The sequence below is a fragment of the Cibotium barometz genome, chromosome 4 (genome assembly GCF_041138505.1).
Source record: "Cibotium barometz isolate CiBa-2024 chromosome 4, ASM4113850v1, whole genome shotgun sequence".
NCBI lineage: Eukaryota > Viridiplantae > Streptophyta > Polypodiopsida > Cyatheales > Cibotiaceae > Cibotium > Cibotium barometz.
Window position 1 is genome coordinate 3,031,551 of NC_141049.1, and position 72,089 is coordinate 3,103,639.

The following is a 72,089-nucleotide window of genomic DNA, read 5'->3' on the forward strand; positions in this document are numbered from 1 at the left end:
TGCACACTGAGGTCACTGGTTGTGACATTTGAGTCTACTTCAGTACCGCTGTAGAAAATACAGCAATTTGTGCAGGAAAAACCAGAGTGCTGTTTCTGGTAAATTTGTGTATCTGGCAAGATGTCTAATGATGGCATAACACAGATTGTGGCTGAGAAGCTTGATAAGAATAACTTCCATGCTTGGAGGTTCAAGTTGACGAATTTCCTTATGGGAAAGGGCTATTGGGACTACATAGAAGGTGAGCATGAAGAGGCACCGGAGATACCGGATATCAATCCAACTGCTGCAGATGTGAAAGAGTTCAAGGATTGGAACCAAGGAGCCAGAAAGGTTATATATTGGCTCTCCATTAGTATACAGAACACCATTAGTATACAGAACACCATGATTGGGCACATTCAGGATGCCAAGTCCCCCAAGGAGGCGTGGGACACCTTGGTAAAGCTCTATGAAACAAGGAGGCGTGGGACACCTTGGTAAAGCTCTATGAAACAAATACCAAGGCATGAAAGATACAGTTGAAGAATGAACTTCATACTTTGGAGAAAAAGAGCATGTCTGTGAATGACTATGCGTTGAAGATAAAGGGTATTATGGAATCCCTTGCATCTATTGGTGTGTCAGTAGATGATGATGATAAGGTGGAAGTCTGTTTACGTGGTCTCGAGCCACAATACAAGGCGTTCAAGATGTCTTTTCAGACTCGAGAAAACATTCCCAACTTTACAGATTTGGTGTCTATGCTGATTTATAGAAGAGAAGAGCTTGGGTGAAGACCAACAAACTTTGAAATTCTGAAAGTGAGTGAACACCTCACTCTTCTCCTTCATGAAATATACCCACACTTTCCTTGTGTGGTCATCAATGAATGTCACATAATACCTGTAGCCTCCCATAGACATGGTCTTCGTAGGACCCCATACATCTGAATGCACAACATCTAGTGCATTTCTGCTCACATATCTGTTACGTGGAAACACATGCTTTGTTTGCTTCCCAAATTGGCATGCTTCACATATTTTCTGCATACCTTCTGGCACTTTAAATTTTGGCAGCCTTGTCACAATTCCTTTAGTCTGCATAGACTTCAATCTCTGCACATTCACATGTCCAATTCTTTTATGCCAAATGTCTGTGTCTGCAATAATCCCTGAACCATTTGCAAACATGACAGCACTCACTTCAGGCATGTTTACATTCAACGTAAACATTCTGCCCACTCTGTTGCCTTTTGCAACCAACCTGCACTTGTCTTTAAAGTCTTCAACATAACAACCATCAGGGTTAAACCGAACCTGCAAACCCTGCTCAATCATCTGGCCAACTGAAACCAGATTCTTTGTTATGTTGGGTACATGAAGTACATCAGCAAGGTACTTCACTTTGCCATCCTGCAGACAATGGCACATCTCCAACATGGGCAGTTGGATGAGCTGTGTCATCCCCTGTTTCCACAAAACCTGGTCTTTTCAGGGTTTTCATCTCCTTGAACCACTCCCCATGACTTGTCATGTGGTTCGAAGCACCTGAATCAACATACCACACATCATCCTTTTGTGTTGCTTCAACATTTTCAGACATGGCATTCATGACATGCTGCATAACAAACAACCTTTCATTATCCTCATTGTTTCTGCTCGAGGATGCATAGTTGTTTTGCTGCAATTTCCTATTTTGCATGTCGGCCTGCTTCTTATAACATTCTACCTGCACATGCCCAGGCTTACAACAATAAAAGCATCCACGTGCATCGTTATATTGCCTTTGCCAATTTCCACGGCCTCTTTGACTCCCCCTGCCTCTGAATTGGCCTCTTCCACCTGTGTTGTTATTGTTGTTGTTGTGAATTCTGGGACTGTTGTTGTTGTTGTTGCTGCTGGCCATAATTCTGATTACCTGTTCGACCACCTCCTTGACCGCGTCCACGGCCTCCTTTGAGGAAACTTTCAGCCCAGTTGCCAAGATGGCAACAGTGAGAGTTGTGATAGCAGTGGGGCTGCATCAAAGCAATGGTCTTTACATCAGATGGATGTAAAGAATGCATTCTTGCATGGGGATTTGCAAGAAGAGGTGTATATGTTGCAGCCACTTGGTTATGAGGATGTGGGTCACCCCGAGCATGTTTGTAGGTTGAAGAAAGCCTTGTATGGCTTAAAACAAGCACCAAGAGCATGGTCTGACAAGATTTCTGAATATCTTGTCACTATTGGCTTTCATGTAGCCAATGCAGATTTCTCACTGTATGTGAGACATGGTGATAGAGGGGTTGTGCTTGTTGTCATCTATGTAGATGACTTGATCATTACGGGGGACCATGATGCAGAGATCTCTGATGTAAAGATCTTGCTTAGACAGAAGTTTGAGATGAAGGATCTGGGGGAGCTCAGATAATTCTTGGGCATTGAGGTGATTAGGTCACCACATGGTATTGGATTACTGCAGAGACAGTATGGCTTGGACATGTTGTCCAAGGATGGTATGACAGGCTGTAAGCCTATCTCAGTGCCATTGGATCAGAATGGCAAGTTGAGTGCAGATTCAGGAGAGATTTTTGGAGGATCCTACTATGTATAGGCGCATAGTAGGAAGCTTGATATACATGACGATCACCAGACCAAATTTGAGCTATGCTGTTGGGTTGGTGAGTCAATTTATGCAGGTTCCACGGAAACCGCATTTGGATGCATTGAGACGCATACTGAGATATGTGAGGTCTACTTTGCATTCTGGACTATTCTATGAGACTGGGACAGAGATATGTGTACATGGGTACACATATGCTGATTGGGCTGGTAGTATCTCAGATAGAAGATCTACCAGTGGATTCATGTTTTCTTTGGGGAGTACTGCTATGACTTGGAGCAGCAAGAAGCAGCCTACAGTTGCTCTATCTAGTACAGAGGCCGAGTACAGAGGAGCTGCTATGGCAGCATGTGAGGTAGCTTGGTTGAGAAAGCTACTTGCAGATTTGGGTCTATCAGTGATGGATAGACAAGTTGTCATTTACTGTGATAACATTAGCAGTATACAGTTGGCCAAGAACCCACCAGACTTCCATGCTCGTACGAAGCATATAGAGGTCCACTACCATTTCGTCACAGAGAGGGTCTTGGCAGGAGATCTTGACCTTGTTTATGTAAGCACAGAGGATCAGGTAGCTGACATCTTCACCAAAGCATTGGGTACAGAGAAGCTCCGCAGATTCAAGGCTTCGCTTGGTGTACATGAGATGGAGTTGAGCTCGAGGGGGAGTGTTGAGATATCAAGCTCATCTAGTGAGGCGGTGGACACTAATGACCCACCTGGGGGATAGGCCCACTGGCATGGTTGGTGAGATCTTGGGTGATATGCGGCCAGTGGGATGACAGGCTGTGTGACAGCCATTCTAGAGACTGGCATAGTTATAGCGCCAGCTCACTTAGATGGGTTCACACTATAGAGAACCCTTGTATGTATTGGTTGAGTATCTTTCATATTATGTGTACTCTTATTTTGTATATGGTGTGTTGAGTGTTGAGTGAAGAAGAAGAAGATTTCAGCCTCTCACCTTGTGTGTGTTCTCTATTAGGGTTTTGTTAGTGTGTGTGTGTGCTTGCAAGAGCTCAAGCTCTCTTCCCCCTTGCATATTTTCAAAGATGCACAGAGACCATTGCCCTTCCCATCCATTTCAAGGTTATGTTTTAGAAAACCCAAGTGAGAGGGAAGATCAACCTAGTGACGTCCAATCAGAGCATGCTTATAGGCTATGGTTATCTGACACAATGAGCTTTCTAGATGAGTTTGATTACAAGTTATTGAGGTGAAGTTGTGCAACCAGATCCAAATTTACAACTTGTAGTGGACGTGCAACCTCGATATGGACCGGATTTTTCCACTTACTCAGGTGTATCCTAACTCACTCTCAACTTTGAAATTGTTCTTGCACATCATTACATGCATTCATAGAATTAAAAAGAACTTATAACTAGGTAAATTTTTCTTTCTAATTTCCACTTAGAGGAAATTTAAAATACTCCCACTTAGCTTGAATAACCTTAAAATATGCCAATGGAGTATGCCAAGTACTCCCACTTAGCTTTTAGTGACAGTTGTAGGTAAAAAAATAAATAATTTCTTTTAAAGAAAACAAAAAAACACACAAAAAAGACCAAGAAGATAACTATTGCCATATAGGATCCTAGTAGGACTCTTGGTTACTAGTAATGGTACCTTGAGACCGATACCTTGTTTCTTATGGGGTAGAACCTTGTGTCGTAATAAACTAATAAAAGAGAGGCTAATCTATTACCATATATTAAGAGATTCTTGGTAGTCCTTAGATACTCTTAGCGGAGGTCTCTTGACCATCACCTTGGTCTCCGTAGGTTGGTGCCTTATCCCTTATATTATATTTTCTAAACCATAAAAATAAAAAAAAAATCTTCACACTTAGCGATAATTCCACTAAAGATTGTGTATCTTAAGACTGAACCATACACATATGCATATGACTAAGACTATTTTAGGTATAGATAGGCTTATTACAAACCTCTAAGTTAAATTTGCCTTACCTTTCCTCTTTGTAGCACAACTTGAAGTTTAACCAGTCATAATAAAAAAAGAAAAAAAATACATGCATAACCATGTTTCATCTTATTATTACAACTCTTTACTGGTTGATTTGTTTTTCACGTAAATATCACAACACTTGGCCTTCAACTATCATCACCTTCCTATCGACATCTTCACCAACATATTCTGAGGATGGAATCTGCATCAAGAAGGGGGACATGTTAACCCTCATTGAACACCTCTCCAACGTCAACATCATTCATTGGCAACCATCACTTCATTTGGCTATTGGCTATTGGCATTAGAAACGCTAATATTTTATATTTTATGTGCACAATTGCTGCTTATATATGAAAGTCCCGCCATGGGATTAATTATTGAGATTGCATGCTTAGATTAAGTGTTTGCACAAGCCTCGACGGCCTTGGATAGCCAGGGATCTATATTTTAAGTATGACTGGCCAAGGTGTGAATGCCTGGGGCCAAGATAAGGATCAATTTATAATTATCACCACTCATTCACTTATGCAGCTAATAGAGTACTCTTCTTCTCCGTTCTCTTTCTTCTTGCATAATCTCTTACCTAATTCAATTAGAGCTCTTATATGCTCATTTTGTATATGTGAGAGAGATTGAGTGAGAGGAGGCTCGAGCTTCCATTGGAGTGCGACGGGCGGTAGTGGAGTGGAGCTCTTGGGGTGCTCGATGACAGCTTCGAGAATCCTAGCAACCAACATTCAATGAGGAGAGTACCACATCTCTATTTGCATTTTGTGTGTTAGGCCATTGTAGATTGGCTTCTTGATTGAGCCATTTGTGCTCTCGAGTGTGATTGGGAAAATCCCCATGACATTTGGTTGTTCCCTTTGCCTGAGTCTCGTGACGTAAGGACCCTCCAATGGTGTGTTTGGGGATGAGGCCATAGAAGATTCCTAGTGATTTGGAAAAGGTCCAAACGATGGGTTGTGTACCGTGGACCAAGCTTGCACCTGCCAAGGTCCCCCATTAAGAAATGTACCTAGAGAGTTGATGATGATGAGGCTTACCTGCAAGTTTGTGAAATAATAGTACCTATGTATCTATTACATATAGAGTCCATCAGGTGCATGCATGGACATTGGGAAAAAGGTACGCCCGTGTAGAAGCTTCTTTCAGTGAAAAAAACTATAATACAATCCTTTCTTTCACACTTATTTATCTACTTTCTTTGACTCTTAAACATGTTTTGAGATAAGAAATTCATAGTTGATGTGCAATGAGGCTAACCAACTGATAACCATAGATTGGTTAACACATTCCTACGATAACTATGTCCGCACACTTATGTAATGGGCATCACCCCCACTGTATATTGCAAATCCTATCATTTGATGAGGGAAACATCCTAAAGATGCTTCCAAGTATTGAGCTTTGATGGACAGACAAGAGAATATTAGTCAAACGGCCAAACCATAGAGAAAAGCCGTGTAACTATATTTTGGGCACCCCGGGTCACTTTCGAGCGAGGGCCTAGTGGGAAAAGGCTTAGAACTATAAAAGCCAATTTCTCTTGTTTGTAACTCATTCTCCCATTTGTGTAATAGAAGTGGAGTGTTCTCTCTCTCCTCTCTCTTGCAACTATAATCTAGCATGTGGTGTGCTTAAGGTTAGGGTTTGGGAGTGATTAGTGATGATCACTTGTTTCCACTTGCTTCCTCTCTCTCTCTTTCTTGAGTGATTAGGCTAACCAATGCAATCCTCTTCCGTAGAGATCCCACACGATCTTTGTGTGAGAGAGATTGCATCACCCATTGGATTAGAGCAACCGCCTTAGTGTGACAACAACGAGTGTGGGAGGATGGTGCGGTGACGAGCAGCTACGGTGGAGCTCTTGAGCCTAGCTCAAGCTCGGCGGATAGGAAACTTCCCATGACATGTTCAGGTAGGGTTTCCTTATTAACATCTTTGGTGTCGCTGTCGGAGAGTGCCATCCGCTACTTGTGTATGCCATCTTTGATTCGAATCCGACGAAGCTTCCATATCCCGATGCTAGGTCGGCTCTTTGGCATGTAGTTTTTTAGTTTTTTTATGTATTTTAATGTTTTGCATGGTTTTTGTTGATGTTTTTGTTGTGATTCATGTATAGCTTTGTGTTAGAGTAGGATTATCACTTATTTGAGTGAAAAAACTTGAGATTTGGATGATTAGAGAGCCTAATCAAGAGGATTTTGCTTAAACCTGGACTCTTTTTGTTAACTTTTAGCTTAATCTTATTTTTTTGCTTAGTTCCTTTGCATAGGTAGGTTAGCATAGTTAGATAGAATCCTAATCTCTGAAAAAACACACAAAAAAACCATAAACTCTCTTAATTTTTACTAATTATCACTAATCTATTGGTTAGTGTGATTAGTGGACTTAGAGAGTAAAAAATCAAAAAATTGAGCCTAATTGCTTGTAATTAGACTAATTGGAGTGGCATTAGTGTTCTAAACACTTGCCTTGACCCAAATGTATGTTTAGTTTACTGCAATTAGGCCTTAATTAACAAGAATTAGCACTAATTTGGTCTCTTTTGTCTAATTTTTCCTCTTTTGAGTGGATTAATTAGAGACCTAATTAGTGAAATTATTTAGGGGTAATCACATCTTTGGATTAGCATAAACATTTCTAATCCAACCCTATGTTAAAACTCCTCACCAATTAGGAGTAATTAGAGGGAAAAGAAGAGGGTTAAGGAGTGATTAATGGTGGAATTAAGGAGATTAATCTTTAGTTAAGTTAGAGTGCCTCTAAATTAGTAGAAATCCACTAATTTAGATGTAGCCTCTAACTTTAGCCCTTTCCCACCTTCTTACATTAATAAGGGGATCCCCCACTCACTTCCCTCCAATTTAAAATTCAAATCTCAAATTCAAATTTCAAAAGTTACCATGGCCGTTCCATTCCCAAGTGCCACGGTTGTTCCATTCTTAAGTTGCCATAGCTGTTCCATTCTTAAGTTGCCACCCCGGCCATTCCAAACTTGCCAAAGGCCGTATAGTTCCTTTGCCATGGTGGTTGTACCGTTCCTTTGCCCATGACCGTACCGTTCCAAAGCCACACCTGTACCTCTCCTAAGTTTCCACGGTCGTACCGTTCCTTTTCCAAAAAAAATAATTTAATTTAATTTAAAAAATAAAAATATTTTTTTTTTCAAAATTTCCAAATCTTTAATGATGCTTATGATCCACCTCCCCAACTCACTAAGGTCATTTTTACACACATAAAAACGCCTCAAAAGACCATTTTTTACCTTAAGGGTGCGTTCACGCACAAGGTAAAAGTGAGCTAAAACTCCTATTTCAGGCCCACACGTGCACCGTTGAAGCTTATCTAAGCTTCCGTACACCATGGACACCTTTTGTTCATGGTTGCATGCCCCTAGTGCCTCCATTCCATTCGGCAGCACCTTGGCCTCAATTGCACATTCACGTGGTCGCCACGCCACACATGTTTGGCCGCCGTGAGGGCAAAATAATTTTTGAAGAGCCCTCATCTAGTGGGACTCCTCCATACATGCACCCCAGCGTGGATAGACACCCCGAGCACACTCCTGTGTACCTTCTTCTCTATCCACCACGGATCTATTCCCACCCCCCACCCTTGCACCACCTCCCCTTATGCCACAACTTAACATTCTGAGCTCTAGGTTGGGGAGTGTCACAACACTTGTACCCACAAATATTACATACAAAACCTATCTAGGTGAAAATTTTCAAACTTTTGCCAAAATTCCACGGAGTTGGAGACCCCGTATACCACATCGAGGTCTTTAATTAAATTTGTCAAGCATTTGAAATTTTTGACGATGCAACCAAAGTCCATCACCTTGGACTCAGCCTTGAAGGCAAGGTCGTGAAATGGTTCCAATCCTTGGACCCTCAGCACAAAGGTACTTTCAAAGTAGTGAGAGAGACCTTCATACTTGGCTTTGCACCCTATAGGCCCAAATGGAGCCCTGTCATCCAACTGCTCCAATTGGAACAAAAACCAGAGGAAGCATCACACGACTACATTGCACACATCAAGTACCTTGATTTACATTACAAAGAGAGAAAAAAATTGAGTGATAAGAAATTAATGGACCGTTTCCTCTTCGGCTTGCATAATCCAAGGCTTCACGACCACATGGTCAAGGACCCCTCCACCTTTGATCAGGATCACAAATGGGTGATCTTTCTCGATGACAACATGCGAGAAAGCTATTCCACGCAATTGGCCACCACTGTGCCAATAACAAACCAAAGGTCATTTGTAACATTACCTTCCTCTCCTCTCGGCCCCAAAGCCTTACTGGTGGCACCACCCCGAACTGACTACTCACACCCAGCACCACCACGACCTTCTCCAATACCAATATTTCCATTCCAACCGTTCCCACTCCATGCCCACCCTGTTACTTATTATGGAAAGATTCAAACCAGGTCGATTGCTAATAAACCTGTGGAGCCCATGCGCTCTGCCATCCTCCTTGATGTGTTTATGTTTATTTTCATAGGATCAACAAGGTTGTGTAAATCAAAGCAACAAGGTTGCTGTTTATTTCTTGTTATTTTAATCTTTATTTGTTGTTTATTTCTTGTTGTTTTAATCTTTATTTATTGCTTATAATATTTTTTAATCATATAGTCTAGCTTTATTAATTTAGATGTCTTCAAGGAGGAGGAATATCAGTAATATTCACACAGTGGAGGTGTTTAACAAGAGAGATGATGAAGATAGCTAGATCCTTGATCAGTGTACAGTAAGTTAAATTCAATTTTAATGCGACCAAGTACTCGTGGCAATTTCAAGGTCAAGCTCAAAGATGTCACAGACCCCAACAAGCAATGGAAAGGTAGAATCATAGAGTTTAGGAGACGCACAAATGGCATGAGTATAATAATAGAGGCTTTCATTCAACATGTTTATATATGCACAAAGAGATTCGAGTGCATCATGATAACTTCAGTGAAAGACATAAGCCTAACAGTAAGTTTATATCTCTGTGCTTTGTGTTCTTGTGCTTTGAGTCCATCCACTCTACATGTTATAATACAAGCATGTTTGTTGCTTGCAGCTTTATATCCATCCACTCTGCATGAATGGCAGAATGTAGAATGTTTTAGTGGTGGAAAGCTAAATGTTTTACATGCAGAGATAGGTGCCTTGATCTATGACAACAAGAGTGTAAGCGAATTGGCATCTCAGAATGTTTACTTGTATGATTCAGTGTATGATGTGTGGAGAGACATAGTTTGAAGTATATTCCACTACCATCCTTGTCTAGCCAGGAATGGTATAATCCTAGCTTAGACATGTTAGAAGCATGTAGGGTAAAGATAAAAACTGATGTTTATGATGCTGCAATGAAACCATCCACAGGCTCTAGAGATGTGTATCTAAGTTGGTTTGTACCATGTTTAAATCCTGTGAAGTAGCTAAGAAAACTAAGATTACTTATCAATGCAAGTGCCCATCTGAGGATTAGATGACTTAGTTTACTGGGTGAGTCATGGCATCTCAAGAGAACTCACCATGATGATATCATTGAGTGTAGAATTACTGTGTCAAATGTTACCTTTAGGTAAGATTGCAAAATTATTGTGTCTGTTGATTGTTGATGGTTTTTATTCATAAGTACTTCATTATAAGAAGATATTGATTGTTGATTGTTGAATGTTGATTATTGATTTTATGTTTTTATGTTGATTTTTTGTTTTTTTTTTACAAGTACTTCATTGCAAGACAAACTTTGTGCATTCGCTTCAAGTATAGGAGGTGGCAACTTCTACGAGGGGAGTGGCTCAGCTTGAACCAAGACATGTGAGATGGCATGCATTCAACACTCATTGATGTGAATATTCTTTAGTAGGGTCATGACCGTTTTAGCGCTAATGTAGAAAGTGATTGGCCCCTTAGTTTTCTGAGAGGCGGGAAATCCAACTCATGTCCAATGATCCCCCTTGTAATTTTTATTTTAAGTTGGATGGTAGGAAGGTTGGGAGTCGAAGTGAACATTGCAAAACAACATGCAAACAGTGTGTTGCTCCACACATCCTTGAAATTGTAGAGTCCATGTAATTCTTATTCTTTCAAGTGAATACTAAAAACCGTTTCTCTAAAAGTGTTGTAAATATAATTTTATTTCATTTTCATAAATTGTAGTGTTTTTTTTAAGTCTTCTATGTTTCGAACCCATTAATATGTAAGAAAATAAAGATAAGTATAAGTAAGTATAAATATAAATATATATTTAAGTGTAAATAATAATATAATTAATTATCCTAGAAATATAAATATGGTTTATGATTTCTTATGTTTTAATGAAGTGTCATTAATTTTAAGTATATGGATATAAGTATAAAAATAAATATAACTTTAAGTATATATTCAAGTGTAAATAATAATATAAGTAACTTTGTAGATAATAAAATATAATAATAATAATAATAATAATATATAACAAGAAATAGAATTATGATTTATTATTTATTATATTTTATTGAAGTGTCCTTTATTTACTAAAGTATAAACATAAGGTATTAAAATAAATATAAGTACAATAATAAACATAAGTATAAATTACATCCATCGAGTCTTACGAAACCCAAAGTCATGACCCACCACTAGCTTCACTGAGTGCCATCACCTCCCATGAGTTCTAATGAAATAAATATTACTCCATTAAAATTTTAATGAAATATATATTACTTTATTAAAGTTTTAATGAAATAATATATAAACTTAAATTTATAAGTATAAGTAGGGGTTATTTTCATTCACTTCTATTGCATTCCCTATCTCTCACTTTCTATCCACCTTGCTTGTTGCTCCCTTTACGCCTTCACCATGGCTTCTCACCATGATGCATTCGCATAGTGGATGAGTGAAACCCGATCAGATGTGAGACCAGATTTACCCTAGGTTTTGTCATAGTGTTGAGCTAGAGAATATATTTAGGACTCTAGAGCCCAATAGCTCACTGCTTGCATTTTTTTGTCCATTTTTTATCCCTGACTCCACTACTGTTCGGTGGATACCCCTAGAGTTCCTCTTCTCCATGAAGAGTGGTGACAAAACCATAGAAAGGTTGTCCACCAAAGAGCACTTGCACATGTCCCCCCCCCCTTCCTATCTACCTCTGTGCCCCTCACTTTTTTGGAGGAGGCAAGATCTCATTAAGCGGGATGTTGCCTTTTCTATATATATATATATTATGGTCTGATTTTGAAGAGGAGACTGATGAGGAGCCAGTGCTGCCTCTTCTCACCTGTGAAGAGAAGGAGCCATAGGAGATAGTCCTGGACAAGCAAGAAGAGGAGGCATGTAGCTTGTCTCTGGACTTGTTGACTATCCACCAAGAGGCAGCCCATCCTACTGAGAATGCAAGACTTGCATCATTGAGTGCCATCACTATAGATGGTGTTGAGTACTTACTCATGCAGGATGTCCTCGAGGTCTTGGATTTGAGGGAGAGCTCTATTGCAACCTTGTTCAAGATGTTGATGAAGACCTCATCGACTTTGACACTGTGGATGTCCCTCCACAAGTAACTGAGATTGGCCAATACGATGGCACGAGCATGGATGATGTCTTAGCAATCATTCACATCCAAAGAAGTGCTGTAGATTCTGCTCTTGAGTATGATATCTCATATGCAGAATTTAAGAGGCTACAAGAGGAGCTCTTTGGACCTCGACCACGCATTGACCTCTGCGTCCCTGTACATGGTGATAAAGCGATCCCTGGGGCAAACTTAGATGCATTGGGGATGGGAAACAGAATGATGACAATGAGAAGGTACGTTAAAAAAAATTTTAATCTTCTTGAAAATTTTCGTGCAGGGCCTCAAGGGCCTGGGTACCCCACTCATGGAATCTGGGATGCATCAGAGCCCTCCAGGCATGCCTAGAGGGCCTTGATGTGCATATCCAGGGCCATCCTCGCCAGCCTTCGACTGGCATGCCTGGAGAGCCTTGATGCATCCCAGATTCCATGAGTGGGGTACCCAAGCCCCTGATGTCGCCCCGCACAACTGACAATTTCATCTCATTTGAAAATATTTTTTTTACATGCAATTGTATTTTGGAATAATTTATTATATTTTATTTTTGCATGCAATTGTATTTTGGAATAATTTATTATATTTTATTTTTGCATGCAAACATTTTCTTTAGGAAATTATCTATGTCAATGAGTTTGCATCTAGAGCTGGTGGAACAAGGGGCGGCAGAGGAAGAGTCCAGGATGTAGCTTTGAAGGAGTACATTGGCAAAATCATCCAAGACATTATTGTCTTTCACAAAGTATGCTCCCCTGATGGACAAGTCTCTCTAATGAAAATCAAGGCTTTAACAAAGGGTGTTGCATTCAAGCCTATGCCTGTGAAATCAAGCTTAGAGAAGGTGGTGCTTGTGAAGTGCTGTAAGCTCCTATACTTGTTCGAAGCTCAGCGTAGAGGGAAGATTCATTCACTACTCGGCCTAGGCCTTGCTACTGTGGGAAGATTGATCTTCATGCTATCCAGCTCGAGCTCGAAGGAAATTTTGTTGTAATTCCTTCGTTTAAACCTCCTACTGACTCTGCTAAGCCTAGTTCTAAGAGGCACAAAGTTTAAGATTTTTGTACTTGCTTCTATGTCATGATGTAACAATTTCTATATTAATAAAAATATATTTTTGAAGTTTTGTTGTATTCGTGCAATCAACAAATAATATTTAATCACATTAATTTGAAATTAAAATCAATAAATAATATTTAATCATTGATTTAAAATTGAAATCACAATACAAGTAGATGGCAAGGATCAAAAAAATATATTTTCATTAAGTAAAGCATTGACATCATGATCACATGAGATTACACTGTGAAATATACATGAGATTATCCTAAACCCTAAATTGTGGCTCTTCATCACCATAATCTTCCCTCCACTTCCGCATATGCGTAAAACTAGCCACATATCTTTGTCAGTGTGATGGTGACTCTCTTGGCATGGACGGCTGCATACACTATGTCACCATATATGTCCACCAAAAAGGCTTCAGCTGCCTCTTGAAAAGCTTCCAAAGCTACTGCTATCCATCGTGTGGGAGCCTCACTATTGTCGACTCGACGATGCCATCGAGATAGTTAGCTTGCGTTCAAATCATCCATAATCTCCCTAAATAAGGAGGCAATGAAAAGGCCTCCTCGGGATCAGTGTGACGGTGCCGGGTCTCCACCGGCATTTGCGATGTGTGGGCGGTGGTGGGGGCCTGCTGACCTTCACGAGATCAACCCTCTTGGTAATCTGCTTCATGTGAGCCATGTTCTTGAAGAAGATAAAACAAGAATAGAATGAAAACAAAAGACTCTAAACTTATATTTATAACTTGAAAATATAACCTATATTTATATTTTTATAGAATGAAAATTAATAACTCTTAAATTTTGTAGTACCTTTTATTATATTTAGTAGTTTCCTTTTATATAAGAGCCCCTCTGATGCAACATCTCACTAATTCCCTAGGGTTTCTAGAACTTTTTTCCATGTTTAAAGTAATCTAATTTTTATAATAATTTATATTTTATTTTTTTAGTAAAGATAAAATTCTTAAAACTTCTAAATTCATTAAAATTTTATACACTTATAGTCTTTCATGCATACATGTTGTGTGAAAAATCCTAAATCCATATGAGGCCTGTGAACAAAAAAATAATGCTTTGGATAAACTTGAAAAACTATATGAGAGAAAAAGATAATAACACCCAAGATATTGAGAAAGAAACATCAAATTGTACTTATATTCAAAACACTTTCTCATAGATTACAAGTACATTGAAACACAGGTTTACAATGCATCATACGATTTATTCAAATTATATTATCCATATTCAAACTAAAGGCATCAGCATTATTACGAATCCTTCGTACAAGTCTCAAATCCTTGTCCCCATAAGAGTGATGCGCTTCGCATGAATAGCTGCCAACTGGCCATCATGCATGAGGTCCACCGAATATGCCTCAGCTGCTTCTTGAAGAGCAACGCTTGGGCTAACCATCGCTGCACATTGTTGAATGTAGAACTAAGTCTTGTGTAGAACCTATTATACGAGACATTCGCTCTGCAGATCTTACAATATCTTCTCACCAGTCTTGAAAATGGCGCCCTCAGTATGATTAAGTTTGTACTTTTCTCATACTTTTCACCAGTCTTGAAAATGGCGCCCTCAGTATGATTAAGTTTGTACTTTTCTCATACTTCCTTATTTCTCGAAGAGCAATAGTGCCTGGTCTCCATCTACGCTTCTTGTGACGTGGCGGATGTGGATGTGTTGTACCTGTAGTAGTGCCTCCTGGATTTTAAGATTGAGTGCACTCACTATCAGTCTCCGTTGGTATCATTTGACCTAGGGCTGTGTTGGGCGAGTCTTAGTAGGGTTCCTCTTAGCACTTTGCTTGGTGCGTGCCATGGCTTGAAAGCTAGAAGACTATAAAATGTAAATGTCTCACCACTTATAGCACTTATAAGTAATAGTTTATTCAACTTTAAAAATAACACAACTAGTCACACACAAGTATGCATATACTCTCACACACAAGTATGCATATACTGTTTCACACACAAGTATGCATATACTCTCACACACAAGTATGCATATCACAAGTATACTCTTATATCAAAAAGTTATCCATGTTGACTTTAGTAAACACTTATTTGGAAGAAGTTATCCATGTTGACTTTAGCAAACACCTATTTCTTCAAAACATTGGATTGCTCCAATACTCTCATAAACATAAAATGGTATTTCATAATTACAATTCTATCGATATTTCCATTTGCTAGTGACTCTCTCTTGGGTTGTCAACCATTCTGCATGATGTTCTTTGGTCATGCTATTTTCATATCTTGCTTTCCTCACTTCATATATTGCTTTTGCGAACAACTTCTGTATCAATGGATTTGGACTTTATTAATTTGTCCTCATATCTTATCTCTATTCTCCTATACCACCATTGGAGTAACTGCTTCATAGGATTGGAATCATTGATTCCACCTTCATGTGCCATTGCTTTTTTGAATTCATCAAGCTTGCCAATTAGATTGGCGAGCTTGCCAATTAGATCGTTCCATGCCTTGTGCGGACCATATCGCCAAACTTCCTTGTTCAGCAAAGTATGGACCATGAGCCTCAAGTATGTGCTGCATTCAAAAACACAGGATCCACAATTAAACTCAAAATATTACATTCACAATTTAATTGTAAAAATGAAATGGAGACCACACTGACCATACAGTGTGTAATGCAATTGAAGTCCATGCTTCTGTCATTGATGAGTTATGAAAGTTTACAACTGCCTCTTTAAATACATTAGCATCATCAAAATTGAATGTCATCTTTTGTAAAAGTGGTGCCAATTTATCAAGTGGTGCAATCCACACATTTACCTTTGCTATCTGCGTCTGTCCTCCATTGCTCCGATCAAGGACAGCCATGTGTAGTTTTTTCCATGCTTCGTACTTCTCTGGTTGTTTTACAACCAACTTACCATCTTCATCTCGTGGTGGAGATAAGAATTTCCTAGCCTTTGCTCTCCCAAAACACAGTTTGCATGGTTAATTTTCACTCTTTCCTGACTTTTTCTCGTCCTTTTTTATTTCTACTTGGCCCTAGGTACAATACAACATCAGACAAGACTTGTTCTACCTTCTTGCATGTTGCATCAGCATATCTGAAGCAAGTTGCATCTTGTAAGCAAAACACACGTACTCAAACACCAACTTCTCTATTATCCTTACTATGCAATGCAAGGTGCAAAAGTGGACCCTTGTTAATTAAGGGTATTTCTAAAATAGGATCCCACTTAGGATCTAATGACACCAACATTCCATTCCTTTGAACACACTGGTCATGTGTTGGAGCACCACGTTGTCCTATCCTTGCAATCCATTGTTTCTTCCCATCGTTTCCTTTCTTCCTGGATTTCATGCAATATAAGCAAGGGAACTCAGCTGCTGAATTTAAAACACCAAACATACATTTCAATGTTTTCAAATCACCAGCAAGATGCATTCTACCTTGTATTCACCAAATCCATCGACATGCAAAACTTCATTGTTTTGCCATCGTACAATATCTGGTATCTTTGTTAAGTTAAAAAAATATTAAGTACTTTATGGTCCTCCTTTTGGCACCTCAAATGCAGCAAGCCACCATATTTCATTCTCTGATTGCACACTGAAATATTTTGGATGTTTTGAATTAATGCTGAGATTTAATGACCTATCATTAGTGTCAAGCTAACATGTTCAAGCTTTTGGCCCTTTGTTACCATATATATAGGCAGTGATGTGTGTGAACACGCTTAGGACCGCCGAGGCACTTTTTCTCTCTTTAGGAGGTTTTTCCCCCGGCTTGTATATATGCCCATCATTCTAGGGCTAACTCATCTTTTGTACATTGACACAATCTAATACATTGTGTTGTGTGCATTCTTGCTTCTTCTTCTCCAAGCTTTGTGTGCTTTCCTACAACCCTAATTCCAACAATTGGTATCAGAGCAGGCATCGGCTCCTAGGGCTATGCCGCCAGCACCCTCCGACTCACGTTCTCCGATTGAGGTGAGCTTCACGAGCAGTTGTAGGTCCCTATACTTTGCAGATAATCCCATAAGGCTTGGCGTTCTCAGAAATTGCATCTGAGGTCGTTTCGGGCTCCATTTTTGCATTTCAAGTTCTGCACAAGTGTTTTCATCATTTTGTCCAAAAATTTCAACAGTGCAGTTTTCTATAAAACAGGCATACGTATTCTATTGTGGACCGTGCTACATAGCACAAGTTGTTTTTTGTTCAGTCTTTTCTTCATTACAGGTAGCTTTTGCATCAGTTTCAGTCAGTGGGGCCATGGCTGATAACAGCAATGATGTATTTTGCATGTTGTCTGCCTGATGACAAACTGGATGGAGACAGCAACTACCCACTTTGGGCATACATGATGCAGCATGTATGCCCAAAGTGGGTAGTTGTCTGTTGATGACAAACTGGATGGAGACAGCAACTACCCACTTTGGGCATACATGATGCAACATGTTTTGGTTGCAAAAGGAGTGTGGAACATTGTGCAGGGTATGGATGTATGTCCAGGTTCTATGGATGTAGGATCTGTTGAGGATGTTGCAGGTTCTAGCAGCTCTACTATTGCTGCTGTTTTACCCACTGCTAATGAACAAGCTTGTTGGGATGATAAAGATGCGCAGGCTCATGCCTTGATTGCACTTTTTGTCAAACGTAACATCACCCCACATATTCGTTTAGCTAAAACAGCAAAATAGGCTTGGAATATTCTAGTTGGTTCGTATGCAGGTCGTAACGAGGTAAAAATCTCTTGCTTGCGTAAAGAGCTAGAATCGAAGATTATGCACGAAGATGATGACATGAATGTTTTTCTTGCTGAGATTAAAGATCTCAAGGAATAGTTGATTTCTACAGGTGAGATTATTCCTAATCATTCTCTTGTGCAGACTGTTCTTAATGCTTTACCTGAGTCATATCAGACTTTTGCTTCCATGTGGAGACTTGTTTTACTGAGGACAGACTTGATGTTGTCAAGTATGATACTTTAGTCAATAAGCTCTTGCAAGAAGCGCAGTCTAGGCAAAACAGGGCTAGGCAGCGTGCAATTGATCAAGCATTTGTTGCTGTCCAGCAGCAGAGAAGAAGTGGGTAAGGGAGCTCCTTCCACTGTTTCTTCTCCTATTAGTAGGTCTGCAACTTCTTCTCCTTCCACAGGTAGCAACAATATGTCTGAGAAGGCTCTTGATAAAGGCAAGAAAAAAATGAGGTGCAACTATTGTAAGGCAACTGATCATGTCATTAAGAATTGCCCTAAGCTAAAGGCTAAAGAGGCAAAGAAGAAAGAGTCAAATGCAGCCACAATAGCGGATGCTTCTACAAATGCAGATTCTGCAAATGTTGTGCAGGATACAGAATGGGCGTTTAGCGTGTATTGCCAGTATGATCCATTTATACACATGATGCATGTTTGGCAGTTTCTGTTGACTCTCACGTATGGTATTTTGACAGTGGTGCTACAAAGCACATTACCTCGCATCGTGATATGTTCACTTGTCTTGAGGCTGTCCCTAATGGGAATACTATCACATGTGCCAATAATGCTTCTTACCCAGTGAAGGGCATTGGTAAAATTATGCTTACTGCTGCAAATGGCAGTGCTTTTACACTTTCAAATGCTTTGTATGTGCCAGGGATAAAGAAGAATCTATTCTCTGTCTCTGCGCCACTTGCTAGACTTGGACTTGTAGTCAAATTTGTGGATAACAGATGTACTCTTCATGATTTGACTTCTGGTGATACGATTATTGTATCTGGCACCTTGTTTTGTGGGCTGTATAGGCTCAATTCTTATGACAAGTGTGTGGAAGATTCAGCAAATGCAGTTTCTAATGAAAAGGCAGTTTGAGATGCAAAACTATGGCATGCTCGTTTTGGTCATCTGAACTTTGCTAGTTTGCTGCGTTTGCAGAAATTTGATATGGTTGCTTCATTGCCCCCTCTTGAGGCACCATTGAAACATGTTTGTGAAGGCTGTATTTTGGGCAAAATGCAGTGTTCTGCGTTTCCAAAGGATGGTTCTGTGCGGGCCACTCGCAAATTGCAACTTGTACATAGTGATGTATGTGGGCCTATGTAAACTCCGTCATTTGGTAAACACTTGTACTTCGTGACTTTCATTGATGATTACTTAAGGCATGCATGGGTATATCCACTGAAGGCAAAGTCCGAAGTGTTTTTGTGCTTCAAACAGTTTTTACTTATGGTTGAAAATGTATCCAATTGTACTGTGGGCACCCTCCGTTCTGATCGAGGGAGGGAGTACATGTCTAAAGAGTTTGATGCATTTCTGGCTAGTCGTGGGATAAAACACCAATGTACAGTGCCATATACCCCTCAGCAAAATGGTGTTGCTGAGAGGAAAAACATGTCACTTATGGAGATGGCACGATGTATAGTCAAGAGCCAAGCTTTGCCACATGCGTTTTGGCTTGAGGCTGTCATGTGTGTTGCATATGTACTCAACAGGTGTCCCACTAAGGCCTTGCAGTCTGTTACTCCATACGAAGCCTGGCATGGCAGGAAGCCTTCTATTGGTCACTTGCGTGTCTTTGGTTGCTTGGCCTATGCTTTAGTGCCTATGCAACAACGTAGAAAATTGGATGATAAGGCTGTCAAATGCATTTTTGTTAGTTACAGTGCTGAGAGCAAGGGTTACAGATTGTATCATCCACAGTCAAAGCGTATCTTGATTAGTCGAGATGTTGTTTTTGTGGAAGATGCTGTGCAGCCTTTGTGAAGAGACAGGTGTGAGCTCACGGGATGTATTTGATGCGTTATTGTGGGAATTCAAATGTAAGTCCTAATGAGGCAAATATTCAGCCTATGCAGATTTCAAACGACATCATAGATCAGCCTATTTCTGATGCAGATTTACAGGATGTAATTTATGAGGATAGGGCTAAAAATGAGCATGCTAGAGGTATGCCTAAATGGCTGGTGCAAACCTTGCGTGATAGTAAAATTGATGCAGCTATGTCTAGTCGTACTTGTTCAGGTTTTCAGCATGCCTCTTATACATCAGATTGTTATGCTTTGGCCGTGTCTAGTATGTGTGAAGAGGAAGAACCTCTTTCATTTGATGAGGCACAAAAATCACAAAATTGGTTGTCTGCAATGCAAAGTGAATATGATGGTTGTGATTTGCCTATTGGTAAAAAGGTCATTGGATGTAAGTGGGTTTTTAAGTTGAAACGAAAGCCAGATATGGCAATGTTGATCGCTATAAGGCTAGACTTATTGCAAAGGGCTATGCTCAAGAAAAGGGCATTGATTTTGATGAGACCTTTGCTCCCACTTGTTGTATGACTACCATTCACAGCATTTGTGCATTGGCAGCTCATAACGGTTGGAATGTACATCAGTTGGACATAAGTGACTGCGTTCTTGAATGGAGATTGGCATGAGAAGGTGTATCGCAACCTCGTGGTTTTGTTCAAAGAGGGCAAGAAAACAAAGTGTGCAGGTTGAAAAAGGCTTTATATGGTTTAAAGCAAGCTCAACGAGCTTGGTATGAAAAGATACATGCATATTTGACTGCACATGGTTTTCAGAATAGTCCAATAGAAAGCACTTTGTATGTTAAACACGTGGATGATGTACATCTAATCGTTGCTCTCTATGTTGACATGCTACTCACAGGACCAAATGAGAGTCATATTGCTGATTTGAAGGCTGATTTGAATGCCTCTTTTGAGATGTTAGATTTGGGGCATTTGCATCATTATTTGGGGATACAATTTAAGTAGTGCGATGGAGGTATTGCTTTGTGTCAGACAAAGTATATTGAGACATTGTTGCAGAGATTTGGCCTTGAAGACTGCAAGCCTATTGTTGCTACTCCAATGGAGACAGGTTTGAAGTTGAGTCTTCATGATGCTGGAGATCACTTTGATGTCACACTCTATCAAGCAGCTGTTGGTTGCCTCATTTATGTATGCATTACGAGGCCGAACATTCAGTTTGTAGTCTCACAAGTGAGCAGGTTTATGCATAGCCCAGGGTCTCAGCATTGGAAGGCAGTTAAACGTATCTTTCACTACTTGAGTGGCACCATACATCTTGGGTTGTTTTATCCCAAGGGGGGATCGTTGCCGCCAGATTTACATGCTTTTTCGGACTCAGATTGGGCTGGTTGCTATGACACAAGAGTGTCCACAACAAGTGGTTTTTGTTTCATGCTCGGTAGCTCATGCATATCTTGGTTGAGCAAGAAGCAACCTACTGTGGCCACTTCTAGTTGTGAAGCTAAGTACAGGGCAGCTTTCATAGCTACGGTTGAGTGTGTGTGGCTCAGACGGCTTATGGCTGACTTGGGTGTTGGACAGGAGTCTGCCACCTCTATTTACACTGATAGTCAGAGCGCATTGGCAGTTGCGAGAAACCCAGTTTTTCATGCTCGCACAAAGCACATTGAGGTGCATTATCACTATGTCAGGGAGAGACTCTCAGCAGGAGAGATCAGCTTGGCCTATGTGCCAACACAGGACAACCTCACCGATCTTTTCACAAAGGCGCTTCCACGTGAGAAGTTCGAAGCTTTCTGCAAAGCTTTGGGCTTGCTCCCCTTTGTGGATTGATCTACTTAGGGCATGGCACTTCCCTATACATGAGTGCTAGCTCTCGTTCACACCATCACTCCCAAGGGAGATTTGTTGCCATATATATAGGCAGTGATGTGTGTGAACACACTTAGGACCGCCGGGGCACTTTTTCCCTCTTTAGGAGGTTTTTTCCCCTGGCTTGTATATACGCCCATCATTCTAGGGCTAACTCATCTTTTGTACATTGACACAATCGAATACATTGTGTGTTGTGTGCATTCTTGCTTCTTCTTCTCCAAGCTTTGTGTGCTTTCCTGCAACCCTAATTCCAACACCCTTAACGACTTCACTCTCATCAAGCTTCAAAATAAATAGAAGCTTACCTCTGCACTCTTCGATAGACATGTTGTAGAACTTTACCATTGCTGCTTATAGCTTGCATACATTCAATACAAAGTTATTGTCTACATACAATTTGAAGGACACTTCCTTTGATCCAGACTTAAGCATCTGTGTATGTTCCAAATGCATTGGCTCACCAATTTTGCCTAAGATTTTTGCATTAAGATCTTTTCATGCCTGCTTTACATGGAACGGTTTAGGGATGGGCACCACCTATCTCTTGTTAAGAACAGCCTTAAACCCTGCATCCAATTACTTATAAATCATAGCATAGGATTCGGACCTAATCCCTACCTTGTCACATATGCCTTGAGCATCTGTTGTGAAGGTATTGCTTACCTCCTTCAAGCGTTCTCTTGCAACATCATCACCAATGGTCTTGAATTTGGGGTTTTCCATTGCATGCTTCACTATATCTTTGCTTAAGACCTTTGCAATTGCATCATCAACCTCTTCACTTGGATTAGAAAACATATTCTTCATGTTTGCACATTGTGCATAGACTCGCCGATTATATTGCCCACTCTCTCTGGTCAACTCATGAAGTGGTTTGATGCACCTCACACGCTCACGTGCTTGTTTGGTTTTCGTTGAGGGTCTAGCAACAACAGTCTTTGAAAGCATTGCTGCCATCTTTTTGTTGTCCTTCTCCAAACCTTGCATTTTGTAATGTAGTTCTACATTGTCTACCTCGACAACATGCATCGCATCTTGCAGACTCTGATTCTCTCTCTCCTTTTCACTTAGTAATTTTGTGAGCTCCTTAATCCTTACATCCATGCCCATCATGGTTCGCTGAACAGATGTGTAAATACTATGAGGAAGCATTTGTAGCCTCCTAGTGTATCCCAATAATCCTTAATCCTTACATCCATGCCCATCATGGTTCGCTGAACAGATGTGAGCTCCTTAATCCTTAATCCTTACATCCATGCCCATCATGGTTCGCTGAACAGATGTGTAAATACTATGAGGAAGCATTTGTAGCCTCCTAGTGTATCCCAATAACCCTGCATTACCTTCACACACATACTTAATGAAAGATGTAAGCTCACTAAATTGTGGAGGTGTTTGGGTAATTGGATTAGGTGGATAAATACACCCCTCAACCCAAAGATCGACATGTTTTTTCTCTGCATTTCTTTCTTGTTGCAATATCTCTGGTTGCTTTCTACTTGTTGCCGTCCTCTTTTCTAGCGATGCGTACTCGGCCTCCAATTGGAAGTGAATGTCTCTCTTCTTGTTTCGGCCTGCATTCTAAAATTAGCAATTGGACAAAACACAGATATTAACCAAAAATTAGCTCTAAATAAAATACAACTATTAACAAAAAAGTAGCTTTTATACATTTGTACAACTCAAAAATATAACCAAAAATAACATTATTGAACACAACTTTAACCAGATATAACTTCAATATAATTTAAAACTAAAACATAAGTTGTAATCAAAATAACACATCAAAAATAACATTATTGAACATAACTTTAACCAGATATAACTTCAATAATATTTAAAACTAAATCATAAGTTGTAATCAAAATAACACACTTATTTCACCCAAATAACACAACACATTAGGAATTTTTTGGACCCAAAAAGGGCCTCCTAAGGATTCCTGATTTTTTGGACCCAAAAAGGGCCTCCTAAGGATTCTTGATTTTAAGGGATTAGAGCTTAAAAAGCTGGGCTTAAGGGAGACAAAGGCTATGATGACCCCTATTTTTTGCCTTGCCACATCAGCCATACCCTCCTAGTTTCACTTTTTAAAGGAAATATTCTCATACTCTCTCTCTTACTTTTTGACTTTTCTCATACTTTCTCTTACTTTTTGAATTTTTTTCTTCACTCTCTACAAATTGAATCTTTCTTGTCAATTTGAAATCTCCTTTCTCATCAACTCCCACCATATCTCCCTTCCACATCAGCAAAACATTCTTGTATTTAGGTGGGCCCCAAAAAGTAAAATTTTTTATTTTTTTATTATTTTACATTTTGAGGTGAAAAAAACACCACACCCAACCAATATGTATGAATTTTTTATCTTCACTCTCTACAAATTGAATCTTTCTTGTCAGTTTGAAATCTCCTTTCTCATTAACTCCCACCATATCTCCCTTCCACATCAGCAAAACATTCTCGTATATTTAGGTGGGTCCCAAAAAGTGAAAATTTTTTATTTTTTATTTTTTTACATTTTGAGGTGGAAAAAACACCACCCAACCAATATGTATGATGAAAATAAAATTTTCCCTCCAAAAAGCTTGTAATTCAAGGATCACGTCAGAAGCCTGTCATGAGCCAGTACATCCATAACTAACTGTTAGGTCCCCACAATCCCATAAACATAACTAACTGTCAAGAAACCACTACATCCATGAGATCCTGAAATTGTGGGGACCCCAAAAATTATTATTTTTTAATTTTTCTCATAAATGTAATTTATTGATGAAAAACTCCATGTTAGTATATTTGTAAATCAAAAGTATCGTTTTCTACTTAAAAAAATGGATTTGTGTTAAACTTCCAACAGCAAAGTTTTAACAGTCTCTCTCACTCTCTCTCTCTCTCTCTCTCTCTCTCTCTCTCTCTCTCTCTCTCTCTCTCTCTCTCTCTCTCCCTCCCTCTGAGGATCTCCCTACTTTTGTTTCTTCCTCTGCTTAGCTATGGAGCCTTTGCAAGCTGTGTGTGTAGTCCCTTGTGAAGCTAGAAAACGGAAGGTTGATTTACACATTCGTATTCCTGAAGAGTATGATCTTTGGGTTGATGGGCATCTCTATCCAATTGACCCTCCATTAAGAGCAAACCCTCCTTTCCGTGATTTATCATCTTTTATGCAATTTGTTGGTGAAGGAGAGCTTGGCTTGTTAGGATACTGCAGAAGATTGACTACAAGTGGAGCTTGGCAAACCCATATTCTCCAATCTCAATTGCAAGCATCACAATAAATCAAGAAATCAAGTTTTATCAGAGGAACACTGAGTTGCTGATAAGAAGAGCCCCTTTCACTCGCACAGTGAAGGAGATTCTCCAACGATATAGAACAGAGTTCTGTGTGCAGGGGATTGCCCTTGAAGCATTGCAAGAAGCCTCCGAGGCTTACCTTGTTGGGCTTTTTGAAGACACCAACCTCCATGCAATACATGCAAAGAGGATTACCATATCTACCAAGGACATGTAACTAGCTCGGCGCATTCGAGGCGAGCGAGACACGATCTAGAGATCTTAGATGTTAACCTTCTTTTTGAAGCAACTCTTTTGTTTCAAACCCCCCCTTTGTAACAAGCCTATCTGGCTTTCATTTGTAACCTTCTAATAATTAAAATTTTAAGTTTCTCTTACAATGTCTCCGTGTCATCATGTTTGTTTAACATGGAGTGTCTATCATATGCCAGTTTATCACCCAAGGCATCAGAAATGATCCTGGAGAACTGAGGAAGCTGTGCCAGAATAGTGCGAATTTGACCTCTGCAATGGTGATGTAGGCTCAAAATTCGCACTGTGTTCTGGCACTTCTCCCCTAGCCACTCAAGATCATTTCTGATGCATTTATAATGAAGTTGAGCACACTAATTGTGAGAAACAGTAGTTTACAAGATAAAAACACCTTTAATCATGTGTAAAAATACAGTGTTTATCATCCAATGCATCAAAACTGCTCCTGGAGGACTGGGGAAGCTATGCCAGAACAGTGCAAATTTAGGCTCTACAGTGGCAATGCAAGCTCAAAATTCGCACTGTTCTGGCACTGGTCCCCTAGCCACTCAGGATCATTTCTGATACATTTATAACGAAGTTGCGTACACTAATTATGAGAAACAATAGTTTATAAGATAAAAACAGCTTTAATCATGTGTAAAATTACATTGTTCGTCATCCAATGCATCAGAATTTCTCCTGGAGGACTGGGAAGCTATGCCAGAACAGTGCGAGTTTAGGCTCTGCAGCGGCAGTGTAGGCTCAAAATTTGCATTGTTCTGGCACTGCTCCCCTAGCCACTCAGGATCATTTCTGAGTATATTAATTATAAAAAACAGTAGTTTACAAGATAAAAATACCTTTAGTCATGTGTAAAAATACGTTATTTGTCATCCAATGCATTAAAATTGCTCCTGGAGGGCTAGGGAAGCTATGCCAGAGAATAGTGCGAATTTAGGCTCTACAGTAGCGGTGCAGGCTCAAAATTTGCACTATTTTGGCACTACTCCCCCAGCCACTCAGAATCATTTCTGATGCATTTATAATGATGTTGAGTACATTTATGAAAAACAGTAATGTGTACAAGATAAAAATACCTGTTCTGGTGTGCAGTGCTCCCCCAGGCTCCCAGCGTCATTTCTGATGCATTCACAAAAACATTGATGGTATAAACTAGAAAAACAATGATATACTTGATGAAAATAAGTTTGCAAAAACTGTATTGTATTCATAATAAGAAGTGATACATTATCTTTACAAAAGCTTTCTTACAATATTAAGCTTCCTTCTCTTGTTATTGGACAGAGTGTGCTCAAGGAGTGATTGGGCTATTTCTTGAGGATCCTCTATGCCTATGCTTTTAGTTATACCTATACGAGAAAGAAGCTTACCCCTAAATCCAGAACTAAAAACATGGAAGGCAAGGGATTTTTTAATCAGAACTATACATTTGGTGCTCTGTGCCATATAAAGGCTACACAAAGCATCTTAGAGAGGGCTTTCAAAAAAAGAAGAGAGTGAAGGCAAATTGAGGAGTGTAGTCCATGTGGATAATGGCGATGCCATCCCACAGGAAGCCGACCAAGATAGTGCGCCAACGCAGCATCATGTCCATGGACCTTGGCCTGGTCTCTGTTTGCCGTCGCCGCCTCTCCCAGCAAATGCGTCAATTTCAACCACCCTCTGCAATCAAAAGAAAAATCAAAATATTTTCCTATACAAAATTCCCATGGTTGTCCCCCCTCCTTACTACGCTTCCCAATCTGTAAAAATATAGAAAGTGGCACAATAACCAGAAAGTGTAAGGGTTAATTCTAGACATGTAGTGGAATTAGATATAACTTTCTTCTTATCAACTTGAAACTTGACTCTTCCACATTGTCATCAAAGCCCATGATGCTAAAGTGTTGACACAGGTGTGCTAGGCTCCAATGCTTACTTGCTCTGCCACTCACTCAATCCATCCATTTTGCATCATCACAGCTACCTCAATAGCCATAATTTCTTCTTCTAAGGCTTGAAGTGGGATCCATGTCCCATGCTTTTACATCCATCTTTGGTAGTGTAGACGCATGTACAAAATAGAGCGTGCCTTCAAGAACCTAAAAGACATTGTAGAATCTACTACATTACACTTATACACATCACCTTGATGTAACTTCTCATTAACCTCCCAACCCTCTCCTAGTAATCCTTGAATGAGGTCAGACCATACCTCCTCATTAACCTCCCAACCCTCTCCTAGTAATCCTTGAATGAGGTCAGACCATACCTCCTTACAAATATACATTTGGTGCATTGGCATGGAATTGAACATGTGCATTGGCATGGAATTGAACATGTGCACAAAATCATGTAAAGGACAAAACCAATTTAGCCCTACTGACCTAGATGCCTTTGAAAACTTGAGTGATGTCTTGATATCACTTACCATCTTAAACTTTAAGCATAAGATGGTCCAAGCATCTGGTTTGGGCCATTCGGGATTGTTAAGAGGCGGGTTGGGGATCTCTTCTTACTTGCCAAATAAACCTGGTTTTTTATCTACAAAATATGAGTGAGAAAAGAAAAAGATATTGTTCTATACAAGATCACTTTTGGACTTTGAGATATAAACATTGCCTCTCCAATGGATGCATGCATAGCATAGAAAACTCCAGTGAAGCTTTGGAGTGGTTGTTCCTCAACATAATTAGAGGGGAAAATATCTGCAGAGAGACATAAGAAAATGGAGGATCATAAGAAAATTTGAAACAAAAAATCCAATATTAGCATGTTTTTAAACCTGTGTTTATGTTACACTCACAATTTGAAGGAAACCTTGGTCGTTGGCCTTGAATGTACAGGTCTCCAAGGGTATACACATGTTGCACTATGGCAACGAGTCCTTCCTAGTATGCTTGAAGCCTTGTAGCCGCCCCTTCCAATGATGTAGCATATTCCCCAGTTGTTAATGCACTTGATGTGGTCCCTTAGAGCTTGGCTGCATGTAGACCCAAGCCCCAACCCTGAATCTTGTTGGAGCCCAAACTCCATTCTCATCTCCTTGTGTTATATAGCACAAGCTCTTCCACCTTCTCCCTAGGTCTTCTCACATTACTGGAAGAGGCCATGGTGGTAAGAAAAGAGAAGAAGGGAAAAGAAAAGCTTGTTTTACAACAGAGGAGTGGAGAGGAGAGAAAGTTCAGGGTTTTCAGTGCAGCAATGGAAAGCTTAAAAGAGAGTTAGAGTTTGAGAATAGGCTTCCCGAACCTAGAGTAAACTAAAGAGGAGATAGAGTTTCTCCACAACAATGTAGAGGGAGGGAGCTTGAGAGAGAGAGAGAGAGAGAGAGAGAGAGAGAGAGAGGGAGATTGAGAGGGAGGGAGCTTGAGAAGGAGGGAGAGCTTGAGAGGGATGGAGTTTCTTCAGCAATGGAGAGCTTAGAAAAGGAAGAAAGAAGGAGAGGGAGCTTGACAAGGAGGAAGAGCTTGAGAGGTATGGAGTTTCTGCAGCAATGGAGAGCTTAGAAGAGGAAGAAAGAGGTTCAAAATGAGCTTTCCAAACCTAGAGTATGTTGGGGGGAAGTTTGAGAGGGAAAACACACTTTTGGGAAAAAATAAATTTTTTTAATTTTTAGGGTTTTTAATCTGCGCGGTTCTAGGTGGGGGGACCTCTAAGTGGGCCTAGGAGGTAGGGGGACAAGAGTAGTAATTAGGTCCCATTAGCAAACCAAAGCCTAGGTCCCCTAGGGTCAAAGAAGTCAAAAATGTGCACCCAGTCCTCTTCCTATTAGTCCATTCCTAATCAAAAGTTAATCTAAGAGGCCCTCTTTGGGTCCAAAAAAATTCCTAATGAATAACATCATAAATGAGAAATAATATTATTGAACATAACATATAGACTTCAATATATCCTAAAACCAAATCATAACTATTAATCAACAATTAAGTTTCACAAACTTCTTTCACTGAGAGAATCACTAATAAACAATCTAAATAGCACAGAAATAGCATCCTTAAACTCAACTATTATCTGCTATTACACACATGACTAAATCACATTTAGAACAATAAGATGGTCAAAATAGAAAAGAAAACAAAATAACTTAGACAATATCAAATCATAACAAAACAATCCAAATAACACAGAAATAACATCATTAAACTCAACTATTATCTTCTATTTCACACGAGTAAATCATATTTAGAATAACAAGATTAACATTAATAGAAAAGAAAACATAATAATTCAAACAAAATTAAACCATAATAATTCAGACAAAATTAAACCATAACAAAACAACATAATAGATAACAGTAATGATCATACCTCCATTGCTCTCTTGTTCTTGAATCTTTTGCAAAGATTGAACAGAAATAGCCACAAAATAGCCTTCGCCACACCGAATGGGGACATAACATATTATTGAACATAACATAACATATAAACTTCAATATATCCTAAAACTAAATCATAACTATTAATCAACAATTATATTTCACAAACTTCTTTCACTCAGAAAATCACTAATAAACAATCTAAATAACACAAAAATAGCATCCTTAAACTCAACTATTATCTACTATTTTACACATGACTAAATCACATTTCGAACAATAAGATGGTCAAAATAGAAAAGAAAAAAAAATAACTCAGATAATATTAAATCATAACAAAACAATCCAAATAGCACAGAAATAACATCATTAAACTCAACTATTATCTTCTATTTCACACATGACTAAATTACATTTAGAATAACAAGATTAACATTAATAGAAAAGAAAACATAATAACTCAGACAAAATTAAACCATAACAAATCAACATAACAGATAACAGTAATAAGCATACCTCCATTGCTCTCTTGTTCTTGATTCTTTGGTAGAAATTGATAAACAGAAAGATGATTGAAGGGGAAGATGAATATGTGGTTCCAACTAAAGGGCACCCAGTAATCAACCTACCCTTCAATTTCCAAAAGAGAAGAAACCCCATGATTGAGAATATCTAAACTCATTAATATGGTTTAGGGTTTTGAGGATAGGTGGTCATAACATTGAAGATGGACAGTACTACGATAAAATAATAGGTGAATCTCTTTTTAAAAAAATATAAAGAGATCTCCTTGATTCTACAAGAGCTAATATTATAACATTATTTTAGAATCTTTTTCTAGAGAGAGAGAAGTGAGAGAAACCCCTTAAGGGGCAAAATGGAGAGTCCATATTTCTCCTAATAATGCAACCTCCACACCTGTCAACAAATAAGGACCAAATTGAACTTTCATATACTATTGCTAGTCCACCCTATGATCATGACCTCGCCCCTCAAGAAGCTCCTACTCTCATCAATGCAACCTGGCCATCCTCTCTGCCTTCCTTTCCTCCCAAATCCAAATGCCCATTGGAACCTTGTTAAAACGTAGTTCAAATTTATGGAATGACCTTCGGGATTGGATGTAACATAAACTCTAGATTTCTATAGACGAGGGCGCTACCTCAGATTCCTCGGATGAATATGAGCCCCATCATCCAGACTTACTCCATCACCACCACCCACAACCCAAAGGTGCACCAACAATTCGTGTATCAATGCATTGGGACAATACTTTGAAGGTGATGAGACACAAACGTAGCATTGCCCATTTCCTATAATGGTGGACATGTGGTCAAAGGCATCCTAGATGAAGGTGTTGGCATAAGCATCCTCACAGAAACATACAAGGAACATTGGGGCCAACCACCACATTGGTGGGATCAAGCTTGCAGATGGGAATTTTGCAAAACCCCTAGGCCTAGTGCATGGCCTCAAGGTCAAAGTCTGTGAAATGACATTCCACCTCACATTTGTGGTCATGGGCTTTCGTAATGCTGCCTATGATGCCATCTTGTGTTGACCCTTCATGAGACAAACCCGACTAATCCACGACTGGGACATGCATCATGTCTACCTTCACAAAGGGTCTCAAACACTTAAGGTCAATTTATATACCTGGCACTCACATCCCATGGCCAACGCTCCCTTTGATGAAGACTATATAACCACCGCCACAAGAGCAATGATCTCTTGGTTTGCGATGCTTGTCATCAAGCCCTTGATGACACGAGGGTGCCATGCACAGTTGCTTCTGTCAATAGTGATGAAGTTGGCCATACTAGCTAAAACTTCTTGCTACAATTGATACCACCCCCCAGCCCTGGTTCGCAAACTCGGCACACAATTCGTGCTCGCAAATGGCAAAACTCTTCTCATGAACCCTACAAAGCCATTACCTTACACCCTCAGTGAAGTGTTGCTCCACAACCTAAAACAACCACCCTTCAGGTCTTCCCCTTTGGTTGAAACATGCAAAGAAAACATGCCTTGTTGTCTCCCACAGCTAGCGATAATCTTTTGCCATGGGAAACATGGGTCTCTTTGGGCAAACTATCTCTTAAAATTGCCCCATGCCAAAGTTTAATTTCCTAGTGGGACAACACATACAAAGCCTTAGGTATTTTACACAAACTATACATACTGTAGCTAACCCATTGGTGAAACAAAAGAAGCAGTCGTTCTTAGCGGAAGCTGGGTCCAGAACGCTACAATTAACTAAGCTAACAACACAACTACCCTCAAGCTTCCACAGGGCAAGGTAAAAATGATCCTTTAGGATAGGGAGTGCATCGACTCTGATCCTATGGCCCCACCAAGTGCTTCCACAAAGGGTATTCTCACACCTCCCCAACAACTGGTACGTCTTCCCACTGCCCCTAACTACCACCAAAACTCAACCCACCACGGATATGGACTTACAACGGTGGCAAGCCCATATATATCCGCACCAAGCTCATATTCTTGGAGGCGTGGAAAGCTCTTGGAAAACTTACATTCAAATCTCACGTGAAATGCGTCTAATGAGTGTTGGGTATTTCATTCCTAAAATATCTATCAAAAATAACCATTTGGAGTGCAGATTTCATGTCATTGATGCAAGGGCACTCCAAGGCCAAATTATTATTGGAAAAGAGTGGATTGATGTCACTGCCAAAGCAATTGGCGTAAAGAAACGGCCACCATGGAAATCAACGGCAAAAAGGCCATTGTCCTCTTATGTCCCCAAGGGGAAATCATCCACACACCCTCACCCTCGACTGCCCTTCCCCCTCACACCCCCTCCTCATCACCGGCACTCTCCCCTATTCCCCCACCCCATGCCTCACCAAAGCTGATCAATCAGCCACTGTCAACACCATCCACCACCAATGACAATCAAGCCTCGTCGCGTCAGCGACATTGCCCCTCAACTCTACTACTTCAACCACCCACACTGCAAGCACCCGGACCTCATATCTTTATCATGACAAGCAATGGTGGGTGCCCAAGAATCTTCCTGCCTCTCAGGGATTCTACGATGGCTCCACAGAACTATGGATCCCCAGACGGCCATCTCTAAAACCCAAACTCAGAAAGCCAACAAACACCAATCCTAAGACAAAGCTTCAACATTGACTAGTCCTCGACCACCTATTTTATGAGTGCAAGGCTACTATGAAGGCAACACTCGCCTCTGGCTACCCGAGCATGCTACTTGTGCTCATCCACCCCACAACAACTCCCTAAGAAGCCACGACACAAACGGTCCCACAACCATGGATTTGGCAATCCCAAGCACAACGAAGCCAACAACGTTGGGTGCCTACCAATGTGCTCAAAGCACAAGGCTTCCATGAAGGCAAAACACACCTCTAGCTCCCCAAGCCACAATCAAAAGCCTCTGCTCCCCGCGTCGACAAACACCTTATAGCTCAAAGCCTTATTGACGAAAAGGCTGGAAGTCTCCCCAACCACCACGGACCTACATCACTCGACAGCATTGGGTTCCCAAATGTCTCTTAGAAGCCCAAGGCTTCCATGATGGCAATTCCATCATTTGGCTCCCAAGGCATACTCCTCAGCAGTTTGCCCAAACCACACCCACCACGCCAGTACCTATCCAATCGACAAAGATGGTTTGCGAACCAATGGGCAAGCAAGTCTCCTCCTCCTCAACAAAATCCTCCAGACTTGCCCACACCCAACCCATGGGCACTCCAAAGCTCAATTTTCCCAACCCTTTCAGCCCACGGAGCCTCCTCCATGAAGCTCCACCTCGCCCCTCGACTTTGTCACCAAACCAAGAGGCAGTGCTACACATGGTAGAGTTTATCCAACCACTCAAAGATAAACTCAAAGGTAAGCTCATAACTCTAGACACATGAGCCACTCAGTATAAAACTCTCTTTAGGGATGCTGACCAATAAACACATGTTAAAAAAAAAAGAGTCTCTAGGTGATTAGTACCACGGGTGAACCTTTTTCCCTCACTCATGCACAACACCTGCAAATCTCACTGGGCTCTGTCCTATGCACACACATTGCATAAAGCTTCATCATCGAGCCATCCAGGTACATCTCTGGATGATGGTGGGTGCAACCTGGTCCATGGTATGACCCATTGCCTAGATCTGTTTAATCACCCTTGCTTCACTCGAATAATGGTGCTCCATGCCTAATCAATACTACCCTTAACTTCTTCGGCTCCACATGTATGGATCCTCAACCTTGACTACCACTCCTATCAACACAGGATCCCAGAGCTCCAATGATAGAAGAAGGCAACACACTAAAAGAAAAAGAGAGAACACCACAGCCCAACATCCACGGGAGCCAAGATACCCATCACGGTGTCTTAACAAAGATGCTAGAGCTTCATGAACATCGCCATTGACATACATCATCTCAGAGTGCAAGCAGCCTCCTTGTCCCTCCAGAATTCCCCCCTCGCCATTTGCTTACTAACCCCATTGTTTTACTAACTCCTCTTTACTCATACCACCTACCAATGGGATACTGGTCATTAAGTATTCCATGCTAGTCTACTCATTCCAGTACTCTGAGCCTCTAATGAGGATGTCCCGCCATAAAGGAGATTTTTAAAAAAAACAAAATAAAGAGTACTACTAGACACATCCAACAATGAAAACTAATAAGAGCCCACATGACCAGCTAGATAATCGCCAGTACTCCACTAACTTCTTTCCATCTTACTAACTCCCCCACCCTCTCTCATTTCTGGAGCGAGACAGGAGAACCATCCAAGTGTGACACTTCCCCGCGTGCCTCGACATCCATCACCAATTACAAGGAGGCGATCGACTTTAGGAAGGGGAGTATGTCAACCACATATTGGTTAACACATTCCTATGACAACTATGTCCACACACACTTATGGGCGTCGGCACTATATATTGTAAATTCCGTCATTTGATGAGGAAAAATCCCTAAAGATGCTCCCAAGTATTGAGCTTCAATGGATAGACAAGAGGATCTTGGTTAGATGGCCAAACCATAGAGAAAAGCCCTGTAACTATGTTTTGGGTGCCCCATGTCACTTACTTTTGGGTAGCAGCCTAGTGGGAAAAGGCTTGGAACTATAAAAGCCGATTTATCTTGTTTGTAACTCATTCTCCCATTTGTGCAATAGAAGTGGAGTGTTCTCTCTTTCCCTCTCTCTTGTAACTCTAATCTAGTATGTGTGGTGTGATTAGGGTTAGGATTTGGGAGTGATTAGTGCTAATCACTTGTTCCCTCTTGCTTCCTCTCTCTCTCTCTCTCTCTCTTTCTTGAGTGATTAGGCTAACCAATATGATCCTCTTCTGATAGAGATTCCACACGATCTTCACGAGAGAGTTTACATCACCCATTGGATTAGAGCAACCGCCCCTCGGTGTGACAAAGTGTGGGAGGACGGCGGTGATGAGCGCGGCTACGGTGGAGCTCTTGAGCCTAGCTTGAGCTCTACGGATAGGCAACTTCCCATGCCACGTTAGGGTAGGGTTTCCTTAACACCAATAAAATGGGTGGGAATCAGATTGGATTATCCATAAGAATGGAAGAATTAAGGGCACCCTAATTGGCAGGAACATGGGTAAGCCATAAACTATGGGTGGCTTGCCGGAGATAGACAAAGGGTCTTAGGTGCTTCTTGAGTCCCTTTTTAAAGTGTTCATGGTTGTTTCATCCGCTTGCTTGAATCGTGGCGATGTCGATAGAAATTAGAGAAGCATTATAGAGCTTCTACAACTTGGGGGTGAGATTTTGAAATGCCAGCCTTGGGCATGCAGTGTTGCTTTGGCCTTTTGGGCATCTCTACCTCGCTTGATTAGTACATACCTTAGATGGAGATGCCGAGCATGGTTGATTGAATCATCGATGAGTGTGAGGATTGTCACAATTGTGATTCATGATGGAAAGAGGATTGGAATGAGTAAGAACGAGACTGAATGAAGAAGACGAGACCAAGCAGGACAAATGGATTGAAGGCGGACATCGAAGATGTTGGCAAGGAGCAAGAATGGGCTCGGATGTCGAAGTGCCTTGATAAGGTGCGGTGGCGACCATAGATGTGATCGGTAAAAGGCATGACTGCATGGATGGGTATCGGATTGATCCCAAGGTAGGAGGACTATCCGAGCATATGTGCCTAAGTGTCAGTGGCAAAAGAATATGGCATCATCCACTGCCATGATGTGCGCAGAAGGGTTCCTTGTGCGCAATGGATTAAGTCCTTAGGCTTTGGGTAAGTGCATGATCGTTATGTGGTGAGTGCATGTTCGATAATGTTTTGGACACTCCCGTGGACTTTCTGGGAGACTACCTGTAAATAACCACCTCTACCCTCTATAGCGAGTGCTCTGCCCACTCAGTGGGAAGCTAAAATAAGTAGTAAAAAAAGGGTGAAGTGGTTACATTCACTTATTACCAATTTTTTGGGAAGATGTGGACGTCGACACATTAAGTTAGTCGTGGCTTGTCAAAATGCTGATAGCGACTGTATGAGAGCATCATCTCATCAAAAGCATTGTGCCGATGATGATGATGTTGCTTTGTTAGCATAGTGCCAAGATTGATGTTTCGATGGCTTGGCCATATGACCAGGAGGCTTATTATTGTTGGCAGAGAGGCCAAGGTTTATATTAGGGAAGAGGATGGGGAGGCCGACTTCTTTTTTGTTCTACAAAAGTTTAAGCCCTGGCCTACTTCAAAACAGCAGTTTCTTCAAGAATATGGCGTTAGTAAATAGTTATGCACGTGCTCGAAGATAGCGTCAATGTGGAGTAGGCATAAAGTCTCTCTTTCAATCCCTCTTTGCTTTCTCGCAAGCATTCTCTCATCCTCTCAATGCTTCTTTCACACACAAATCAAGGAGCCTGGCATGTTGACGTCAAAAAAGATTACACTAGTATCCAATAAAAGGTGCAAGGTCTACGTATACCCAGTCCCAAGATAAAATGCATTACACCATCATTGTAAAATGCTATAGAAGAGAGTCATTAGCTCATGAGCATAAGTAGTCATTATTCATGAGAATTAATCAAATTTCATGCTCTCTTTGTAAATGCGTACATACAAGCGAATGCATTTAACAATTTAACACCTTAACAGAAAACATAACAGTTTATCTCTTTATCAAGATCAACTTGATTTTTTAAAGCTAGTTCTAAAATTTTAACTTAACCGTACCTACTTAAAAGATCATTTCTCTTTCTCACTAGGATCACTTCTTCTTTCTCTAAAATTCTCCTTGTAGAATTCTTCTCTCTAGAATAATTTGCATCAATGATCAAAAAGATTTATAAACATCCCCATATAAATAACTTCTAATTAATCTAGAGCATTTCTTACACCTTAAGCTATTTTCTCTCTCTAGAATCTTAATACATTTTTCTCTCTCTAAATTCCTAATCCCTTTCTCTCTCTAGCCCTAAGGCTATCCCTAAAATAAACCTTATTCTAAAATCTTTATTAACTTCTTAAGTTAATTCTCCTATGAGGGATCAATGTACAATCTATGTGCAAATTTGTGTGCATTCTCAATGTACACATTTATGTGCACATTTGTGTCAATGTACACATTTATGTGAATAATTTAGTGGACATCTCAATTCAACCCTAAATAATATATAAAATCAAGGAAATTTATCTTACCCTACCTAAGTCTCAACCTCATAAATTTTTAGTACGCAAATATCAAAATTTAATGTTTTACATCTTAGTCTACATTATATCTTAAGGTCAATTTTTCAAATTAACTTAAGGTAATTTCTACAGTCAAACAATTTTTTGGTATCTAAGAGCATGTACACAAAATATTCCCAACTAAAAAATTAATCTAATCCTTTAATCTAAATCATTTTCATGCCTTAGTACCAATAGAATGCTCATTTAGATGATTTGATTAACTTCTTTGCACATAGCCTTGTGAAAACTTAAAGCCTAGGTGAAATCCTGGGGTTTCACATAATTATTTTTAAAGAGAATACTTTATTAATAATAATTCACTTTAGACCAATAAAAAGCAAGAGAAATACAAGGAAAAGGTTAAAAATGAGCTATAAATGCAAACCTACACACCTATAAATGCAAACCTACACACCTGTAAATGCCCTAGCAAGAGCTTTGTAAAACTTACACCGTTCTAGGATGTATTGAGTTGAGGAGGTCGTCAAATTCTCTGGAGATGGGAGCTCCTCCTTCATACTGTCAAAGCTCAATTAGGGGAGTCCCCGATGTACAAACAAACACCTTCAGAAGTCCCCCCCAAAAAAAAACGCGACTTTAAAACATAACTCTCCATGAATGGAGCATGCCTGTTATGTTTTATCAACAAGGCTCCATGACCTCAAGGTTACTTAGTTAGAGTAAGGATAAAGAACCAACCAAGCTTGTGGTTGTTTAAGATCGCTGAAGGGTACACTGCTATTGTACACAACTTACAGGACTCGCGAGGCGGCATCAAACCCAAGCCAAAGGGGGAGAGAGTGTGTGTGTGTGTGCGCGCGTGCGCGTGCGTGCGTGTGTTTTTAACTGGTGGCGGAAGAGGGTGAGGGTGAGCGTGAGAGGTCGAGCCAGCTTGTGATGGAGCCATTTTCGAGACGGATGTAGGTGCTGACACGGAAGGGCTCCTCCACCACCTCTAGAATCCGGGCACCCCTGGTCCACGAGCCATAGCCTCCATACCCCGTGTGCCTAGCAAAGCATAGGTACATCATGCCCTGCTCCAGGGGGCAGCACCAATCGAGCCCGTGGTTGTGCCCCACAAACGATGCCTGCTTTGCCGTGGACCGTGGTGAGTTCATCATCATAACCTATGCTCGATTAAAGCACAAACCATAAAGAAAATAGAGCTACCCACCTTCATGGAACTTCTCGTGGAGACAAGCTCCATGAAGCCAAGCTCGGAGACTTGGGGGTCGACTGCCTCGAGATTGATGGCGCCTACGCAGGGGGTTTGGATTGGCGAGCCCGGAGTAGGAGCAACGTTGGCATAGGCTCGGGTGGGAATGTGCCAAAACGCCAGTTCTGGGATTCTGCAAAACAATTACGCAGTTAACATCCTTGCTAAAGAAGAGCATTAAGCTGGTTACAATTAATTAAATCCAGGGTTCTGTTGAGCTTAACGACTGTTTCATAATTGTGACCTCTGGTCTGGGTTAAGCTCAGTGGCGATTGCTTGAAACCAGGCTGCCTGCCGAGCCGAGATGAGCTCTGGATAAGACCCTCCGCCTGAGTCCAAGAAGTACAAGATCAAAGAGGCTGCAGCAGGGCTACTTGAGTTGTGCGGGAAAATCTGGAGAGCGTAATTCGAAACGCTTGGCCACAGAGCCTTGGAGCTCGCCGTGGACATTGATCCCACATGCCTCATGTCATGGGCCATCAGCTCAGCTCGCGTTGTGCCCCTGAAGTAGTCCTGGATGTCGTTCTCCCCTGTGAAACCCATAATAATGTGCTCGTAAGCTCGTTGTTGGCCTTAAGCACCCAAGTATAATTAGCGTTAATCGTGTGTGATCGTTAGCCCCATGTACCAGGAATGCCAGCGTTGCCGAACCAGTCCATAGGCCATTCGAAGGGCATGTCGTCGTGGTTACCAAAGACGGAGACCCATGGGATATTCCTCTGTGAGGTTGCGCAGATGGCTTGGTTCCAGTACTTAGTGGCATTTGGGCAAGCCATATTGTTTGCCGTTAAGATGTCTCCGAGAAAGATGACGAGATCTGAGAGAGCAAAAGGGAAGGGGGGTAGATGTGGGTTCAGCCAAAATCTCTCTCTCTCACGCGTGTGCGCGCACACACACACAGATCCCCCTTGTACTTACCTGGTCTCTCGGCATCGAGAACATAGGACATGACGCGTTCCGAGTTAAGGTCCTGGAGGGGACCCCACTCCTCGGCGGCACCTTCCCCAAAGTGCAGATCTGCAAACAAGGCAATCTTGAACCTGTTGTCGCGGAACTGCAGATTGGCTGCCGCGCACCCGGGCAGCGACGCGCGAAAGGCCCAGCCGCACAAAAGGAATAAGCAGCAGAGAAAAGCGGAGGGCGGAGGAGCCATTGCAATCCCTCTCAGCTCTGTAGAGGGCGAGGACGGACGCACATAAAAATTGTCCCGATAACTCTCGCCTTTGTTGTTGGCTAGGTGGAGATGATGAAAAAATCCAAAACGCACGGGAAGAAAAAGAAGAAAAGAGGAATTTTGAAGCATATAATACTATTTGATTTTTCAATTGGCAAGGAAAAGTAATTCTCCACTTTCCTCATTCTACCGAGGCTTACATTAATCGTGGATTGAATCAAACTTTAATCTAATTATAACTCGGAGCGGATGGGAAGAGAGAGTAGAGCTTTCCCGTATGGACTACGCTGAGTAGGGTTCGTCGTCCCTCTCCTTCCTGCCTCAATGGCATCTACCAAACTAGAAGCACCCAGTCTCGTTAGCTCGCACCGTTCGTCGTGGGGGAGGCCGCTAGGCGCTCCCCCTTTGATAATGCCAACAGGCCGTCGCCCGGATGGAGGCACTGCCAATACGCCTCGAATTCTGAAACCTGCTATCACACGAAGGGTGTCAATGCCACCCCTCCCAACTATGGTGGACAAAACCACTAGCATGCAAGAGCCAGCATGGCACGTGGTAGAAGCACCCTCTTTCTCAACCATGCAGCAGGACTCTCTCTTCCAAAAGGTTGCTTTTCCAAACGCCCTCTTTCTCAGCCATGCAGTAGGACTCTCTCTTCCAAACAGCTTCTTTTCTCTAGAGGAAGCGCATTTCAATCTTCAATCCTCTCCAGTTCTCATCCATCACCCTTTCACTAGCCACCATGTAGGGAGCCAAGCAGTCCAATGAGATGGAGGCCTCCTGCCCCAAGACCTCCTACCGAGAGTGCTAAATAACCTGCTCTTCATCCCGAGCGAAAGAACAAAGGCAAAACTGCTCTCTGAGGAGTGAACCAGTGGAATCCTCAACTCATTCAAGAAGCACATGCCTTCAACGGAAAGCAACATGTACATGGAGGAGAAGGAAGTTGGACGGCTCCTCATGGTGCTGCACAAAGACAAGGATCTCAGATGGGACTGGGTTTAATGGTGAGGTAGGAGATGACCGAGCAAGAAGGTAATAGAAGCCCAAAAGGTAAATTGTATGTCTCTCTGCCCATTGATTTAGTGGTGAGGAAGGAGATGACCTTCTGCGTACTGAGCAAGAAGATAATAGAAGCCCAAAAGGTAAATTGTATGTCTCTCTGCCCATTGATTTAGTGCAAGATTGACTTTTGGTTTACTAGTCCTGGCAAGCACTGGTAGCACTAGGCTAGCTTTATAGCAATATTTGCTTCAACTTCACTCACCGATCATTTTAGTGGGAGACTTCAACATGGTGGAAAACAAACAAGACAAATTTTGTGGATTGGGTCTCATGTTGAAGGTTCGTGAGCACAGGGACTGGCTTTCCTACAAAGGCTTTCATGACTTGGTTGACTTTGCATCAATCTCAAAATTTATGTGGTCCAATGCGAGGAGCTTCTCCAAAGGCCTTTGTGAATATATCAGCGACTTGTGTGCTGACGTAGGCCAAGTCGATGTTGCCTGCCAAAACTCTCTCCCTTATGAAGTGCTAATGTACCTCAATGTGTTTCGTCCGCGCATGGAAAACTGGGTTCCTAGCCAACTGTATACTGCTAAGATTTTCACAATATATGACAACCTTCCTCTCCACATGCAATCCCAAATCAGCAAGTAGCTTGCGTAACCAAGCTACCTCACACACTACCACCGTAGCTCCTCTGTATTCTGCCTCTATACTCGACAAGGCAACTGTGGGCTGCTTCTTATTGCTCCATGACAGAGCAACACTCCCCAATGAAAACATAAATCCTCTGGTAGATCTCTTGTCTGAGATGCTACTTGCCCAATCTGCATGTGTGTACCCATATAGCTCCAATGATACACGTCTTGCATAAAACAATGAATAATTAACAGTTGTCCTCAAATACCAAAGTGTGTGTCGCACACTGTCAAGATGTGGTTTGCGTGCAGAACATGCATAAACTGGCTCTCTAAGCCAACAATGTAACTCAAATCTGGCTTACTGATCGTGACATAGATCAAACTCCCCCCACAATCTTCTTATGGAATCCTCCAACACATAACCTACATCAGCACTAAGCTTGCCATTTTGATCTAATGGCACCGAGTTTGGCTTAAATCAGCCATCCCATACTTGGATAGCATGTCCAATACATATTGTCTCTGTGGACAGCCAAATAAACTCAGGTATACAAATGACCTCAATTCCCAAAAAGTAGCGAAGATCTCCCAAATCATTCATCTCAAACTTCCTTTTGAGAAGACTTTTTACATGCTCAATCTCATCCAAGTTGTCACTCCCAATAATAAGATCATCTACATATATGGTGATGATCACAATACCCTTATCACTCTTGTGCACATAATACAGAGTGATCTGCGTCTTTCATATGAAAACCAATAGTGACAAAATATTCAGCAATCTTGTCATGCCATGCTCGTGGAGCTTGCTTCAGCCCATACAAAGCCTTACGAAGCTTACATACATACTCTAGGTGACCTATATCCTCAAAACCAGGTGGCTGATCCATATACACTTCTTCTTGCAAGTCACCACCATGAAAGAATGCATTTTTACATCTATCTGATGTAAAAACCAGCCTTTAGCAACCATCGCAATCACAACTCTCACAATTGCCATCTTTGCAACCGGGGCAAATGTCTCCTCATAATCAATCCCATGTGTTTGGGCATATCCTTTGGCTACCAATCTAGCCTTGTACCTGCTTATGCTACTATCACAGTTATGTTTCACCTTATACACCCACTTACGATCAATAGCTTTCTTGCCTTCATGCAATAGCACCAAATCCCAAGTCTCATTTCCATACAATGCATCCATCTCCTCATCCATAGTATCTTTCTCCCAACACACATTTCCAATAGCCTCATCAAACATGTGGGTTCTACAACCTACACAACTTTTGCCATATTAGCATAGTGATGTGCCACATAACCATCATAAGTCAACCTCTGCACATGGTTTTTGATCTTCGTAACTTTGCATTCATTGCTTCCATAGTCTTCTTCACACCAGGTGTCCTCAAATACAGCATCCCTGCTTACCCTCAATTCACGTGTAGCATGATTTGTTACAGGTATATATTTTATCATATTTTTGATGAATTAATAATCAAAGAAAAATATGCTTGATTTAATGTGTATAGGAATCGGCTTAATGGAATGTGTGAATGTGCACAAGATTATTATATGTGAAAATGTGCATAAAGTTATTTCATGTGTAAAGGCCCATTAGCATTTATATTTGGGCTAAGGTTTTTATATGTACAAACCTTAGGGATTTTGATATGGTTAAAAATATGTAAAGAAATACCCCTAAAGTGAGAAAAAGCAAGCCCAATTTGTACGCACATCTATTCTTAGCTCCTTGGGATATTTTTATGAATAAAATTCTCTAAATACTCAAGTCGTGGAAGTGGAGCTACACACATGAGGGGGGAGATTGCCCCCAATCTTGTCTTCTATGTGATATTCTGTATTCTTTACTCTTGATGGTGATGTTATTTTATTTCTCTTGCCTTGTGTTATGCTATCTTATTTGGTTTTTCAAATTAATTCAAGTCTTTCTTTCAATTATGATGTAATTTGTGAGTTTTTAAATTATTTTCTTCAAGAAGTACAAAAGGGTCTCGTGACAAGATTATAGCATCTATATCCCTTTTGCTCAAGGGAATACCCAATAAACACACATTTTTCTACCTTTGGATCCAGCTTAGCACGCAACTCATCTGGCACATGCACATATGCAATACATCCAAAAACTTTCAAGTGAGACAAATCAAGTTTCCTGCCAGTAAACTTCTCCTCATTATGGCTGCAGTAGGAGTCCTATTCATGATATAAATTGTTTTAGACACATCCTTATCCCAATAGCTATGCAGCATATTCTTCTTTGTCATCAATTCCCGTGCTATCTCTACAATGTGCATGTTTTTTTGCTCAATAACTCCATTTTGCTACGGAGTGTATCTACATGTAAATTGTCTCTGAATGCCATTCTTTCACAAGAACTCATAGAACTCAATGGAGAAGTATTCTCCCCCTCCACCTGAGGCACTTTACATGGTTTCCTATCTATTTTTCAACCATTACAGTTCTGAAATTTTGAAAATGAGTGAACACTTTACTCTTCTCCTTCATGAAATACACCCATGCTTTTCTCGTGTGGTCATCAATAAATGTTACATAGTACACCCATGCTTTTCTCATGTGGTCATCGATAAATGTTACATAGTACCTGCAGGCCACCCATAGGCATAGTCTTCCAGGACCTCATACATCTGAATGCACAATATCTAGTACATTTCTGCTCACATTTATGTCATGTAGAAATACATGCTTTGTTTGCTTTCCAAATTGACATGATTCACATACTTTATGCATACCTTTAACTTTAAACTTAGGAAGCCCAGTCACAATTTCTTTGTTCTGCATAGACTTCATTATTTGAACATTTACATGCCCAATTTGCTTATACCAAATGTATGTATCTACAACAACTCCTAAACCATTTGCAAACATTGTAGCACTCACTTCAGGCATATTTACATTAAATATAAACATTTTGCCCACTCTATTGCCTTTTGCAACTAACCTGCACTTATCTTTAAAGTCTTCCACATAACAGTCATCAGGGTTAAACCGAACCTACCAACCCTGCTCAATCATCTAGCCAATTGAAACCAGACTCTTTGTAATATTTGGAACATGAAGTACATCTACAAGGTACTTCACCTTACCATCCTGCATAGACAATGGCACATCTCCAACATGGGCAATCAGATGAGCAGTGTCATCCCCTATTTCAACAAAACTTGGTCTTTCAAGAGTCTTCATTTCCTTCTTGAACCACTCACCATGACTTGTCATGTGGTTCAAAGCACCTGAATCAACATACCATATGTCATCCTTACATGCTGCTACATCATTTCCAGACACAGCATTAACCACATGTTGCATAACAAACAACCTCTCATTATCCTCATTATTTTTGCTAGAGGACGCATAGTTGTTTTGCTGCAATTTTCCATTTCGCATGTCACTCTTCTTCTTATAGCAATCTGCCTGCACATGTCTAGGCTTAGCATAGTAAAAATAGCCTCGTGTATCAATTATGCTGCCTTTGCCAAATACCACAACCTCTTTGACTCCCCCTGCCTCTAAACTGGCCTCTTCTACCTATGTGTTGTTGTTTGCGAATCTTGGGACTGTTGCTATTGCTGACCATAATTCTGATTACCTGTTCGGCCACCACCTTGGCCACATCCACGACCTCTACCTCATCCTCTACTTGAACTTGTGTAGGAGGCCTGCTGCTCTGAATTGTTTTTGTTTTGTGAAGACTGTTGATCTTCACCTAAATTCTTCTCTTTAATAATCACCATTAACACAAAATTTGTGAAGTTGAGAATGTTCTCCTCAGTCTGAATAGACGTCTTAAACACCTTGTATTGGGGCCAAGGACCATGTAGACACACTTCCACCTTATTATCATCATCAACAGAAACACCAATTGATGCAAGGAATTCCACAATGCCCTTGATCTTCAAGGCATAATCATTCACAGACATATTTTTCTTCTCCATAGTATGAAGCTCATTCTTCAACTGAATCTTTCGTGCCTTGGTGTTAGTTTTATACAGCTTCACCAAGGTATCCCATGCCTCCTTAGGTGACTTGGCATCCTGCATCATATGCCCAATCATAGTGTCCTATATGCTGATAGAAAGCCAATACATGAATTTCCTTGCTTCTTGATTCCAATCCTTGAATTCTTTTACATTTGTAGTAGTTGGATTAATCTCCGGTATCTCTGGTGCCTCCTCATGTTCACCTTCAATGTAGTGCCAGTAACCTTTTCCCATAAGGAAATTGGTCAATCTAAACCTCCAAGCATGGAAGTTGTTCTTGTCAAGATTCTCTGCAACAATCTAGTTTATTCTATCATTTGACATCTTGTCAAGATTCTCTGCAACAATCTGGTTTATTCTATCATTTGACATCTTGTCTGCAACACAAATTTACCAAAAATAGCACTCTTGTTTGACCTGTATAAACTATTGTATTCTCTACAACAGTACTATACTGCACCCAAATTGTCACAACCAGTGACCCCAATTTGCATACATACACCTAATGGCAGCTTTGAGACCTCTTTGCAGTACACACAGTGTTTGCACAGCCAATCGCCTTTCCTGCAGTTTCAAAAACAGAGTTCTGTAGAGAATTGAAACTTACCCGCAGTGCCCGTGAGCGCCTTTGCGAAACGGAGGTCCATACGCGCCCAAAACACCTTTTTGGCTCAAAAAACGGAGGTCCATACGCACCCAAAAAACCTTTTTGGCTCAAAAAATGTTGTCTAGCGAATAATGTAGTTTCCCTGTAGCTCTGCTCTCACAAAGAAATCTCTTCAATCGGAGTTCGTTTGCCAGTGCCTCTCGAAGAGCTCCCGACAAGGGTGTAGTAGCCAACACAAAGGGGGAAGAGTAGATGAAACTAGAAAAATAATGATATACTTGATTAAAATAAGTTTGCAAAAACTGTATTGTATTCATAATTAATAAGAAGTGATACATCATCTTTACAAAAGCTTTCTTACAATATTGAGCTTCCTTCTCTTGTTATTGGGCAGAGTGTGCTCAAGGAGTGATTCGGTTATTTCTTGATGAGGATCCTCTATGCCTATGCTTTTGGCTATACCTATACGAGCAAGAAGCTTACCCCTAAATCCAGAACCAAAAACATCGAAGGTAAGGGATTTTTTAATCAGAACTATACATTTGGTGCTCTGTGCGAGGCTTCACAGAGCACCTTAGAGAGGGCTTTCAAAAAGAAGAGAGTGAAGGCAGATTGAGGGGTGTAGTCCATGTGGATAATGGCGATGCCATCCACAGGAAGCCGACCAAGATAGTGCGCCAATGCAACATCATGTCCATGGACCTTGGCCTGGTCTCTGTTGTTACCGCCGCCTCTCCAAAATGCGTCAATTTCAACCACCCTCTGCAATCAAAGGAGAAATCAAAATATTTTCCTATACATAATTCCCATGGTTGTCCCCTCCTTATGCTTCCTAATCTGTAAAAATATAGAAAGTGGCACAATGACCAGAAAGTGTAAGAGTTAGTTCTAGACATGTAGTGGAATCAGATATACCTTTCTTCTCATCAACTTGAAACTTGACTCTTCCACATTGTCAAAGCCCATGATGCTAAAGTGTTGACACATGTCTGCTAGGCTCCAATGCTTGCTTGCTACCACTCGCTCAATCCATCCATTTTGCATCATCACAGCTACCTCAATAGGCATAATTTCTTCTTCTGAGGCTTGAAGTGGGATCCATGTCATGTGCTTTTGCATCCATCTTTGGTAGTGTAGACGCATGTACATAATAGAGCGTGCCTTCAAGAACCTGAAAGATATTGTAGAATCTACTACATTACACTTGTACACATCACCTTGATGTGACTCCTCATTAACCTCCCAACCCTCTCCTATTAGTAATCCTTGAATGAGGTCAGACCGTACCTCCTTACAAATATACATTGTTTTTGTTTGGTGCATTGGCATGGAATTGAACATTTACACAAAAACATGTAAAGGACAAAACCAATTTAGCCCTACTGACCTAGATGCCTTTGAAAACTTGAGTGATGTCTTGATATCACTTACCATCTTAAACTTTAAGCATAAGATGATCCAAGCATCTGGTTTGGGCCATTCGGGATTGTTAAGAGGGGAGTTGGGGATCTCTTCTAGCTTGCCAAATAAACCTGGTTTTTTATCTACAAAATATGAGTGAGAAAAGAAAAAGATATTGTTCTGTACAAGATCACTTGGGCTTTGAGATACAAACATTGCCTCTCCAATGGATGCATGCATAGCATAGAAAACTCCAGTGAGGCTTTGGAGTGGTTGTTCCTCAACATAATTAGAGGGAAAAATGTCTGCAGAGAGACATAAGAAAATGGAGGATCATAAGAAAATTTGAAACAAAAAATCCAATATTAACATGTTGTTAAAGCTGTGTTTATGTTACACTGACAATTTTGAAGGAAACCTTGGTCGTTGGCCTTGAATGTACAGGTCTCCAAGGGTATACACATGTTGCACTATGGCAACCAGTCCTTCCTTCTTAGTATGCTTGAAGCCTTATAGTCGCCCCTTCCAATGATGTAGCATATTCCCCAGTTGATGCACTCAATGTGGTCCCTTAGAGCTTGGTTGCATGTAGACCCAAGCCCCAACCCTGAATCTTGTTGGAGCCCAAACTCCATTCTCATATCTTGTGTTATGCAACACAAGCTCTTCCACCTTCTCCCTAGGTCTTCTCACATTACTGGAAGAGGCCATGGTGGTAAGAAAAGAGAAGAAGGGAAAAGAAAAGCTTGTTTTACAATAGAGGAGTGGAGAGGAGAGAAAGTTCAAGGTTTTCAGTGCACCAATGGAAAGCTTAAAAGAGAGTTAGAGTTTGAGAATAGGCTTCCTGAACCTAGAGTAAACTAGAGAGGGATAGAGTTTCTGCAGCAATGGAGAGGGAGGGAGCTTGAGAGAGAGAGAGAGAGAGAGAGAGAGAGAGAGAGAGAGAGAGAGAGATGGAGATTAAGAGTGAGGGAGCTTGAGAAGGAGGGAGAGCTTGAGAGGGATGGAGTTTCTTCAGCAATGGAGAGCTTAGAAAAGGAAGAAAGAGGGAGAGGGAGCTTGAGACTGAGGGAACTTGATAAGGAGGGAGAGCTTGAGAGGTATGGATTTTTTGCAGAAGCAATGGAGAGCTTAGAAGAGGAAGAAAGAGGTTCAAAATGAGCTTTCCAAACCTAGAGTATATTGGGGGGAAGTTTAAGAGGGAAAACACACTTTTGGAAAAAAATTAAAATTTTTTAATTTATAGGGTTTTTAATCTACACGATTCTAGGTGGGGGGATCTCTAAGTTTGGGCCCAGGAGGTAGGGGGACAAGAGTAGTAATTAGGCCCCATTAGCAAACCAAAGCCTAGGCCCCCTAGGGTCAAAGAAGTCAAAAATGTGCACCCAACCCTCTTCCTATTGGTCTATTTCTAATCAAAAGTTAATCCAAGAGGCCCTCTTTGGGTCCAAAAATTCCTAATGAATAACATCATAAATGAGAAATAATATTATTGAACATAACATATAGACTGCAATATATCCTAAAACTAAATCATAACTATTAATCAACAATCAACTTTCACAAACTTCTTTCACTCAGAAAATCACCAATAAACAATCTAAATAGCACAGAAATAGCATCCTTAAACTCAACTATTATATCTGCTATTTTACACATGACTAAATCACATTTAGAACAATAAGATGGTCAAAATAGAAAAGAAAACAAAATAACTTAGACAATATCAAATCATAACAAAACAATTCAAATAACACAAAAATAACATCATTAAACTCAACTATTATCTTCTATTTCACACATGAGTAAATCACATTTAGAATAACAAGATTAACATTAATATAAAAGAAAACATAATAATTTAGACAAAATTAAATCATAATAAAATAACATAACAGATAACAGTAATGATCATACCTCCATTGCTCTCTTGTTCTTGATTCTTTTGCAAAGATTGATGAACAGAAATAGCCACAAAATAGCCTTCGCCACCGAAATGGGGACATAACATATTATTGAACATAACATAACATATAAACTTTAATATATCCTAAAACTAAATCATAACTATTAATCAACAATTATATTTCACAAACTTCTTTCACTCAGAAAATCACTAATAAACAATATAAATAACATAAAAATAGCATCCTTAAACTCAACTATTATCTACTATTTTACACATGACTAAATCACATTTCGAACAATAAGATGGTCAAAATAGAAAAGAAAAAAAATAACTCAGACAATATTAAATCATAATAACAAAACAATCCAAATAGCACAAAAATAACATCATTAAACTCAACTATTATCTTCTATTTCACACATGACTAAATTACATTTAGAATAACAAGATTAACATTAATAGAAAAGAAAACATAATAACTCACACAAAATTAAACCATAACAAAAAAACATAACAGATAACAGTAATGATCATACCTCCATTGCTCTCTTGTTCTTGATTCTTTTGCAGAAATTGATGAAGGGAAAGATGAATATGTGGTTCCAACTAAAGGGCACCCAGTAATCAACCTACCCTTCAATTTCCAGAAGAGAAGAAACCCCATGATTGAGAATATCTAAACTCATTAATATGGTTTAGGAGAGGGAAAGAAAGCTCTTGAGCATAGCTACTAAAGAAAACAAACACAGATTTGAATTTTCTCTGTACAAAGAAGGGAAAGTGAAAAATCAAAGCAAACTAAAATCTCCCTAAACTGAAAACCCTACTTTTCTTATTCTAAAAAATGTAGAGAAGTCTCTAAATGAAGAAAATATTCATAAACCCCTGTATACTTAATGAAAAATGACAAAAATTAACACTCACACTCTTAGAGCATAGAGGTAGGCGTGGGTAAAAAGAAATTCAAAAATCTGATATCTACATCAAGTTATTCCGTTTTTTAACTTTTCTCATTTTGAAATATGTTAATGCAATATATTTGGAAGGAATTAGAAGCTAAAATGTCAAGTGGGCATTTAAGAGTGTCACATCTTAGATGCTTCACGTTTTTAGATCAAATAGAATATTATTATTTCATATTTGAAATTTTGAGGATAGGTGGTTATAACTTTGAAGATGGACAGTACTACAATAAAATAATAGGTGAATCTCTTTAAAAAAAATATAAAGAGATCGCCTTGATTCTACAAGAGCTAATATTATAACATTATTTTAGAATCTTTTTCTAGAGAGAGAGAAGTGAGAGAAACCCCTTAAGGGGCAAAATGGAGAGTCCATATTTCTCCTAATGCAACCTCCACACCTGTCAAATAAGGACCAAATTGAACTTTCATATACTATTGCTGGTCCGCCCTATGATCATGACGCCGCCCCTCTCAAGAAGCTCCTACTCATCAACGCAACCTGGCCATCCTCTCTACCTTCCTTTCCTCCCAAATCCAAATGCCCATTGGAACCTTGTTAAAAAGTAGTTCAAATTTATGGAATGACCTTCGGGATTGGATGTAACACAAACTCTAGACTTCTATGGACGAGGGCGCTACCTCAGATTCCTCGGATGAATATGAGCCCCATCATCCAAACTTACTCCATCACCAACCACCCATAACCCAAAGGTGCACCAACAATTCGTGTGTCAATGCATTGGGACAATACTTTGAAGGTGATGACACAAACGTAGCATTGCCCATTTCCTATAATGGACATGTGGTCAAAGGCATCCTAGATGAAGGTGTTGGCATAAGCATCCTCACAGAAACATACAAGGAACATTGGGGCCAACCACGCCTTGATCCCACCACATTGGTGATCAAGCTTGCAAACGGGAATTCTGCAAAACCCCTAGGCCTAGTGCATTGTCTCAAGGTCAAATGGTGTGATATGACATTCCACCTCACATTTGTGGTCATGGACTTTCGTAATGCTGCCTATGATGCCATCTTGGGTTGACCCTTCATGAGACAAACCCAACTAATCCACGACTGGGACATGCATCATGTCTACCTTCACAAAGGGTCTCAAACACTTAAGGTCAATTTATATACATGGCACTCACATCCCATGGCCAACACTCCCTTTGATGAAGACTCTATAACCACTGTGCCAAGAGCAGTGATCTCTTGGTTTGCGATGCTTGTCATCAAGCCCTTTCTGACACAAGGGTGCCATGCACAGTTGCTTCTGTCAATAGTGATGAAGTTGGCCATACTGGCTGAAACTTCTTGCTACAATTGATACCACCCCCCGGCCCTTGGTCGCAAACTCGGCACGCAGTTCGTGCTCCCAAACGGCAAAACTCTTCATGAATTGTGTGGTCAATAAATGTCACATAATACCTGTAGCCTCCCATAGACATGGTCTTCGTAGGACCCCATACATCTGAATTGGTAGAAACATGCAAAGAAAACATGCCTTGTTGTCTCCCACCGCTAGCGATAATCTTTTGCCATGGGAAACATGGGTGTCTTTGGGCAAACCATCTCTTAAAATTGCCCATGCCAAAGTTTAATTTCCTAATGGACAACACATACAAAGCCTTTGGTATTCTACACAAACTATACATACTGTAGCTAACCCATTGGTGAAACAAAAGAAGCAATCGTTCTTAGTGGAAGCTGGGTCCAGAATGCTACAAGTACAATTACCTCAGCTGCTGCTGACAACACAACTACCCTCAAGCTTCCACAGAGGGCAAGGTAAAAATGATCCTCTAAGACGGGGAGTGCATCGACTCCAATCCTATGCCCCCACCAAGTGTTTCCACAAAGGGTATTCTCACACCTCCCCAACAACTCGTACGTCTTCCACTGCCCCTGAACTACCACCAGAACTCAACCCACCACGGATATGGATTGGACTTCCCGTCTACAACGATGGTCAAGCCCATATATATCCTATGGTCCGCACCAATCTCATATTCTTAGAGGCGTGAAAAGCTCTTGGAAAACCCACACTAACAAAAGAAGACACTTACATTCAAATCTCACGTGAAAGGCGTCTAATGAGTGTTGGGTATTTCATTCCTAAAATATCTATCGAAAATAACCATTTGGAGTGCAGATCTCATGTCATTGATGCAAGGGCACTCCAAGGCCAAATTATTATTGGAAAAGAGTGGATTGATGTCACTCACTACCAAATCAATTGGCGTAAAGAAACGGCCACCATGGAAATCAACGGCAAAAAGGCCACTGTCCTCTTATGTCCCCAAGAGAAAATCATCCACACACCCTCACCCTCGACTGCCCTTCCCCCTCACACCCCCTCCTCATCACCGACAGTCTCCCCTATTCCCCCACCCCATGCCTCACCAAAGCTAATCAATTAGCCACTGTCGACACCATCCACCACCAATGACAATCAAGCCTCGTCGGCGACATTGCCCATCAACTCTACTACTTCAACCACCCACACTGCAAGCACCCCGACCTCATATCTTTATCATGACAAGCAATGGTGGGTGCCCAAGAATCTTCTTGCCTCTCAGGGATTCTATGATGGTGGCTACACAAAACTATGGATCCCCAGACGGCCATCTCTAAAACCCAAGCTCAGAAAGCCAACAAACACCAACCCTAAGACAAAGCTTCAACATTGACTAGTCCCCGACCACCTGTTTTACGAGCGCAAGGCTACTATGAAGGCAATACTCGCCTCTGGCTACCTGAGCATGCTACTTGTGCTCATCCACCCCACAACTCCCTAAGAAGCCACGACACAAACGGTCCCACAACCATGGATTTGGCAACCCCAAGCATAACGAAGCCAACAACGTTAGGTGCCTACCAATGTGCTCAAAGCACAATGCTTCAATGAACTCAACACACACCTCTGGCTCCCCAAGCCACAATCAAAAGCCTCTGCTCCGCGTCGACAACCACCTTATAGCTCAAAGCCTTATTGACGAAAAGGCCGGAATCCTCGCCAACCACAGACCTACATCACTCGACAACATTGGGTTCCCAAATGTCTCTTAGAAGCCCAAGGCTTCCATGATGGCAATTCCATCATTTGGCTCCCAAGGCATACCCCTCAGCAGTTTGCCCAAACCACACCCACCACGCCAGTACCTGTCCAATCGACAAAGATGGTTTGGCGAACCAATGGGCAGGCAAGTCTCCTCCTCCTCAACAAAATCCTCCGAACTTGCTTACACCCAACCCATGGGCACTCCAAAGCTCAATTTGCCCCACCCTTCATGGAGCCTCCTCCATGAAGCTCCACCTCGCCCCTCGACTTTGTCACCAAACCAAGAGGCAGTGCTACACATGGTAGAGGTTATCCAATCACTCAAAGATAAACTCAAAGGTAAGCTTATAACTCTAGCCACATGAGCCACTCAGTACAAAACTCTCTTTTTAAGGATGCTAACCAATAAACACATGTTTTTTTTTTTAAAAGAGTGTCTAGGTGATTAGTACCACGGGCGCACCTTTCTCCCTCGCCCATGCACAACACCTACAAATCTCATGGGACTCTGTCCTATGCACACACATCGCATAAAGCTTCATCATCGACAGCCATCCATGTACATATCTGGATGAGAGGACCATGGTGGGCGCAAGCCTGGTCCATGGTATGACCCATCGCCTAGATCTTCTTAATCACCCTTGCTTCACTCAAATAATTGTGCTCCATGCCTAATCAATCCTACCCTTAACTTCTTCTTCGGCTCCGCATGTATGAATCCTCAACATTCACTACCACTTCTATCAACACACGATCCCAGAGCTCCAATGACAGAAGAAGGCAACACACTAAAAGAAAAAGAGAGAATACCACAACCTGATGACTCAACATCCACGGGAGCCAAGATGCCCATCACGGTGTCTTAACAAAGATGCTAGAGCTTCATGAACATCGCCACTGACATACAACATCTCTCAGAGCACAAGCAGCCTTCATGTGTGTTGCCTCCTTGTCCCTCCAGAATTCCTCCCTCGCCATTTGCTTACTAACCCCATTGTTTTACTAACTCCTCTTTAATCATACCACCTACCACTGGGATACTGGTCATTAAGTATTCCAAGTACTACTAGACACATCCAGCAAAGAAAACTAATAAGAGCCCATACGACCAGCTAAATACTTAATCGCCAGTACTCCACTAACTTCTTCCCATCTTACTAACTCCCCCACCCTCTCTCGTTTTCTGGAGCGACAGGAGAACCATCCAAGTGTGACACTTCCCCGCGTGCCTCGACATCCATCACCAATTACAAGGACACGATCGACTTTAGGAAGGGGAGTATGTTAACCACATATTGGTTAACACATTCCTATGACAACTATGTCCGCACACTTATGGACGTCAGCACTATATATTGTAAATCTCTTCATTTGATGAGGAAAAAGCCCTAAAGATGCTCCCAAGTATTGCGCTTCAATGGATAGACAAGAGGATCTTGGTTAGATGGCCAAACCATAGACAAAAGCCTTGTAATTATGTTTTGGGTGCCCCATGTCACTTACTCTCGGACAGCCTAGTGGAAAAAGACTTGGAACTATAAAAGCCAATTTCTCTTGTTTGTAACTCATTCTCCCATTTGTGCAATAGAAGTGGAGTGTTCTCTCTTGTAACTCTAATCTAGCATGTGTGGTGTGCTTAGGGTTAGGATTTGGGAGTGAGAGTAATTAGGCTAACCAATATGATCCTCTTTCGATGAAGATTCCACATGATCTTCACAAGAGAGCTTACATCACCCATTGGATTAAAGCAACCGCCCCTCGGTGTGACGAGTACGGGAGGACGACGGTGATGAGCGGCTATGGTGGAGCTCTTGAGCCTAACTTGAGCTCTATGGATAGACAACTTCCCATGCCACGTTAGGGTAGGGTTTCCTTAACACCAATAAAATGGGTGGGAATGAGATTGGATTATCCATAAGAATGGAAGAATTAAGGGCACCCTAATTGGCAAGAACATGGGTAAGCCATAAACTATGGGTGGCTTGCCGGAGATGGCCAAAGGGTCTTAAAAATCAAGGAAATTTATCTTATCCTACCTAAGTCTCAACCTCATAAATTTTTAGTACACAAATATCCAAATTTAATGTTTTACATCTTAGTCTAAATCATATCTTAAGGTCAATTTTTCAAATTAACTTAAGGTAATTTCTACAATCAAACAATTTTTTTGTTTCTACACAAAATATTCCCTACTAAAAAATTAATCTAATCCTTTAATCTAAATCATTTTCATGCCTTAGTACCAATAGAATGCTCATTTAGATGATTTGATTAAATTCTTTGCACATAGCCTTGTGAAAACTTAAAGCCTAGGTGAAATCTTGGGGTTTCACATAATTATTTTTATAGAGAATACTTTATTCATAATAATTTAGTTTAGACCAATAAAAAGCAAGAAAAATACAAGAAAAAGGTTAAAAATGAGCTATAAATGCGAACCTATACACACATTTATACATACATACATACATGTGTATCTATGTATGTATGTGTATGTGTATTTCTGTGTGTGTAGTTACATGTGCACATAAAACGATCAAAGAAGCAACCTGCCAACTATATGTCTATGATTTAATGCTTTTTCCTCATCTTCATTTTTTTTATATCAATTTCTATAGGCCAAAAATATAGTCACCTTCTCCCACTAGATGTGTTTCTTGGCTTTGTATCTGTAATGAATACCAGTCCTAGTCCTTGTATTTACGCCGTAGCAAGAGCTTTGTAAAACTTACACCGTTCTAGGATGTTGTATTGAGTTGAGGAGGTCGTCAAATTCTCTGGAGACGGGAGCTCCTCCTCCATACTGTCAAAGCTCAATTAGGGGAGTCCACGATGTACAAACACCTTCAGAAGTCCCCCCCAAAAAAAACGTGACTTTAAAACATAACTCTCCATGAATGGAGCATGCCTGTTATGTTTTATCAACGAGGAAGGCTCCATGACCTCAAGGTTACTTAGTTACAGAGTAAGGTTAAAGAACAACCAAGCTTGTGGTTGTTTAAGATCGCTGAAGGGTACACTGCTATTGTACACAACTTACAGGACTCGGCGAGGCGGCATCAAACCCAAGCCAAGGGGGGAGAGAGAGTGTGTGTGTGTGTGCGCGCGCGCGCGCGTGCGTGCGTGTGTTTTTAACTGGTGGCGGAAGAGGGTGAGGGTGAGGGTGAGCGTGAGAGGTCGAGCCAGCTTGTGATGGAGCCATTTTCGAGACGGATGTAGGTGCTGACACGGAAGGGCTCCTCCACCACCTCTAGAATCCGGGCGCCCCTGGTCCACGAGCCATAGCCTCCATACCCCGTGTGCCTAGCAAAGCATAGGTACATCATGCCCTGCTCCAAGGGGCAGCACCAATCGAGCCCGTGGTTGTGCCCCACAAACGATGCCTGCTTTGCCGTGGACCGTGGTGAGTTCATCATCATAACCTATGCTCGATTAAAGCACAAACCATAAAGAAAATAGAGCTACCCACCTTCATGGAACTTCTCGTGGAGACAAGCTCCATGAAGCCAAGCTCGGAGACTTGGGGGTCGACTGCCTCGAGATTGATGGCGCCTACGCAGGGGGTTTGGATTGGCGAGCCCGGAGGAGGAGCAACGTTGGCATAGGCTCGGGTGGGAATGTGCCAAAACGCCAGTTCTGGGATTCTGCAAAACAATTACGCAGTTAACATCCTTGCTAAAGAAGAGCATTAAGCTGGTTACAATTAAATCCAGGGTTCTGTCGAGCTTAACGACTGTTTCATAATTGTGACCTCTGGTCTGGGTTAAGCTCAGTGGCGATTGCTTGAAACCAGGCTGCCTGCCGAGCCGAGATGAGCTCTGGATAAGACCCTCCGCCTGAGTCCAAGAAGTACAAGATCAAAGAGGCTGCAGCAGGGCTACTTGAGTTGTGCGGGAAAATCTGGAGAGCGTAATTCGAAACGCTTGGCCACAGAGCCTTGGAGCTTGCCGTGGACATTGATCCCACATGCCTCATGTCATGGGCCATCAGCTCAGCTCGCGTTGTGCCCCTGAAGTAGTCCTGGATGTCGTTCTCCCCTGTGAAACCCATAATAATGTGCTCGTAAGCTCGTTGTTGGCCTTAAGCACCCAAGTATAATTAGCGTTAATCGTGTGTGATCGTTAGCCCCATGTACCAGGAATGCCAGCGTTGCCGAACCAGTCCATAGGCCATTCGAAGGGCATGTCGTCGTGGTTACCAAAGACGGAGACCCATGGGATATTCCTCTGTGAGGTTGCGCAGATGGCTTGGTTCCAGTACTTAGTGGCATTTGGGCAAGCCACATTGTTTGCCGTTAAGATGTCTCCGAGAAAGATGACGAGATCTGAGAGAGCAAAAGGGAAGGGGTGTAGATGTGGGTTCAGCCAGAATCTCTCTCTCTCTCTCTCTCTCTCTCTCTCTCTCTCTCTCACGCGTGCGCGCGCACACACACACACAGATCCCCCTTGTACTTACCTGGTCTCTCGGCATCGAGAACATAGGACATGACGCGTTCCGAGTTGAGGTCCTGGAGGGGACCCCACTCCTCGGCGGCACCTTCCCCAAAGTGCAGATCTGCAAACAAGGCGATCTTGAACCTGTTGTCGCGGAACTGCAGATTGGCTGCCGCGCACCCGGGCAGCGACGCGCGAAAGGCCCAGCCGCACAAAAGGAATAAGCAGCAGAGAAAAGCGGAGGGCGGAGGAGCCATGGCAATCCCTCTCAGCTCTGTAGAGGGCGAGGACGGACGCACATAAAGGGTGGAGATGATGAAAAAATCCAAGACGCACGAGGGGAATTTTGAAGCATATAATACTATTTGATTTTTCAATTGGCAAGGAAAAGTAATTCTCCACTTTTCTACCGAGGCAAGGAAAAGTAATTCTCCCATTCTACCGAGGCTTACATTAATCGTGGATGGAATCAAACTTTAATCTAATTATAACTCGGAGCGGATGGGGAGAGAGTAGAGCTTTCCTGTATGGACTACATCGTCGTCCCTCTCCTTCCTGCCTCGATGGCATCTACCAAACTAGAAGCACCCAGTCTCGTTAGCTCCTCGCACCGTTCGTCGTGGGGGAGGCCACTAGGCGCTCCCCCTTTGATAATGCCAACAGGCCGTCGCCCGGATGGAGGCACTACCAATACGCCTCGAATTCTGAAACCTGCTATCACACGAACGGTGTCAATGCCACCCCTCCCAACTATGGTGGACAAAACCACTGGCATGCAAGAGCCGGCATGGCACGTGGCAGAAGCACCCTCTTTCTCAACCATGCAGCAGGACTCTCTCTTCCAAAAGGTTGCTTTTCCAAACGCCCTCTTTCTCGGCCATGCAGTAGGACTCTCTCTTCCAAACAGCTTCTTTTCCCTAGAGGAAGCGCATTTCAATCTTCAATCCTCTCCAGTTCTCGTCCATCACCCTTTCACGCGCCACCATGTGGGGAGCCAAGCAGTCCAATGAGATGGAGGCCTCCTGCCCCAAGACCTCCTACCAAGAGTGCTAAATAACCCGCTCTTCATCCCGAGCGAAAGAACAAAGGCAAAACTGCTCTCTCAGGAGTGAACCAGTGATATCCTCAACTCATTCCAACAAGAAGCACATGCCTTACGGAAAGCAACATGTACATGGAGGAGAAGGAAGTTGGATGGCTCCTCGTGGTGCTGCACAAAGACAAGGATCTCAGACGGGACTGGGTTTAATGGTGAGGAAGGAGATGACCTTCTGCGTACTGAGCAAGAAGGTAATAGAAGCCCAAAAGGTAAATTGTATGTCTCTCTGCCCATTGATTTAGTGGTGAGGAAGGAGATGACCTTCTGGGTACTGAGCAAGAAGATAATAGAAGCCCAAAAGGTAAATTGTATGTCTCTCTGCCCATTGATTTAGTGCAAGATTGACTTTTGGTTTACTAGTCCCGGCGAGCGCTGGTAGCACTAGGCTAGCTTTATAGCAATATTTGCTTCAACTTCACTCACCGATCATTTTAGTGGGAGACTTCAACATGGTGGAAAACAAACAAGACAAATTTTGTGGATTGGGTCTCATGTTGAAGGGTCGTGAGCACAGGGACTGGCTTTCCTACAAAGGCTTTCATGACTTGGTTGACTTTGCATCAATCTCAGAATTTATGTGGTCCAATGCGAGGAGCTTCTCCAAAGGCCTTTGTGAATACATCAGCGACTTGTGTGCTGACGTAGGCCAAGTCGATGTTGCCTGCCAAAACTCTCTCCCTGATGAAGTGCTAATGTACCTCAATGTGTTTCGTCCGCGCATGGAAAATTGGGTTCCTAGCCAACTCTATAGTGCTAAGATTGTCACAATATATGACAACCTTCCTCTCCACATGCAATCCCAAATCAGCAAGTAGCTTGCGTAACCAAGCTACCTCGCACACTACCACCGCAGCTCCTCTGTATTCTGCCTCTATACTCGACAAGGCAACTGTGGGCTGCTTCGTATTGCTCCATGACAGAGCAACACTCCCCAATGAAAACATAAATCCTCTGGTAGATCTCCTGTCTGAGATGCTACTTGCCCAATCTGCATGTGTGTACCCATATAGCTCCAATGATACACGTCTTGCATAAAACAATGAATAATTAACAGTTGCCCTCAAATACCAAAGTGTGTGTCGCACACTGTCAAGATGTGGTTTGCGTGCAGAACCTGCATAAACTGGCTCTCTAAGCCAACAGTGTAACTCAAATCTGGCTTACTGATCGTGACATAGATCAAACTCCCCCCACAATCTTCTTATGGAATCCTCTAACACATAACCTACATCCACACTAAGCTTGCCATTTTGATCTAATGGCACCGAGATCAGCCATCCCATACTTGGATAGCATGTCCAATACATACTGTCTCTGTGGAGGACAGCCAAATAAACTCAGGTGTACAAATGACCTCAATTTCCAAAAAGTAGCATAGATCTCCCAAATCATTCATCTCAAACTTCCTTTTGAGAAGACTTTTCACATGCTCAATCTCATCCAAGTTGTCACCCCCAATAATAAGATCATCTACATATATGGTGATGATCACAATATCCTTATCACTCTTGCGCACATACAAAGAGTGATCTGCATCTTTCATATGAAAACCAATAGTGACAAGATATTCAGCAATCTTGTCATGCCATGCTCGTGGAGCTTGCTTCAGCCCATACAGAGCCTTACGAAGCTTACATACATACTCTGGGTGACCTATATTCTCAAAACCAGGTGGCTGAGCCATATACACTTCTTCTTGCAAGTCACCATGAAAGAATGCATTTTTACATCTATCTGATGTAAAAACCAGCCTTTATCGCAATCACAACTCTCACAATTGCCATCTTTGCAACCGGGGCAAATGTCTCCTCATAATCAATCCCATGTGTCTGGGCATATCCTTTGGCTACCAATCTAGCCTTGTACCTGCTTATGCTACCATCACAGTTATGTTTCACCTTATACACCCACTTATGATCACTAGCTTTCTTGCCTTCAGGCAATGGCACCAAATCCCAAGTCTTATTTCCATACAATGCATCCATAGTATGCATTGTATACACCTTATACACCCACTTATGATCACTAGCTTTCTTGCCTTCAGGCAATGGCACCAAATCCCAAGTCTTATTTCCATACAATGCATCCATCTCCTCATCCATAGTATCTTTCTCCCAACACACATTTCCAATAGCCTCATCAAAACATGTGGGTTCTACAACCTGCACAACTTTTGCCATATTAGCATAGTGATGTGCCACATAACCATCATACGTCAACCTCTGCACATGGTTTTTGATCTTCATAACTTTGCATTCATGGCTTCCATAGTCTTCTTCACACCAGGTGTCCTCATTGTTGGAATCCCAAGCTCCTCACCAAGGCTCATCTCCGAGCCACTAGACTCTCCATCAATAAGAGAATGCCCTATAAAAATATTAGGTATACCAAGGGGCTCAACCACTTTCTCTTTGCCTTTATGTGATGTACCAACTACATTTCTAGAATGGTATTATGACGTAACCTGCCACTCCATGGTCTATCAACAGAACCGCTGGATGAGGACTCTCCTAGTCCACTCAATGACTGTGATTACTGACTTGCATTTTGTGCAACCACGTTTCCACTTACATCAGCCCCAATAACATCTTTTTCAGTAGCATACCGACTACTCATCTTATCAAATACAGCATCCCTGCTTACCCTCAATTCACGTGTAGCATGATTTGTTACAGGTATGTATTTTATCATATTTTTGATGAATTAATAATCAAAGAAAAATATGCTTGATTTAATGTGTGTAGGAATCGGCTTAATGGAATGTGCGAATGTGCACAAGATTATTATATATGAAAATGTGCATAAAGTTATTTCATGTGTAAAGGCCCATTAGCATTTATATTTGGGCTAAGGTTTTTATATGTACAAACCTTAGGGATTTTGATATGGTTAAAAATATGTAAAGAAATACCCCTAAAGTGAAAAAAAGCAAGCCCAATTTGTACGCACATTTATTCTTAGCTCCTTGGGATATTTTTATGAATAAAATTCTCTAAATACTCAAGTCGTGGAAGTGGAGCTACACACGTGAGGGGGGAGATTGCCCCCAATCTTGTCTTCTATGTGATATTCTGTATTCTTTACTCTTGATGGTGATGTTATTTTATTTCTCTTGCCTTGTGTTATGCTATCTTATTTGGTTTTTCAAATTAATTCAAGTCTTTCTTTCAATTATGATGTAATTTGTGAGTTTTTAAATTATTTTCTTCAAGAAGTACAAAAGGGTCTCGTGGTGACAAGATTATAGCATCTATATCCCTTTTGCTCAAGGGAATACCCAATAAACACACATTTTTCTACCTTTGGATCCAGCTTGGTATGCAACTCATCTAGCACATGCACATATGCAATACATCCAAAAACTTTCAAGTGAGACGAATCAAGTTTCTTGCCAGTGAACTTCTCCTTTAGCGTTACATCATTATGGCTGCAGTAGGAGTCCTATTCATGATATAAATTGTTGTAGACACATCCTTACCCCAAAAGCTATGCAGCATATTCTTCTCTGCCATCAATTCCCGTGATATCTCTACAATGTGCATTTTTTTCTTCTCAATAACTCCATTTTGCTGCAGAGTGTAAATTGTCTCTGAATGCCATTCTTTCACAAGAACTCATAGAACTCATTGGAGAAGTATTCTCCCCCTCCACCTGAGGCACTTCACATGGTTTCCTGTCTATTTTTCAACCATTACTCTGAAATTTAGAAAATGAGTGAACACTTCACTCTTCTCCTTCATGAAATACACCCATGCTTTTCTCGTGTGGTCATCAATAAATGTTACATAGTACCTGCAGCCACCCATAGACATAGTCTTCTAGGACCTCATACATCTGAATGCACAACATCTAGTACATTTCTGCTTACATTTATGTCATGTAGAAATACATGCTTTGTTTACTTTTCAAATTGACATGATTCACATACTTTATGCATACCTTCTACTTTAAACTTAGAAAGCCCAGTCATAATTTCTTTGTTCTGCATAGACTTTATTATTTGAACATTTACATGCCCAATTTGCTTATGCCAAATGTATGTATCTACAACAACTCCTAAACCATTTGCAAACATTGCAACACTCACTTCAGGCATATTTACATTAAATATAAATATTTTGCCCACTCTATTGCCTTTTGCAACCAACCTGCACTTATCTTTAAAGTCTTCTACATAACAACCATCAGGGTTAAACCAAACCTGCCAACCCTGCTCAATCATCTAGCCAACTGAAACCAGACTCTTTGTAATGTTTGGAACATGAAGTACATCTACAAGGTAGTTCACCTTACCATCCTGCATAGACAATGGCACATCTCCAACATGGGCAATCGGATGAGCAGTGTCATCCTCTATTTCAACAAAACCTGGTCTTTTAAGACTCTTCATTTCCTTCTTGAACCACTCACCATGACTTGGCATGTGTTCGAAGCACCTGAATCAACATACCATACATCATCCTTACATGCTGCTACATCATTTCCAGACACAGCATTAACCACATGTTGCATAACAAACAACCTCTCATTATCCTCATTATTTTTGCTAGAGGACGCATAGTTGTTTTGCTGCACTTTTCCATTTCGCATGTCGCTCTTCTTCTTATAGCAATCTGCCTGCACATGTCCAGGCTTAGCATAGTAAAAATAACCTCGTGTATCATTATGCTGCCTTTGCCAAATACCACAACCTCTTTGACTCCCCCTGCCTCTAAACTGGCCTCTTCTACCTGTGTGTTGTTGTTTGCGAATCCTGGGACTGTTGCTATTGTGCTGATGACCATAATTCTGATTACCTGTTCGGCCACCACCTTGGCCACATCCACGACCTCTACCTCGTCCTCTTCTTGAACTTATGTAGAAGGCCTGCTGCTCTGAATTGTTTTTGTTTTGTGAAGACTGTTGATCTTCACCTAAATTCTTCTCTTCAATAATCAGCATTAACACGAAATTTGTGAAGTTGGGAATGTTTTCCCAAGTCTGAATAGACGTCTTAAACACCTTGTATTAGGGCCCAAGACCATGTAGACACACTTCCACCTTATTATCATCATCAACAGAAACACCAACAATTGATGCAAGGAATTCCACAATGCCCTTGATCTTCAAGGCATAATCATTCACAGACATATTTTTCTTCTCCATAGTATGAAGCTCATTCTTCAACTAAATCTTTCGTGCCTTGGTGTTAGTTTTATACAGCTTCACCAAGGTATCCCATGCCTCCTTAGGTGACTTGGCATCCTCCATCATATGCCCAATCATAGTGTCCTATATGCTGATAGAAAGCCAATACATGAATTTCCTTGCTCCTTGATTCCAATCCTTGAATTCTTTTACATCTATAGTAGTTGGATTAATCTCCGGTATCTCTGGTGCCTCCTCATGTTCACCTTCAATGTAGTCCCAGTAACCTTTTTCCATAAGGAAATTGGTCAATCTAAAACTCCAAGCATGGAAGTTGTTCTTGTCAAGATTCTTTACAACAATCTGGTTTATTCTATCATTTCACATCTTGTCAAGATTCTCTGCAACAATTTGGTTTATTCTATCATTTGACATCTTATCTACAACACAAATTTACCAAAAATAGCACTCTTGTTGTTTGACCTGCATAAACTGTTGTATTCTCTGTAACAGTACTATACTACACCCAAATTGTCACAACCAGTAACCCCAATTTGCATACATACACCTGATGGCAACTTTGAGACCTCTTTGCAGTACACACAATAGTGTCTGCACAACCAATCGCCTTTCTTGCAGTTAAAAACAGAGTTCTGTAGAGAATTGAAACTTACCCCGCATTGCCTGTGAATGCCTTTGTGAACTGAAAAATGGAGGTCCAGACGCGCCCGAAACACCCTTTTGGCTCAAAAAATGTTGTCTATAGCGAACAATGTAGTTTCCCTGTAGCTCTGCTCTCACAAAGAAATCTCCTCAATCGGAGTTCGTTTGCCGGTGCCTCTCGAAGAGCTCCTGACAAGGGTGTAGTAGCCAACACAAAGGGGGAAGAGTAGATGAAGCTCTTACCCTTGTACGGCTTCATGTGCTTCTCTTGCTTGCCTCCGCTGCTCAGTCCTTAGCATGAACTAGGCTCTGATACCATGAAAGGATACAAGGGAGAAGAGAGCTTGAGCTCTTGTAAGCACACACACACTCACACAAACCCTAGAAGAGAAAACACAAGGTGAGAGGCTGAAAATTCTTCTTCTTATTCACATAACAAAAGAGGTATACAAAGAAGATAAAGTGACTAACACACATAATAGAGTATATACAAGCGGTCCATAATGTGAACACGCTAAGAGGAGTGGGTAGGTGTGGACTAGTCGGTGTAGTCCAACTGTAGAATCTCTGGTGAAGATATGTCGGTGCCAGCTACCAAGCCGCCAGTGATGTAAATGTCGAGCAGTCATGCAAGCACCTCGTGAGTGTCAAGCTCATGTTGAGCTTGACATCTCAACATTTAAAGTTAGCCATAAAGAATGAGGAAGAACTTGAATATGATAGAGTGCAACTCTTCCTAAGAGATTGGTAGGTAAAGGGGACATACCTAATAAGGAAACATTTAAATGCCTTTTCCTTTAAAAGAAAAGAAAAAGGACCTGGTCCCGAATGTTGAGAGATGTAAAAGGTCGGCTAGCTAAATCTTCTATGGAAAACCTGACAATTGTTTATTCCCACTTCTCAGAGATCTTTAGCTCACCTCTTGTTAGATCTCCAGACAAACAGAGAACGTGTGCAAAAATAGCCAGATGTAGGAAGAAAACTGTTCCGTCTTCGGTAGATGCTTCCTTAGAAAAAGAGCTTAGTGATGAAATTGTTGGTTCTATTGATGCCCTTAAAAATGGCAAAGCCCTGGATAATGAATTTTATAAATGTTTCAAAAAGATCCTAGTACCATATTTGTTATTGGTATGGAAAGAATCTCTTGCTTTTGGAGCTTTGCATAGGCAAGGGAATGAAGGTGTCATAAAGCTCATACATAAAGGGAATGAAGGTGTCATAAAGCTTTGCATAGGCAAGGGAATGAAGGTGTCATAAAGCTCATACATAAAAGAGGAAACAAGGATCTTATCAATAATTGGAGACCAATTACTATGCTCTCATTTGCTTATAAGATCTTTGCCAAAGCACTAGCAATTAGGTTGTCCGACAATCTCAATCTATGGATAAAAAATGAACAAAAAGGCTTTATAAAGGGCATATATATTTTGGATGCCATTATTGCATTATGGGAGGGAATTGAACATGCCCAATAATCTAACCAGGACTTCATCTTCTTCAAGATACATTTTGACAAGGCTTATGAGACAGACTTGACTGGGATTTTGTATTACAATCTTTACAGGACATGGGCATTAGGCCCAAGTTTATCAAGTCTGTTTATAACCTTTTTGGAAATGTCTCTCTGCGAGAGTTGTTATTAATGGAAAACTCTCTCCCTCATTTACTTTAAGAAGATCTATTCAGCAAGGATGCCCTCTTGTCTTTGCTAGCTGTAGATGCTTTGGACTAGCTTGTTGATAAAGAAATGCAGGATTAGAGATTGAAAGGGATCAATATCCCAGGAAGCCCAAAACAATTATGCCTACAATTGATCCCAGGAAGCCCAAAACAATATCCTGGGAGCAATATCCTAGGAAGCCCAAAACAATTATGCCTACAACAATTTGCAGATGATATAAACAACCTCATTCATAACGACCCTCTTTCAATAGAGGTGTTTTGGGAATGCCTTAATACTTTCTGCCTAGCCTCCAGTTTTGTCATCAATCACTCCAAAACATGTATCAAAACTCTTCTACATGACCTACCCCAATGGCTCATAGAGAAAGGATGTCAAATTATTCCAGAAGGAAGGTTATTTAGATTACTTGGCACCCCAATGGGATTTGGTGTTAGCATGCATCAGAGATGGGTATGGGTTATGGGGGATAAAGTCAAAATGAAATTCACCAGTTGGAAAGGATTACAAATCAGCTTAGCAGCAGGCAAAATAATGGTTTTGAAACACATTTTAATCCCTACAGCTATCTTCTTGTCCAATTGGAGACCATCCAAGGTAGAAATTAACCGCTCGAGGCTCTATGTAGGAACTTTCTCTGGGGAGGTGATGCAAACACCTTTAGGATCCCAAAGGTTGCATGGAAATATTATACATTGTCAAAAAACAAAGGTGGCTTAGGTCTACCGGATATAGCAGAACTAGCTCTACTGGCAGAATGATAAGTAAATGGATCGTAAGAAGTTTATTGAATCCTATAGAAGACTGGGCCTTGCTACTACACAGAGACTCTTCCTCTTTCTCTATCCAAGAGTTTAACAAATGAAGGAAACTACTCGCTGTGACCCTCTACTTTAGTAAGATTCCCATTAAACCTAAGGGTAGTTTTTTTGTCAAAAGAATGTGGTCAGCGTGGAACAAAGTTACACGAAACATCACGCTTAATGATAACATTAGGGTAAAAGTAGGCATTTTCCACCAAGATTCAATCTCGTGGTGTGCCAAGACTATGTTCCCCTGCCTCTATATAGAGCTGTGCAGAAACTTTCTAAAAAGGGCATTTCAATCTGGTGGGTGGGCTGACATTTGGGACTTTAATGAGAGGACCTGGATGTCTAGCTTGATGCTCAAGAAACAATTTAGGCTTAATAAGGAAGATGTAAATTTACTTACGCAGAGGATGTCACTCTAGCACAACTAGAATATACATTTCATACATACAACAAGATCTCTTTTGCCCAGAACGTTTGTTTGGAAAAAACAGGAATAACTTCTGCCTATTCCACGGTTCAGAGACTGTGATCCACAACTGTACTCCAAATTAAACAGAAGGTGGAACTTAAGCTAGAATAGAAATCAATGGAGCTTTTGATTCATGAATATTTGGTTGAAATATATCCCTCCTAAAATTTCATGTTTGATGTGGCTCATATTGCATCATGCCTTGTGGACTAATGACCATGCAGCTTCAATCGGGTTAGGTAATGGTTTATGTCAGAGTTGCAAGCAAGAGTGGGAAAACCATTCCCCATCTATTCATGCATTGTCAGAAAGTCAAACCAGCGCCTCCTTTTTACAACAATGCATCTATCCCAACCACCCACAAGCGCTCAACTAGAAAGAGATTTTGTTGGGAGAAACAAATGGGTGTTCAACTAGAATGTGGAATTTTATCAGATCTGCCTTTCTTTGGAATGTATGGATTAGTAGAAATACTATGCTTTAAAAAAAAAGCCTGATGTGTTGTAGGGACTGAAAAATTCCTTGATGCTATAGATGCGAAGTGCTCTAAAGGACACAAAACAACGAAAATGTTATTGTGGCAGAGATAGAAGACCAGAATGAAACTCTTGTAGATAAGATGGATGATGTTGATGAGGACACCATGTTTAAAAAAAGAGACACAGAGGAATAACTAGTTTACAATAAGAGGGAGTTAATGTTAGCTACGAACAGAGATGAAGACCTAATGCATTTCATCATGGACCTAATTGAGGTCCAGGCTTCTTTATGAGTTTTCAGAAATGGCTTGGAGTTAAGATTCTTAGTAAAAAGCTTTTTGTAATAAATCAGTCTGTAAAGACTATCAACTCCACCTTTTACTTAATATATTTTAAAGATTTCTAAAACAAAATCTAATTATAACTCAGAGTTGAAAATTTTAAGAAGGCATTTTGCCTTCTTCCATCAATTTGAGAAGCCTTTTTGCCAATAAGACAGTGGAGAGTGGATGATTTTTGGTGGGTGGTGAACCCTCCTAACTCAAAATCTTGATCCCAATGGTGGTGTTTTTTTTCCTTTTTGTTTAAAAAGGTTGTTTTTATTGAATATGGAGCTATTATGTGACATTTTGTATTTTAAATTTGTTTAAAATGTTGTTTTTATTAAATATGGAGCTATTATATGACATTTTGTATTTAAAATTTACAAATTCATATCATATATAGGAAAGAGTGTGTGTCTTATAACACCTTCTTAAAGAAGGATGGGCTATGCATAGATAACTTCCAAGATCCCACCCACCAATATTTCCATGTAATCCCACCAAATTTGGATGAGACCCACCAATTTTACCATCTAATCCCACCAAATTTGGATGACACCCACTAATATTACCATCTATCAAATAAAAAATAGCACATACATCATTTTTTCCTTGCAAATGCAGAGTTCAATTGGTGGTAAAACTTATGAAGGTCCTTTATGCCATACCACAACTAGGCCTTTCTCTTCTATCTACAGGTAGGAGACTAATTGAAAATGGCATTGTATAAGTTGTTTTAAAATTGAACAAGTTCTAGGCTAAGCTAAACCTATCTTTTCCCGAATCCTATCTCTTTCTCATCTTTCTTCATTGATTGCATCGTTTTAATTTTTTTGTGATGGAATTAATTGCATCCCTTCAGTCTCACTGAGCTTAACTACTATCCTACCCCTTCATTGCTTCATGAGATCTTTTTGCATTCCATAAAAATTATATACAATAACAAGATTCTTCAGAAGAATTATTGCATGAGACAAGCAATTAACAACTATGGTCGTGAGCTTAATGCACTATTGTAAAGGGGAGTTGTGGGTTTTCGATGTGATCAAAGAGAGTATGAAATCAAAATATTAAGCAATGGGGTTTGTGAGAATATGTTTTACAAGAATATTAAGCAATGAAAGTTTTGAGAATATGTTTTATAGGAGTACCTCGAGAAGGAAAGCTGAAATCTAAAGGAGGAAAAAATTAAGAGTGCAAAAAGGAATACTAAGAAATGGGAGTTTTGAGAATATGTTTTATAGGACTACCTTGAGAGGGAAAGGTGAAAATCTAGAGGAGGAAAAAACGAAGAGTGTAAAAAGGAGATTTTAAAGGATGAGTCATGAGATATACATTTTATTTATGACAATAAAAATTTTGGCACACATTGGGATCTTGCTGACCTTCATATTAAAACTTGGCGACTTGAAAGTAGGATGCTTGCATGTGTCTTTAAGAATACCACATTATCATTACTTGTTGAAGCCTTGGAACACGAGTCGAAGACTGTGTAGAGAGTGATAGAGCGACTCAAACTGAGTGTGTGAGAGTAAAAGCGCAAGAATGATTCGCATGAGTACTTCTTTGATTGATTTAAAATCAAAGTACAAGCGCCTTTTTATAGGCTTGGTTGAGCCTTATCTTTGGCTGAATTAAAGGCCTAAATCATTGGAGATTTTACCTAAAGGTGCTGATATCATTGCTTAGCTAAAGGCTTAAGCAGGTTATTTAGGAGGAACACATACATACACATAAAGGACGGACATGAGGCAGACTACACACACATAAAGGATGGACACATACACACACATAAAGGACTGTATATATATATATATATATATATATGTATGTATGTATGTATGTATGTATGTATGTATGTATGTATATGTATGTATGTATGTATGTATGTATGTATATATATATATATGTATATATATATGTATGTATGTATGTATGTATATGTATATATATATATATATATATATATATATATATATATATATGTATGTATGTATGTATGTATGTATGTATGTATGTATGTATGTATGTAGGTATGTATGTATGTATATGTATGTATACATACACACACACACATATGTGTGTGTGTGTGTGTCAAATTGAATGAGATTGAATAACATAGCCTCTTAAATTATTGAGGTATCTTTCCTTGTATTGTAAAATGATTTTTAGTGTGATCATATAATTTACTTCTTTGCATTTAACACCATCACTCTTGGAAAGAAGATCTATGACTCATGAGAAGGAGATGAAGAGGTTGATAATAAAGAATCTTCTTCCATGTGACATTAAGACACATAACGACTCAACTCTTTGACCTTATCCTTTGATTCTAGGTCTTGAAGTATTAACTTTTTTTGTCTCAATATGTCTAGAGAAACCTTCTTAAATGGCTAGCTATAAAAGCTAAACGAAAGTGTCAAAATCTTTAAGAACCATCTCACTAGTTCTTAGGGGACTTCTTATCGTTTTTTTCATCTACCATGCACCACTTGCACTGATTCCATTTTCTACATTCCAAGAAAGAATTTGGGCATTATTTTATACTAATGTGGAGTAATAGCATCCCATTTCTTTCTCCTCATCGTCCTTAATGAAGCTCATCATTTTTGCAGTCCATTTAACACCACACTAAATCACGTTGAGGCTGTAACTTGGTTGTGTTAGAACCATTAATTGTTTTTGCATCATTGTCCCTATGTCTTTGACCGCCTTGGTAACTGCAATCTTCTTGTGGTTCCTATGATTCATTAGTACTAATTTGGATCGCCAAGTCTAAGATGCACAATCACATTGGTAGTTTGTCCCCAAGTCTCAATTTTTCACTTCTTTTGGTGTAATATTGGGAGAATGTAAGATCCCTCTTTCCATACCCTAATGTAACACTAAGGTATTACTTTCTAAAGTGAACTTTCTAGTGAGAGTGTGATTTCTCCCAAATCTCAAAATTTCACTTCTTTTGGTGTAATATTGGGAAAAATCCCTCTTTCCATACCCTAATGAAACTAAGGTATTACTTTTTGAAGTGCACTTTCTAGTGAGAGAATGTGATTTTTTAAAGAGGGTGTGCATTTAATATGAAAGGGACTTGGAAGTCTGAGAAAATAATAATGCGCTTTAAAGATTTCCTGCATCGATCGATTAAAGGTAGCAAGGTCATTAGTCAATCCGAATGGAATTATTGTGAACTCAATCCTGATCAATAATCAATGTGCAATCTGAGAGCCCATCCTTCTTCTTTTGGAAAAGAACTGGTGTACCCCAAGGGGATACACTGGGCCGAACAAATCCTTGCTCCAAAAGCTACGTCAATTGTTCCTTGAGCTTAATTGCTTGAGCTTAATTGTTCCTTGAGCTTAATTGCTTTTGGAACAGTCATCTTGTAAGCTCTTTTGATAGTTGGTTGGGCTTTGGGAGATTCAACTCTCTCATGAGCAACCTCACAAGTTGGGGGAATTTCAGTTAAACGTTTAAGAAATATGTCATCATACTAAGCTTCCTTCGTATCTGACTCTTTTTCTTGTAGGATTAAGTTTAACAACATAACTTGATTGCTTCTTCTTGAGTCCCTTAGATGCCTTAACAATTTGCAGGGTGGGAGTTCCACCTATTCTGATCTCTTACACCTTGTTCTCATGAAGATCCATGAAGGAAATGGTCCCTTTGTGACAAT

The 72,089-nt window shown here is 40.7% G+C and overlaps 2 protein-coding genes across 4 annotated transcripts; both read right to left on the bottom strand.

Moving 5' to 3' along the window:
- Window positions 1-15,383: 15,383 nt before the first annotated feature.
- Window positions 15,384-39,806, bottom strand: LOC147638808 (putative inactive purple acid phosphatase 16). 3 transcript variants are annotated; one of them, XR_015263768.1, is made up of 7 exons: window positions 39,473-39,806; window positions 39,183-39,371; window positions 38,799-39,084; window positions 38,513-38,687; window positions 38,038-38,426; window positions 37,790-37,857; window positions 15,384-15,740 (listed from the first exon to the last, which is right to left on the bottom strand). XR_015263768.1 is itself a non-coding variant. In XM_086784640.1 (5 exons), exons 1-5 carry the CDS (start codon window positions 39,705-39,707, stop codon window positions 38,181-38,183), a joined length of 1,131 nt encoding a protein of 376 aa, XP_086640766.1. In that variant the 5' UTR covers window positions 39,708-39,806; the 3' UTR covers window positions 37,696-38,180. The 3 variants fall into 3 exon arrangements, 1 of the variants encoding a protein (XP_086640766.1); XR_015263767.1 differs by lacking the exon at window positions 15,384-15,740 and having other exon boundaries at window positions 37,703-37,857; XM_086784640.1 differs by lacking the exon at window positions 15,384-15,740 and having other exon boundaries at window positions 37,696-38,426.
- A 16,194-nt stretch (window positions 39,807-56,000) lies between these two features.
- LOC147638809 (putative inactive purple acid phosphatase 16) lies at window positions 56,001-58,062 on the bottom strand. Its single transcript, XM_086782211.1, has 5 exons — window positions 57,786-58,062; window positions 57,466-57,654; window positions 57,082-57,367; window positions 56,800-56,974; window positions 56,001-56,713 (listed from the first exon to the last, which is right to left on the bottom strand). Exons 1-5 carry the CDS (start codon window positions 58,018-58,020, stop codon window positions 56,462-56,464), a joined length of 1,137 nt encoding a protein of 378 aa, XP_086638337.1. The 5' UTR covers window positions 58,021-58,062; the 3' UTR covers window positions 56,001-56,461.
- Between the last annotated feature and the right edge of the window lie 14,027 nt (window positions 58,063-72,089).

Excerpts from the sequence above, each read along its gene's own strand:
- LOC147638808 (XM_086784640.1), bottom strand. The coding sequence starts at position 39,707 with ATGGCTCCTCCGCCCTCCGCTTTTCTCTGCTGCTTATTCCTTTTGTGC. Across the intron at positions 39,085-39,182 it reads CGGCAACGCTGGCATTCCTG|GGGAGAACGACATCCAGGAC; the intron begins GTACATGGGGCT and ends TGGGTTTCACAG. Across the intron at positions 38,427-38,512 it reads CCACGAGAAGTTCCATGAAG|GCATCGTTTGTGGGGCACAA; the intron begins GTGGGTAGCTCT and ends ACGGCAAAGCAG.
- LOC147638809 (XM_086782211.1), bottom strand. The coding sequence starts at position 58,020 with ATGGCTCCTCCGCCCTCCGCTTTTCTCTGCTGCTTATTCCTTTTGTGC. Across the intron at positions 57,655-57,785 it reads TCTCGATGCCGAGAGACCAG|ATCTCGTCATCTTTCTCGGA; the intron begins GTAAGTACAAGG and ends TTGCTCTCTCAG. Across the intron at positions 57,368-57,465 it reads CGGCAACGCTGGCATTCCTG|GGGAGAACGACATCCAGGAC; the intron begins GTACATGGGGCT and ends TGGGTTTCACAG.